At 45.9% G+C, this 72089-nt stretch overlaps 2 protein-coding genes across 2 annotated transcripts; both read left to right on the forward strand.

Annotated features, from left to right (window-relative positions):
• Positions 1-8136: 8136 nt before the first annotated feature.
• SORBS3 (sorbin and SH3 domain containing 3) lies at positions 8137-35743 on the forward strand. The gene is made up of 16 exons (XM_075276111.1): positions 8137-8239; positions 8310-8420; positions 10322-10477; positions 13376-13436; positions 14098-14182; positions 14651-15188; positions 17436-17534; positions 19662-19695; positions 22221-22282; positions 23789-23847; positions 24095-24209; positions 26204-26308; positions 33573-33740; positions 34554-34630; positions 35108-35214; positions 35305-35743. The coding sequence occupies exons 2-16, from the start codon at positions 8328-8330 to the stop codon at positions 35373-35375; spliced, it is 1830 nt and encodes a 609-aa protein (XP_075132212.1). The 5' UTR covers positions 8137-8239; positions 8310-8327; the 3' UTR covers positions 35376-35743.
• An 11767-nt stretch (positions 35744-47510) lies between these two features.
• On the forward strand, positions 47511-53165 carry PDLIM2 (PDZ and LIM domain 2). The gene is made up of 4 exons (XM_075276112.1): positions 47511-47765; positions 48056-48213; positions 51369-51489; positions 52643-53165. Exons 2-4 carry the CDS (start codon positions 48087-48089, stop codon positions 52809-52811), a joined length of 417 nt encoding a protein of 138 aa, XP_075132213.1. The 5' UTR covers positions 47511-47765; positions 48056-48086; the 3' UTR covers positions 52812-53165.
• Positions 53166-72089: the final 18924 nt, after the last annotated feature.

Genomic DNA, 72089 nt, shown 5'->3' on the forward strand with positions numbered 1-72089 from the left:
AAAATCTTATAATTCCTCTCCTGAGCACTACAAGGGAGGGCCAACTTGTGAGAGAGCAAAAAGGACCGGTCCCAATCCGCAGATGACAAACCCACAGGAAGGTCGGCGTTCCAAGCGGCGACGTAGGGAGGGAGTTCCGCAGTGACATCCGAGAGGAGAACATCATACAGAAGCGAAAGGGCACGAGAGGGGGAGGTCTGACGCCCGACATGGGATTCAAGGGCTAATGGAGGAGAAGAGAGGCGAGGAGTGAGCGAAAACTGCTTCAGAAAGGACTGGAGTTGAGCGTACTCCAACCACGAGAGGCTCAGGTCAGGGTGAGAACTACACAGCAGGGCGAACGGAAGGAGCGGAGAATCACCCGCCACCTCCTGAAGACAAGTAGAATCTGCTTGGTCCCAGCAGAGGAACCGGTCAACCGAGCAACCAGGAGGGAACATAGGGTTGTCGAAGAGGGGAGTCAAAGGGCCCGGGACACGGGCCAAGCTGCCAGAAGAACAGACCAGATCCCATACTTTCAGAAAATGCGAAGGGAGAACGTAGAGGCCAGGGGATTTAGGACGAAAGTGCGGAGGGATCCATGGCCAAGAGGAAAGCGAAGACGAAATCAGATCAAATTCGATGGAAACCCACTGCTTATCATGGCGACGGAACTGCCAATCGAACAGACGAAGCAAAACCGAGGCACGATAGTAAAGGCGCACATCCGGGAGACCAACGCCACCCCTATATTTACGCCGGACAAGAGTACTGAACCCCAGTCTGCTCCAAGAGGAACCCCACACAAACTTCCCGAACAACGACTGCACCCTGGCTAAAAAAGCGCGTGGAAGAGGGATGGGCAAGGCCTGGAATAGGTACAGGAACCGAGGGAGGACATCCATCTTAAGGGCATGAATGCGACTAAACCAAGAGGGGAGGCGAGCTCCATAAGAACGGAGATCAGAGGTAATAGTATCCAATAGTTGCCACCGAAACGGAAAAGACCGAGACAAGAACTCAGCCTCAGAAGGGGGAAGTGAGACATTAAGAGCCTCGCTCTTAGATAAATTGACCTTAAAATTGCTAAGGGCACCAAAGCGGGAGAATTCACGTAAGACAGCCGGGAACGAGACCCGTGGTTCAGAGACATACAGCAGAAGATCATCCGCATATAACGCCGCCTTGACCATACGGGAACCTAACTGTATACCGTGGACATTGGGGCAACGACGCAACGCCACCGCCAGATGCTCCATCACCAAGGCAAAGAGCAAAGGCGAGAGGGGGCAACCTTGGCGGGTACCATTGCGGACCGGAAAAAAATCCGAGATCACTCCGTTCACCCGGACTCGCGCCGACGCATTCCCATAAAGAGCTAAAATCTTGCCCAGGAAACCGGAGCCAACCCCGATCTGTGCAAGGGTCTCCCAAAGAAAACCCCAATGAATGCGATCAAACGCCTTCTCGGCATCGATTGAGAGCAAACAAAGAGGAACCTTAGAGGAGCGGGCTATAGAGATGGCCAGAACAGTTTTGCAAACGTTATCACGCGCTTCCCGACCCGGGATAAAGCCGACCTGATCACTGTGAACCAAAGCAGGCATGAAGGAAGAGAGGCGATTCGCCAACAATTTCGCATATAATTTCACATCAATATTGATTAAGGAAATAGGCCGGTAACTCCCCGGGCATACAGGGTCCTTACCAGGCTTAGGAAGCACAGTGATCAGGGCAGACAGGGATTGCGCAGAGAACGGAGACGAATCCCCCACACTATTAAACACCCGCGCCAGATCCGGGGAAAGGAGGGAACTGAAACATTTATAAAAGCGAGCAGAGAACCCATCTGGTCCCGGCGCCTTACCCGCGGGTGTAGACTGGATTACCCCAGCGACTTCTTCTAACGTAAATGGCGACTCAAGGGCTTCCGCGTCAGAGCTAGAAAGAGAGGGAAGAGCAGTGTCGGCTACATACTGTCGGATCTTGTCTTTAAGCACCGATGGGTCCAAATCCGCGTAATGACCGTGAATATCATACAAGTTTGAGTAAAACGAGCGGAACTCCGCAGCAATATCAGTGGGGTTATGAACAAGACCACCCGACCCAGTACGCAAGCGCGGAACATACGCAGGGGAATCTCGCGGATGAAGACGACGAGCCAGCGAGCGACCACATTTATCAGCAAACTCATAGTAGTGTTTCTTAACGCGGTCCCTAAAGCGCAGATATTTCCCGTCCAAGAGGGCGCGAAGTTCCTCCCTCGCATTAAGAAGCTCCGTAAAGGTTGAACGGGAGCCAGACTGTTTGTGAGACAGCTCCAGGCCATGAATACGGTCTAAAAGGGCGGTAACCCCAGCGGCTCGCTCTCTTTTAAGACGAGCGCCGTGTTCGATAAGAACCCCCCTCACCACGCACTTCATAGCCTCCCATTGCATAGGGAGAGAAGTGGGATCAAGAGCATGGTCTAGCCAAAAATTCCGAATGGTCTCCCCGACAGCCTCCTTACAGGGGATGTCTTTCAAAAGGCCCTCATTCAAGCGCCAGTTAAAGGAGCGCCGTGACAGGCCAGGAATGTCCAGGGACAAATGGACCGGAGCATGGTCCGACCAAAGAACCGAATCAATACGAACTACCGGGGACCATGAAAGGGCATGATGGCTAGTCAGGAAAAAGTCAATGCGACTATGCGAGTTATGAGCCGGGGAGAAATAAGTATAATCTCGACCCTGAGGATTTAGAATGCGCCAAACATCGACCAATTGGGAGTTATGAAGAGCCGACAATAAGCGGCGCAATTGCGAGGGAGCGTGGGAGGGGCACGGGGGGGAGGAGTCAACCTGAGGGTCCAGGACAAAATTAAAATCACCACCCAAAACCACGACCCCCTCACTAAAGTCTGCCAATCTGCGGATAAGGGACCTACAATATGCCAACTGACCCTGATTTGGAAGGTAGCAACCCGCCACGGTGAGAATCGTACCACCGGTGCGCAATTTCAGGAAGAGGAACCTACCCTCGGGGTCGATACAGGTGTCCAGAACCTCATGCTGCAGCGAACGGTGGATAGCAATCGAGACACCCTTGGACTTAGCAACTGGGTTGACACTGTGGAACCACTTAGGGAAGTGACGGCTGCGGATATCCGGGACGTGGTCCTTCTTAAAATGGGTTTCCTGCAAAACAAGGACATGTGAGCGCTGTTTATGCAACTGATACAAAATCTGATTACGCTTTTGGGGGACATTGAGACCCCTAGCATTGAGGGTACAAAAGTTAACAGAGGACATGGCCAAGGAAAAAAAAAGAAGAGGAACAAAAAGAACGAGACCACAAAGGGACAAACGAAGAACAAGCAAGGGAAACAAATGAGAAAAGAAAAAGGAAAAGGAAAAAAAAAACGAGAAATAGACAAACAAGACCAACTAAGTGGGGTGGAGGGAAGAACTCCACACAATAAAAAAGGGGTGGGGAAACGGCAAAGAAAAGAGTTGCCAAAGACCACGCAAACAGAAAGCGTGGAGACCCCGGTGGGAAACGGGCTTTTCCAAATAAAGAAGCCGGCACCCCATCCCGGGCCCCCAGGCGAAAACACCAATACCATGAACAATCTAACACGAAATAAAATGCTGACCAACAAAATAGCACATCAGGGGTCCGCACAACGCCGCCCAGGGCATCTTAGCAAAAAGGAAAGAAAAATACAGGCGGACCGAACAAAAACAACCAAACCATAGAGAGGGTAGGAACCAGAAGCGGATTAGAACCTCAAAGGTCCGCATGACGCTCCCCAAGGCGTCTCTGCAAAAACAAAAACAGAGAAGATGGAGAGAGCAGACCATACAAAAGAACTGTTCCGTGGAGAGGGAGGGAACCCTGCAAAAGAAAAATCACAAACAGGACACATCCCAGTACCCTCCCATAAATGTCCCAAAAACAGAAAGAGAGTCCACTGCAAACAAACAGGAACGGCTCCAGCAACAATAGCAATCAGGTGGGAGCACCAGAAGCAGCCAGAGACAGATCCGCCCCCTCCGGGGAGCGGGTCTTACGATGCCTCCTAGAGCGCCTCTGGGGGCGAGCAGGTGGAGCCGACAGGAGATCACCAGGGAACGGAGGCCAAGAAAGGGCAGGAACCGATGGGAGGCCCAAGGTAGAGGCAAAATTGTAAAGTTCATCCGGATGGGACATGGAGACAACACGACCACCATGACGGACCTGCAGACGGAAGGGGAAGCCCCAGGTATACGGTACTTGGTGCTGGTTGAGAACTTCCAAGAGAGGCTTCAGTGCCCTCCGCTTAGCAAGGGTAAGGCGAGACAAGTCCGGAAGTAACTGTATCTCCGTGTCCTGGAACAGAACCTTCGGGGCTTCCCGGACTTTGCGCATAATTGCCTCCTTCAGCTGGTAGCGGTGAACCCTGCAAATAACATCTCGAGGCCTATAGTCATCAGGAGGGCGTGCACCAAGAGAGCGGTGCGCGCGGTCAAGTTCAATGGGCGAATCAAGGGGGGCTCCCAGAATGGAATTGAAGATGGTGCGCAGGGTAGTATCCAGATGTTGCGACTCAACGGATTCAGGAAGGCCCCGCACTCTAATGTTATTACGCCGGTTACGATTCTCCAGGTCATCCAACGTGTCGGACAGAAACCGCAGCTGTTGAGTGTGAGAAGCAATGGTCGCTTCATGGGTGGAGAGTCGAGAATCGTGGGAAGCAGAGGCCGCCTCAAGGGAATCCACTTTGGTCTCCAGTTGTTGTACAGAAGAACGGACAGCGGAGAGTTCCGATTTGAAAGACTGCTCGAGTCGTACCACATAGTCCTCCATATCCGACTTAGTGGGGACAGCCGCCAAGTGGGCACTAAGGCGGCGTAGCTCTACAAGAGTATCAGCAATGGAGGCAGGGGAAGCACTAGCAGGCCCATTAGCAATACAAGAACGCGGCCCACAATCCACAACAACAGAAGATAATCCAGGAGGGACCGGCAAGGAAGCAGTAGAGACAAGATGACTTAGGGGAGGCCGGGAAGGAGCGACAGGAGGGGAGCCAGAACCCCTGGGATCAGCAGGCGAGGAGGATAGGCCATAGTCCTCAGGAGGGGCACAGTCCAGGGCCGAGTGACACAGGGGTACAGTCCCAGGATCCAGGGACAGACCAGTAGAGCTTGGAGGGGATGCAGGGTCCAGCTGTGAGGGGGGGGACAGAGTAGAAAGCCAGGCAGGCCTGTTCTCACCCCAAGCAGGGGCCCCAGGGGCGACCTGCATAGGCTCCAGAGTGGGGGACAGCAGTGGGGCTGCAGGAGAGGGCGGCAGAGACGGCCAGGAGCTATCCGCACCACGTGCAGGCAGGAGGGAAGACAGGGGAGAGTCGCGGCCTACCTGACCGACATCAGTCACTCCAGGGGAGAGGAGAGCAGAGCCGCAGGAGAGATGTGCCGGTGGACAGGATTCATCCGAGGGCGAGACCACCGGACCATCATGGGAGACAGGAGAACAGCAGCCAGCATCAGTGGAGGCAGCCGGATAGCGAGTCGACGATGCGGCAGGCCGGCCGCGTGGAGCAGCTGCAGTGACGGGCGCCATCTTGGATCCGGCCGGGGGAAGACCTCTTCACATCGCGGTACCCGGAGGAAGCGGGCAATAGACGACGGTCCAGAAGATCCAGGAGGTGTAGAAGAGGACCGCTGGGAAGGCCTACGGTTCTTCCCCATCTCTAGGTGAGTGAAAGTCGTGCTGGTCAGCTGCAAAACGGCTTTTCACCGAGGGCCAGAGACGGAGCAGAGGCAACACACGTCCTCACTCCTCCATGGCCAAGCCACGCCCCCTGGTGTTATTATTTAGAAACTATATGGCAGTATTATTTGGAACTAGTGCGGTATTATGTAGAAACTATATGGCAGTATTATTTGGAACTAGTGCGGTATTATGTAGAAACTATATGGCAGTATTATTTGGAACTGGTGTAGTATTATTTAGAAACTATATGGCAGTATTATTTGGAATTGGTGTGGTATTATTTAGAAACTATATGGCATTATTATTTGTAACTGGTGCGGTATTATTTAGAAACTATATGGCAGTATTATTTGTAACTGGTGCGGTATTATTTAGAAACTATATGGCAGTCTTATTTGGAACTGGTGCAGTATTATTTAGAAACTATATGGCAGTATTATTTGGAACTGGTGTGGTATTATTTAGAAACTATATGGTAGTATTATTTGGAACTGAGGTGCATTTTATTTAGAAACTATATGGCGGTATTATTTAGAGTTGATGTGCAGTATTATTTAGAAACTATATGGCGGTATTATTTAGAGTAGACGTGCAGTATTATTTAGAAACTATATGGCAGTATTATTTGGAACTGAAGTGAAGTATTATTTAGAAACTATATGGCAGTATTATTTGGATCATGACAGTAGTAGGGTTTTCATACTGCATATAATTTGCGCACTATATGGTGGTATATTGGCAGTATAAAGGTGGACTTAGCGTAGATCTTCCACCATTGTCTTCATTGATGTGGATACAGTGCAGATTTCAATCTGAACTCTGCATCATGATAAAAAAGAGTGGCAGTTTCGGTGTAGGGACCAAGGCGGGTAGGTAAATGTAAAACAGCCCCAATGGAAGGGGCAAAAGAGCACACAGACACATGGCGGTGTAGAGTGCAAACTAGCAGCAGAAATCTGAGGCTTAATTTTGTGTTAAAATTGTGAGTTTTGGTTAAAATTAGCCATTTTTTCCAACATGAATCATCAGCTATCTGAACAAGCTCTTAGACTCACACGAACATGAAACAAAATGGCCGTGAAAACTATACATATTTTACGTCTGTTTGGCACCCGAAGGGCGGGTGTTTTCATGGATTTCTCATACATTTGGGTGTATTGAGCGATCCGTGAAAACTGACTAAAATAGAACATGATACATTGTCAAAAAATCAGTCATGTGACTAGTCCTCATTTACATACAGTGAATTTAATGCAGCCGTTAATTGAGGCTTAGGGACTAGTAATTGGACACTGCATAGAATTTGGGCACTACTGTATATGGCGGTATTATGACTTTATGGTATTATTATCTTGGCACGTTAGGCTATATTATTTGGACATGGATTATACTTTAATTTGGATAATATATGGCAGTGTTGTGGGTACAATATTGGTATATGATTTGGATTCTGACAGTATAAAGGTTTTATTTAAGCATTTTATGGTAGTATTATTTTGGCACCATATGATGGTATTATGTGGGGATTATATACAGTATTATGCACTTTATGGGATTATTATGTAGATATGTTAGCTAATATTATATGGATGTGGATCTTTTTGGGGGCAATACGTGGCAGTGTTATGTGGGTACTATATTGTAGTATTATTTATATACTGAATAAAAGTTTTATTTTATCACGGTTTGGCAGTATTATTTAGTTATAAGAAAAACTATCTTACTACGATAAAGGGGGCCCCAATTACACTTTACAGATCGAAAGATTCATTAAAAGTCCCTACAGTCTCTTATATACGATCTATGATCTATACAGTGTATTGGACTAGTATATGGCGGGTTTTAATCTGCTCACAGGTCTGGCCATGGACATGACCCCTGTGGCTTATAATTGTTATTTAACCCTTACGTTCATGTGATTGCTTACTATATAAAATTGCACTCTATGCTATGTGGCGGGACGTTGCGGCCCCTATATAGTATACATTTCTTGCCTACAGTAGTAATAATAACCCGTAATAACTCTCCATTATGTATCTGGCCGGTCCTGATCTTTTCCCTCGGCTGGTGTCTGAGTCACTGTGTTCTCCTCCCTGTCACACTCTCTTCTCCCACTTTCCATCATTCCCTTCCGCCCTCTATCTCTCACATCTACCCCCCATTGCCTCCCTCTATACCGGTCCCTGTCCTCCTGCACCTCCTGTCCCCCCTGCCCTGCTGTCAGTTAGTGATCTGGGCTCTGGGGGCAGAGTTCAGGGGGTGGGTGTGTTGTGTGGCACTGGCAGGGCAGGAGGAGGGTGTGTGTACAGTGCTATGGAAAAAGCAGCGGGGTGTGCTCGAGCACTATAGTGCAGGGTGTGTGTAGGCTTCCCTTTGAAGAATAGACATCTGCTGTGTATTCAGATACAGTGTGTGGCTCAGGAGAACTTGGACGGCGGTCACTAGTCTTTCAGGACAGGCTCTGGATATGCTATGAGTCTGCTTTCAGTACAGCAACATCATACAGGGCTACGAGTGTGAACAGGTGAGACATCTACTATAGCACCAATGGTCTATGGCATGGCAAGATACTGATCTATTTATGACACCACCAGCAGGGGGCGCTGTAAAGGATGGACCCAGAGCTACCTTTATCATTGGATGACTTCATCCCCCCTCACCTACAGAAGAAACAGAGTCGGGGGGCTCCAGAGACTCACAATACGGTAAGACCGCACTGGACAATAACCACAATCCTCCTCTGCCTGGAGGCAAGTAGTTCTTATAAGATGTTGACTGTGTCATGTTGTTTGTGGAATGTCTTAAGTCAGGATTGTAATGTGTAATTGAAGCCATAGATACAAAGCCAATGGGATTAACATTCCTGTATGTGGTTATTATGGGATGTTTGACCTCAGTGTTTATAACATGTATTACTATATTACTATAATCCCGAGGACTCCAGAAGTGAGAGATCAAATTGGCACGATCACTTATCACTGATCATATCAGAAATCATGTGTCCGGATATGGAGAGTGGTATTCCTTTAAATAGGATCAGCTGTATAGGGTGCCTTACCTATTCCCAAGTAAGGGGGCGCCAATGGCCTAGCCAATTGTAACCTCACATTTGCATCCCTATTTTATAGGACATATCTGCCTTCTCTATAATAATATTAGGTGTATTGCAATGTTATGTAGTATACTATATGGTGTGTTTGTATATGTGCCCTGTTTGACAATGCTAATAGGCAACTGTCTGTACTGTCATATGGAGGGACAGTCATAGAGAGGGCACCACAGCGTCTGGCCTGGACATGCACTTTCACTTTGCTCCCATATTCATTGTTATCCATCTCACTAAGGTCTGTTGAAGGGAGTTTCCACGATCAGATTTCATGTTGTCGATGATATCACTCGCTCTTTTTTGTCGATGATATCACTTGCTCTATTTTGTCAATTATATCACTTGCTCTATTTTGTTGCTGATGTCACACAAAAACTTTTGTTGCTAATGTTACTCACTCTCATTTGTAAATATCACTCATTCTCTTTTGTTGCTGATATCACTCACACTCGCTTTGGTTGCTGATTAGAGATGAGCGAACACTGTTCGATCAAATACAGATTCGATCGAATATCAGGCTGTTCGAGCAGAGCTGAGTGTGCGTTGAACCATGCTGCACACTCCTCCGGCAGAACCAGCGTTGATTGGCCGAATGCTGTACACTGGCCAATCAACGCTGGCCAATGCATTCCTATGACGAGATGTAGCAGAGCTGGCCGCGCGCTCAGCTCGACTACTCCAAAGATGCAGACGAGCTGAGCGCACAGCCAGCACTACTACATCTCCACAGTGCTGTATGTGCGTTGAACCATGCTGCACACTCAGCTCAGCTGCATCTGATGTAGCAGTGCTACTCTGTGTGCGCTGAGCTCTGCCGCTTCTCCGTGTAGTAGTGCTGCATATCGCAAGCTAACAGGGATCCCGACATAATAAAGTGACTTGGGCTTGTTAGATGCCCCCAGACATGCTTCCCCTTCTGTCCCAGTTGTATTCCAGGGTGTTGGCATCATTTCCTGGGGTGTCATAGTGGACTTAGTGACTCTCCTGAGTTGTGTGGTGGGATCCCCTGAAACGAAGCATTTTTCCCCATAGACTATAATGGGGTTCGATATTTGTTCAAATAGTCGAATATTGAGCGGCTATTCGAAACGAATATAGAATATCGAATATTTTACTGGTCGCTCATCTCTAACGCTGATGTCACACATACACTTTTGTCGCTGATATTGTCTCTCTTGTCTCTGATATCACTCGCTCCCATTTGTCGCTGATATCACTTACTCTCTTACCACACGCTCTGTCTCGCCTCTGATAGCACTCGCTCTCTTATATCACTGAAATTCCACGCTCTCTTTTTTCGCTCATACCACTCACTCTCTCTTTTCGCTGATATCACTCGCTCTTTTGTTGCTGATATCACTTGCTCTAGTTTGTCGATATCACTCACACTCTTATATCACTGAAATTACGCGCTCTCTTTTCTCGCTGACATCATACACTCTCTTTTGTTATTTTATTTACTTAGCAGCCATTTTATTATCCTATGATATTACCCAGCAGGACGTCTCTGATGGGGCCGATCTCTTCTATAAAGCCACCTTGGTAGTGACTGATGATAGCCAGAACAGTCCAAGCCCGCATATAGAGAGGCGCTGGATTCGCTATGAGGGCATTGGACCAACAGATGACGATGGGATGCCCTTTGCCTCCAGATCTGTAAGGAAACTTTCTCTAATATATAGCATTTGTCTTTGCATTATGTAATGCATTAGTTTCCAACCTGTGACTCCCCAGCCATTACGCAACTACAACTCCCAGCATGTCCTGAAATACCCTGTAGGTGGCCGTGTGTGCAGGTACTATGTGGCCCTAGTGTTGGGTCCAGTAGGTTCTGTCGGAAACTCTGCACATTGACACAATTCAGAGGTGTCCTTGGCATCTGGGCACCCAGAAAGTCCAGTATTGTCTTGAGACTGTTTGGTTTGGTCAGTATTGGAGGTTTGGTGAGGGTTGTAAGTGTCAGACCTAAGTTTGAGGCTTACATTAAAAAATACACTGCTACATATGTTCTACTAGCTTTTACCCGTGACTTCATCCGCGGAACCCTGACCCCCTGTGGAACCCACCTGGAGCGGTGCGCAGGCTTGTTCCTTTGCCTTGTGTCCACAGCGGGCCCTTCCTACACCTGTGGGTTCATGGACCCTCGGGGCCCACCCTGCGACCTGCTGGAACTGTTTACCTCCTCTCCCTCCTGGCGCCCACCACCCCCCTTTCTTCCTACCCACTTCCCCAAGTGGTCACTCCTTCCTCCTACCCCGTGCCCCTTTGCCCCAGGAACATGCCCCTTTCCCCCCTAACCCCATGCCCCCTTCTCCCATGTTACCTACTCTGTGCCCCCTTTTCCCCCTACCCAATGCCCCCTTTCCCCGTCTTACCTAACCCCGTGCCCCCCCACCCTGCGGCCTGCTGTAACTCTTTACCTCCTCTCCCTCCTGGCGCCCGCCACCCCCCTTTGTCCCTACCTGCTTCCCCACGTGGTCACTCCTTCCTCCTACTCCATGCCCCCTTCCCCTGTCTTACCTACCCCGTGCCCCCTTTACCCCCACCAGGCCCTGCCGACTGTTTGTCCCCTAGTTTACCATGGTGGGACCCATAAAACCTGTAGTCCGTGTATATCAAATATGGGTGATCTCACTATAATGAATGCAACTTAGGAGATGAACTCTTCTTCCCCAGGTCTCCCTCACTATCGTTGCATGTAGTGTTATACTGGGTCAATTTTGAGAAGGTACTTCCCTTAGGGGCTGGTATCATTGTAAGCAGATATTCAGCCGACTCAGCCTAAATGTTACAGACGGAACATCAAGTTCCTTAGTGCCAGACTGGACAGGGTTACACAATGCACAGGCTACACAATGTCTGACAAGCAGGATATTTTATGTAGGCGTGAACATATCTTCTACTTATTTACTGACATATTTACTGAAAAATTTGAAATATTTGAAAAATTAGGCCACGGAATGAGGAATTTTATTATTATGTCATTACCATTTAAAGGGGTGTTCCAACTATTTAATGGTGCTCCGGAGGGGCCTATAAACATAACACATCATTACTCACCTCACCCTGTGCCCTGTTTTCCAGAAATGGCGAGTCCATTCCTCAGTTTACAGGTCCCATGACTGTTTGTGGTGCGATCACAAGCCACAACGCCATAGAAGTGAATGGAGTACCATGGCGCTTCATTCACAAGGAGACTTTGGGGGGGACTTTCAGGCCCTCAGTCTCCCAATTGTGAGGAGACCCAGTTTTTGGACCCTCGGAGATCAGACACTTATCACTCATCCTGTGGATAAAGTGATAAAAGTGTCCTTAAGGGCCCAATCTGATTCTTTAAGACCGATGACCTATCTTTACAATAGGCTATCAATATTAGATCTGTAGAGTCCAACTATCAGCACCCCCACAGATCAGCTTGTGCTGAACTCCCTTCATTGTCTACACTGCTCCATACAGTCCAACTCTGTACTTTTATTAGTAGCTGTATCATACCTCCCAACCGTCCCGATTTCCGCGAGACATTCACGATTTCGGTGACGTGTCCCGCGGTCCCAGTTGGAGGGAGGTATGTCCCAATTTCAACTCAGATCTGAGTCCAGAGCGGCGGGGGAGCGAGGAGAAGGTAAGTGTAATGTGTACACTGAGGTGGAAACGTGAAACTGGGGGCAGATGAAGGAGAGGACGGCATGACACTGGGGGCAGAGATGGGGGGACATGAATCTGGGTGCAGAGATGGAGAGGACATGAATCTGGGGGCAGAGATGGAAAGGACATAAATCTGGGGGAAGAGATGGAGGGGACATGAATCTGGGGGCAGAGATGGAGGGGACATGAATCTGGGGGCAGAGATGGAAAGGACATAAATCTGGGGGCAGAGATGGGGGACATGAATCTGGGGACAGAGTGGAGGGGACATGAAACTGGGGGAAGAGATGGAGGGGGACATGAAACTGGGGGCAGATGAAGGGTGTATATGAAACTGGGGGAGAGATAGAGGGGTGACATATAATTTACGGGTGACTGTAGGAGGATTATACTGTGTGGGGGCACATGAAAAATTAATGAGAATGGGCGGAGTCAACACAAAAGTGGGCTGGGCTAAATTTGCCGCGGCACGCGTAGCGCGCCGGACATTTTGTCCCTCTTTCGGTTCTTCAAAAGTTGGGAGGTATGGCTGTATCCAGAATGACTGCTCAGCCCCATTCAGTTTTAATGGGATTAAGTTGTAGTGTGCTGTAATACCAGTCACAACCACTACTAAAAGTATGGCGCTGCACCTGGTAGAGTGGAGCTGCAGGAAGTGCAGGAACGGGGAGAGTTGATATTTTCCAACTCTTCGGACCAATATACCTCCCTCTTTCCCATGAGTCTCCCAGATATTCCAGGAGAGTTGTCAAGGATGGTCACAAGTATCCTAGATAACAATGGGTCCTTATTTTACAGGTATTGTCAGAGAATAACCTATTGTCTATATCAAGTTTGTAAGTGAAATATATTTTTGTAACATTTTGTTTTATCACATTTGTTGTCTTACCTTCCTTTATATTCTTCTAGAGCGTTGACAAGCCCCGAGAATGGTACAAGAACATGTACAAGGTCCTGCACCAGATGTCAGGTCAGTGGTCTCCATCGGGCGTAGAGTATTTCCTTACGCCTCCAATGTTCTGCAAAGATGCAAAAAATGTTCCCGAACCTGAAATATTCTTAAACTATTATGATAACAATTATTCTAGAAGGAGTCTTGTCTATGGAAGGGACAACCACCATGATCTTCTGCGCTACCATCTGAAATAACATGTGAGATGACTGTCAGAGACCAAGACTTGTTTCCAAGCCTTTGCTAGTAGAGGCTCCTAATACGACATGGGTGTAACCAGTTTCGTGGTCATGAATATGTTTCAGACAATGACCTTTCAACAACATAAGGAAAACACTTTAGAGAAAAGGTCCTTCATTTTTAACTATTCTTTAAAGGGCAAGTACACTGTGTAATGTGATCCTGTAGTCGTACTCGCTCCCATATGTCTTGTATCATACATTTGGTACATCAGTAGGACATACAGGACAGATGGAGTATAACTGAGGGCCCAAACTACACAGAGGTTGTTTGTAGTCTGTTAACATGGAGACACATAGGTCTACAGAAGAGCTAAATTCACCAAACGGAATATTTTTAATAAAGTTGCTTTGGTTTTTCTTTTTATTCTAGATGTATCTACATGTCTACATTAGAACAAAAAGAATGTACAATTTTTATTTTATTTTTGTTTCTTCAGATTCTGAAGGCAGTGATGATGACAGTAAATGGTCGAAACCGAAGAATGTCCATGAAGACACTTTCACTGTATCAAATAAATCCAAGTGAGTGGCTGGGGGTATATGGAGTCTGATACTTCACTTTTACAAGTCATATAGCGTTAAGACATGGGGTCTATAAATGAGTTTGGAAAAAGTCTCAAGAGTCAAGTCTCAATAAATGATCTTAGCCATGGCTGTGTTTGTATGGTACCCAAATTTGTAGCTTGGACCTGTTGGGATATAGTGCACAATATATACCATTATAATATGGTTCCTCTTCCCAGACCTCAGGGCCCTGGTGGGTCTGTTACCTCTGCACCCCCTATAACCATGCTTTTAGCATAACCTTTTGCAGTATCCCTTACAATATGTTTATTTATATGAGGTGGTCAGGTCCTACAGGCCACCGGACACACCATGAGGGGCTCTTCCTGCACCGTGTTATGGTGGTCTCAAGCTGCATCCAAAATTATTGGCCTTTTACCATTTTATTTCAGCTGTATTGTTGATATATTTCCTTTCTGACCATAGGTTTATGATGGATCAGACCAATGGCCTGTCTGAACTAGAGGATCGTTCCAAAAGAAGAAGTCAAGAACCTTCACGTTTACATATAACAGTAACGTCCAATATTAGAGAATCACCAAGCAAGTCCAGCACCACCCTAAAAATAGGGACAGCTCCCTATTCACCTATGACACATGCCGCTACCCTGCCACGTTCTTCATCTCGACAACCATCACAGACATCTCCAAACTACTCCTCAAAAGTGTCACATTTTGTCAATAACGCCAATACCACACACTCTATACAGAACAACTACAACAACCAACAAGCGGGCCAAATGTTGTCCAAAACTAGCAACAAGCATCGAACCTCAGAACCTGCCCTACAACATTTATACCCATCCCGCAGTATACAAAATGGAAACAGCCTCAACAAGGAAACATCCACACTTCCAAGTCTCAAACAAAAGTCCAACTATTCTTCATCAGCAAGTACCACCCCGAGCAGACACTCCTTAAGTCCCACCTCCAAGGAGCCCAGGAAATCCACCTCCAAGGTCCTAGTAAGTAAAGCTTGTATTTCTGGAAACCAAAACTTGGTTTCACATATGTAAATGTATTCTGTCTAGAAGGACATGGTTAGCATTGACTTGTTTCATATTAGCACCGACATTAGAATCCCAAACTGTATCTCAGTTATACTTGTCATGAATGAGTCATATATGTGAATATAAGAAACTTTGTAATGTATCTTCTTAAAGAGATCAGTCTCCTTCACTTATTTGGCTGTCCTCAGACTGTTTCTTTATATAGAATCTGTCTCCATATTCATCTATCACATAGAAGTCTATGGAGAGGAAGCAGGAGGCTGTTAATTGATTTATTACCTCATTCTATGGCAAAGCCTTACCTTGAAGCATAAGTGTCAGAAGGGTTCTCTCACTCACTGACATAGAGTTTAGCAACTGCAGCTATCAGTGTCTTTTCCAGCAGCGTTGCCACCCATAGACTTCTATTACTGAAAAGTAACTTATTCCAATAAGGGAAAAGGAAACATTTCTTTAACCCATTACCAACATCAGCTGTAATAGTATGGCGGACACCAGGCCTTTAAACGTGACAGCCGCTCTGAAGCAGAGTGGCCGCCATAGCAGCCGGGTCTCCGCTGTATTACAAAGCAGAGTCCTGGCGCTAATGTGGACTCTGATTGCCAGCATTGCTTTATTATATGACCCTCTGAATCTCCTGGGAACCACCCCCTCCGGACCCCATACCTTAGTTGTTGCCAGACTGCTTCCGTGCAGTGAGATCGTGAGAGCCGTCATGCTCCTATGATAGCCAAAGGCCTTATGAAGGCTCCCAGGCCTGTCATTGAATTGTCACTATTGAGGCTTGTCTGTGGAAGGCTTTAATATTTGTGTAGAAAATCCTCCCATAGACTGCAGTGCATCTAAAGGTCACAGGTTCAAGCCCCATGCGGGAGGTGCTAATAAAACAGTTAAATTTTTTTTAACGTTTTTAAAGATATAAAAAAACCCCTAAAAGTTCAAATCACCCCTTTCTAAATAAAAGAAAAAAAGAAACATTAACAATTTATACATCCTATACGTCCCAAAATGCCTGAGCTACAAATGTTTGAAAATATTTTTCCCGTATGGTGAATGCCAAAGTGGGGAAAAAAAAATCAAAGGAGCCAAACCTCCATTTTTGTGCAGTTTTTCTATACATAAAAATTTTAATAAAACTATGAAAATGTCAGACATTTCCCAAACTTGTATAAATAAAAAGTACATATAACTTCATATGAGAGACGCCCTATACAGCCGTGTATATGAAAATATAAAAAAGTTACGGGTGTCAGAATATAGCGAATTCAAGAATTTTTTAAGGGGTTAAAACATAACAACAACTTTATGAATTTGGTATCGCTGCAATTGTACCGACTCGCATAATACAGATAACACATCATTCTGGCTGCACAGTGAATGGTGTAAAAACGAAGCCGTAAGAAAGTTTCTCCAATGCAGTTTTTCTCTAATTCCATACCATTCAGAATTTTTTCTAGCTTCCTAGTATATTGTATGGAATATTGAATGGTACCATTCTGAAGTACAATTTGTCCTGCAAAAACTGAGAAATACATATTGAGTATATGTAAATTTTATTTGGAAATCATCTTATGAGGTAGGGTTCACTCTAAGGTAGGTGTCCGCTCAGAAGGTGCCCATTTAAAAAATAAATAAAAAATGGACACCTATCATAACGGACACAAACGGACACTTATTGTTGGTTTTTTCAAATGGACAGAAAAGTTCTGCATGTAGGATTTTTTTGTAAACGGACACTTAGGGCTAGTTCACACGGGGGCAAGGAGGCAGATTTTGACAGCGGATTTCGCCTCAAAATCCGCCTCCATACAATGGTGGTCTATGGAGACCACTAGCGTTCTTTTTTCCGCTAGTGGCATGTTGTCACTTTTGAGCCGACTACGGAGGGAGAAACCACGATGGTCGTGGCAGGCGTCACTCTCGGTGCCAAAATCCACCCCCCATGTGAACAAGCCCTAAAAAACACAAATGAACACTAAGAGGGCGTTCACACTACCATTGGTGTTTGTTCGGCAGTGTCCATGGCTATTGTCCGTACAAGATTTTAGCAACGGACACTAGCTGGTCCGTTTGCAATTTCTATTCATTACAATGGGATTTTAGCTTGTGTCCGTTCTCCAGAATGGCATTATGCAGCTGGGGTCTAGGACCCAAAACCTGTGCAAAATGTTTCATTAACCTCTACTTCCTATGACCTCACAGGATCAGCTGGAGAATGAGTTACGTCAATTCACCGAGGAACTGGACAAAGATCTTAAGGCACGAAAACAACAACCTGAAATGTCACTAGAACAGTGTGAGGTAAGATATGACACCATAGCTGGATGTCCATACTGTCAAATGCATATGGCAGAGCCTAAGGCTATGTTCACATCTGAATCATGGTTATGTTATAAATGGAAGCCAATACACTGTGCCAGATCCTGCACATGACATTGCTTGTAGCTTGGCACGTGACTGCTGCGATCTCCGATTGCCATACTGGATGGTAAACTTTGCTGGAAGTCATTGAGGAGAACCACAGGTCAGGTGTGCCCATGTCCCCAATATATGATAACACTAGGACCAGTGTCCGGACCTGACAAACTTGGGCAAGTGCTGGGGCCCAAGCTCCTAGGCACTGAATATGTTTGAACTCAAACTGCTATTATTATACTCTGGGATCTCTTCAGACCACCATTTATAATAATTGGAGGCTATGGGGAGGTGAGAAAAATAAAAAACAATATACTCACCTCGCCTAGGCTCCAGTGTGACCCCCCTCTGTCTTTGGTTCCTCTTCAATGATATCACAGATGTCATGTGGGTCAGTGCCAACAACGCATGATGACTCCAGCGTAACTCACATCTGTGACGTCATGGAAGAGGGACGAAGACAGCAGGGAGTTGCACTGGATCCCAGGAGAGGTGAGTAACACTGTTTTTTATATTTATCACCTTCCCATTATACTGTATGGATGGGACATTAAACTGTGTGAAGTGGCCGCTATGGGACATTATACTGTGTGTAGGGACCTCCAAAAACCTGGAGCCAGGGTCACACTTTCTTTTTGTGACAGAAGCATGATAACGTGCTGGCCTTTTTGTGACCTGATGGGGACATAATATGACAACGTCACGTACAAAAATTTAGCTTTTTGGCCCAGGAGATTTGCTAGCCCTTCCAGGAATCCTGGAGCTCTATCCTCTTATTTCGGGAGCCTTGGCAAGTATGAAATATTGTCCAGGAGGACCTCCTCATCAGGGCTGTTTTTACATTTATTTATTTTTTTACATTTAGACAACCCCTTTAAGTTGTCTACAGCTCTCATCACTCATTCCTATACTGTACATTATATTCTTACTATTTACCCCTGACACTGTATCAAAGTCTCCATTACTGTAGATGCCCAGTACATCAGGTCATTTTGCGCTGGGATGGGGCTGGGCTGTTTTCATCTCATAGTCAGTGTATTTTGGCATTTGCACACATCAGAATGGATAAAATGACGGGTTTTACTGACTCATTGACTTTTTGTTGTTTTTGAGTCTGGAGCTAAATATTTGCTCAGTTGCCTTTGTGTGAAGTCTGGAGTATTTCTCATAGATATCCCTATAGCTGGTCTCATACCATGTGATGCTAATGTTACGGTATGATGGGGAGGAGGATACGACATATATGGGAACCATGTGAGTATACGGTATATATAGTTATATATATGCATAACATATAGGCATCTGGATTGCTGTGCGTGACTGTAGGCATAATACGTGGTGCCCAGTGGACTTTGAGATCATACTTGTATAGCTGCCAGTGTCTGACTGATAAGTAGCTCTCCAGGGACATTCTTGTGATATACTCTGTTACATGTCATGCTTTTCACATAGGCCTACAACTATATATAAATTCCACAAAGTAGAGGTAAAACCAGATGTGGACTGAACGTCACAGATACATCACCCATCAGTGCAATGATTGAGACAGTCGGGGCACCACCGTCATATTAAATATGACTTTTCAAAACATCCTCCAATTTTTTACATCCTTCAATCTAGACGCCGCTCCACTGATTCCAGCACAGTTGGAATTTCTTTTCTAGCCCACACCAAGCTTGAGCAATTGTTGCTGTTAGTTTCAGTATGATTTTGCTTTCTACTGTCAGGTGGGCGGTCCCTCCAGTTCAGGACCGCCCGCCTGACACTAGAGAGCCTAATTACCATATTGGGTGCTGAAGCTAATAGCACCAATTGCTCAGGAATGGTGGGGCTAGAGAAAAAAATTTCAACTGTGCAGGAATCAGTGGAGTGGTGACTATTGGAAGATGCAAGAGATGGATTGGGTGGAGGCGATGTGTCTTTTGCAGCCTGGGATCTGTAAATCTCTCCATACAGTGACTGTATTCTATAATGTGTGCTCAGATCTCACTCAGTCTTTGTGTCTCTTTGCAGGAAGTTATATTACAGAAATATTCCTCCCGAGCAGGTGAGAAGGGGATTGGTAAAGACTATGGGATTTATGGGTAAAACAATATTCATCTTTTCAGCTGTAGTGAATATGAGATTTACAGAATGAATGAGCTGCAGTGTAATAGGAATCCAACCTTTATACTGTCAGGTGGAATGGTGATATGTTACTCCTAGTAGTCTAGAATGGGCTAATATCCTTGGTAGTAATATCATAATGTAGTAATATCTATAGCCCTGGTGGTCTAGGCTGAGCTAATTTCCTTGGGTGTAGCAATATCTATTATCCAAGGTGGTCTAGGATGGGCCAACATCCCTAGGAATAGTAATATATATTGTCCCTGGTGGTCTAGGATGGGCTACTATCTAATATCCTTGGGAATAGTTATATCTATTGTCCCTGGTGGTCTAGGATGGGCCAACATCCCTAGGAATAGTAATATATATTGTCCCTGGTGGTCTAGGATGGGCTAATATCCTTGTGAATAGTGATATCTATTGTCCCTGGTGGTCTAGGATGGGCTAATATCTAATATCCTTGGGAATAGTTATATCTATTGTCCCTGGTGGTCTAGGATGGGCTAATATCTAATAACCTTGGGAATAGTTATATCTATTGTCCCTGGTGGTCTAGGATGGGCTAATATCTAATATCCTTGGGAATAGTTATATCTATTGTCCCTGGTGGTCTAGGATGGGCTAATATCTAATATCCTTGGGAATAGTTATATCTATTGTCCCTGGTGGTCTAGGATGGGCTAATATCTAATATCTTTTTGAACAACTTGGGTAACCCTGAACAAACAAGTAATAAAACATAACTTTTATTATATAAAAAATATAAAACATGGGACTTGTCCCTAAAGTGAATAAAAACTTAACATTCGGACAAAGATTCACTTGATACAGGATACCCGATCTTTCTCCTGTATTATTCTATGCAGGTATATAGTCACCCACCCCTTCTCCTTTAAAACCCTTTCTATTCCCAGTTCAGGTATTCATGGGTTTATGCATAGACAGATTACGAAGGGTTAATTAGACTTTCACTGGATTAACTCTTCCTGCTGATAGCCAAAGTTTCCTCCCTGTTAGTCTTAGAGGGCCGTGGTCCTTGACCTAATTAAATTGCACCCATTCACAGTGTATATTGAAGGGGTATAAGGGCTAGGGTAATAAATTCTGCTACACTGACTCCTCTGTGTCGTATCATAGTCAGCTCATGATTCAGTGTCTCTGGGTCAGACTGTTTGAGATCCCCAGTCCCTGGTCAGTTACCCCTCTAATATCTAATACCCTTGGGAATAGTTATATCTATTGTCCCTGGTGGTCTAGGATGGGCTAATATCTAATACCCTTGGGAATAGTTATATCTATTGTCCCTGGTGGTCTAGGATGGGCTAATATCTAATACCCTTGGGAATAGTTATATCTATTGTCCCTGGTGGTCTAGGATGGGCTAATATCTAATACCCTTGGGAATAGTTATATCTATTGTCCCTGGTGGTCTAGGATGGGCTAATTTTCCTAGGCATAGCAATATATATTGTCTCTAGTGGTCTAGGATGGGCTAATATCTAATATCCTTGGGAATAGTTATATCTACTGTCCCTGGTGGTCTAGGATGGGCTACTATCCAATATCCTTGGGTAAGGTAATGTCTATTGTCCCTTGTGGTCTAGAATAGGCTGATATCTAAGATCTTTGGTCTATAGTGACATCTGTTGGTCCTGGTGGTCTAGAATGTAGCGCTATTTTTGAATAAAGCAGGAATGTTTTATCATTCTCATTTTGGATTGGCCCATTTAAGAAAATAATTAGGATAAATGGATTGGACTGCAATGGCCCTGTCCACACTTCTCTCACCGTTTTTTGTGTTGCAGATTTTGTTGCGTTTTTGGCCAAAGCCAAGCCAAGAACGGCAACAAAAGGAATGAGACATATATATTTCTCAATCCACTCCTATCTTTTGCTCAAAAAACTGCAAAAAAATCTGCAACAAAAAAAGCTGCATTTCTGCAATGTGGAGCCTCAACCTAATCGTACATAAGGATACGCAGCTTCCAGGGATAAGTCATTCTCATATTAGGGTGAGATATCCTGTGTAATAAGACTGAGCACTGGATGTCCACGTGGATACGTTTCTTACAGATTAACTATAAGATGGGATTCATCCGGCCTGTAAAGTGCGGCTGCCAAAGACATGGCTGCTGCCAATTCACACTGTGACTATATACAAGACTGATGGAAAAATAGGCCAGGCTATGGTGGAGATCTGACCGCTGCGACCGCCACCAATGCCTTGACCAAACGGCTGCGCGACAGCTGTTATTGTAATGGCTGACTCACAGACGTTTTTAGAACACATTGGGACGATTTAATTCTAATTCGCTACCTGTGCCCTTAGCCTATTCTAGGTTTGTGCACATAAAACACTGTGAGGGAGATGTGTTAGGGTCAGTTCACACAGAATCTGCCTGAAAAATCTGCCTGCAAAAAACTGTGTGTGAACCTTGCCTTAGTGTAATCTTACACTGTGTCCAGCAGGTGGCAGCCCTGAGCCAAAAACAACCAAAACCAGGAGACGGTGTACAGAGGAGCAGCAGGTGAGTGACACTAAGGTCTATGGGTAGTATCAATGGTGAGTTACAGACTTAGGGAATCTGGAGCATTTTTGGCTGATTATTGGAAAAAAAAAACGGTGAAAAAGTAAAAAATGCTACAGAACTGGCATGTGTGAATATACCCTAAGTAGAGGTGAGGTTTTTTATCTGGCTTTGTGTGCTAAGAGTTTATTGCGATATGTATACAACTATGTATACAATATATATACAACTTCAGCTCTGCTACATCTGTACATAGGGAAATGATATACATGCAAATATCACGATCACATCCACCATATGTAAAACACCCCTAGACTTCCCTCTGACACACACCACGCGTTTCTAGCAGTCTTCATGCTTTTACTGCAAACGTTTTTGGCAGTATTTTTATATTCTTACGTTTCTAACATCGCCCACTGTGTGGTCCCGGCCTTGGGCTGAGGTGCGGCTCGAAATATTTGTTTATCTCCATGTGGTTTTTGGTAATAATGGACATTATGAAGACAAGTAGAGCATAAATAAGAGGCAATAAGAATATACATGATCAGACTACGCAGCTTGCTTGTTGTTTGTTACCATTGAAACCCACAGTGGAGCTATAGAAACTAAAAGGTAGACAAATTCGACGCCTATTAGAAAGTTGCTTTATTTTTCATTTTAGACGCATTGAAGCAGGGACATAAAATTGGTTATGACATGACTATTGAAAGCAGATTTATTAGGGGGAATTCATACGCAGCAGTTTTGTTGCAGAAATTTTGCAAATGTCGCATTGAACTGATGTGGGCTTTCAGAAATCCATGCTCTTGCTGCAGAAACAACCCCATTTGGATCTTATTTTCAATTGCATAAATTTCTGCAACAAATTTGCCACGTGAAAGTACCTTTTGGCCGGGGGCCCCATGGGACGTAAACACTGCGGGAAAAATCGCGGAATTTTACTGTAACTGCAAAGTGTATGGGATTTTTGTGAATCTCATGCCCACTTTGCGTTAAAAACCACAGCACGTACACGCTGCTATTTCCAAATTCGGTGAGGCTTTGGAATTTGCAGCATGTCAACTATATCTACGGAAACGCCAGCGGCTTTCCTGTAGATATAATTGTATCAGAATACAAACTTTCTGTTTAAAGCAATGCAGGAAGAACCGCTATGCGTTTGTGCCGTGGTTTTTCCAGCAGTGCTTTATAGCTGCGGGTCGTCTCGTGGGACCTTAGCTTAATCTGAGGTCCCACGTCGCGGAAACCCAGCTTTTTTTTTGTTGCAGATTTTGCGGTTTTTCGAACCCAAGCCAAGAATGGCCACAAAAGGAATGAGAAAAATATAGGAAGCGCTTATACTTCTCCCTTCTGCTTAATCCAATCCTGACTTGGGCTCAAGAAATCGCAGCAAAATCTGCAACAAAAAAAAGCTGCGCTTCCGCAACGTGGGCCCTCTGGTAGTTACTATATATGAGTTCTATTTTCTTGTAATCTTTGTAAATTTTATTTGTCTACAATTTTCAGGATCTTTCACCAATTTCAAAAGCCGTGGTAAAGTTTGACTTTGTGGCAGAGTCAGAAAAGTGAGTGAGTACGACTTCATTCATTTTCTCAAAAATATTCTCCTGTCAACTATATATGGTAAATTGATGTGTAAGTTTTTTGTTAGGTTTTCTTCTGGAAGGCTCTATATCTTTAGAATAGAATAGAATATTTCTGGAATTCCTAATCTAGTCTAGCACCAGACTATGAGAACATCTCACAAAATGGGAACCAAAAAACCCCCCACAAGAACACAAAAATTATTATGTTTTTTTTTTTATTTTGCAGAGAAATTTCCTTGCGGCGTGGGACGACGGTCAATATCCTGAAGAAGGTAGATGAACACTGGCTGCTAGGAGAACAAGATGGAAGGAGAGGTGTCTTCCCAAAGAGCTATGTCCAGGTCAGTATTTACAGATGTGTGTGTGTGTGTGGGAAGGGGGGGTAGCGTTCATCTGAAAATCATGTTGATTTTTGGTAGAAAGGTAGAATTTGCTTAGGTATGGATGGAAAACGCAGGCCACTCTGATGATGAATGAACATCATATAATAAGCAATATTTGTGATCAGCCGATAATGTGATCTCTTATTATCTGTGATCAGCTGATAATGTCCGATCCACTCATAATAATCAATACTTGTGATCAGCTGATATTGACTGATCCTCTCATAATCATCAATACCCATGATCTGCTGATAGTGACTGATCCAGGCATAATAATCAATACCTGTGATCAGCTGATAATGTCTGAGCTAGGCATAATAATCAATACCCGTGATCAGCTGATAGTGGCTGATCCAGGCATAATATTCAATACCTGTGATCAGCTGATAGTGACTGATCCAGGCATAATAATCAATCCCCGTGATTAGCTGATAGTGACTGATCCAGGCATAATAATCAATCCCCGTGATTAGCTAATAGTGACTGATCCAGGCATAATAATCAATCCCCGTGACCAGCTGATAGTGACTGATCCAGGCATAATATTTAATCCCTGTGATCAGCTGATAGTGACTGATCCAGGCATAATAATCAATCCCCGCGATCATCTGATAGTGACTGATCCAGGCATAATAATCAATCCCCATGATTAGCTGATAGTGACTGATCCAGGCATAATAATCAATTCCCGTGATCAGCTGATAGTGACTGATCCAGTCATAATAATCAATCCCCGCGATCATCTGATAGTGACTGATCCAGGCATAATAATCAATCCCCATGATTAGCTGATAGTGACTGATCCAGGCATAATAATCAATCCTCGTGATCAGCTGATAGTAACCGATCCAAGCATAATAATCAATCCTCGTGATCAGCTGATAGTAACCGATCCAAGCATAATAATCAATCCTCGTGATCAGCTGATAATGGACATTCAATATGTACTTCAAAAATAGCTTGTAAGAATACACAGGATCAGGTTACAAAGTTTGCTTGTTGACTGTTGACATGGAAACACATAAAAGTACAGTGTTTCCCCAAAAATAAGACTTATCCTGAGACTACACAAGGCTTTCTTTTTCCTTTTTCTAAAATACTCATTGAAACATTTGGGATATTCTATATGATATTATTCTACTACCTGCGAGATTTACTACTATTCTGATATTTCAATCATAACAGTTTGAGTGCTATTGATACGTTCAATACTACCCCGAAAATAAGCCCTACCATGATTTAGGATTTTTAGAGTATGCTTGAAATGACTCCAAAAATAAGTCAGAGCATTGTAGCTGCTTCCGGTCACCAGGGGGAGCCAAATCCTGCACTTGACTGCAGCTGCATCGGCAAAGGACCTGACAGTGACACGCCTTTGTACTCGCCAACTCGAATTGTTTTGGGTGTAGGGGGCCTGGTGAGTGGATTGTTGTTCATGGGAAAATAAAATCCATAACCCATCTTTCAGAGGGAAAAATGATATCGACCCTGTGTTATCATCACACCAGATCAATTGATCATGATTAATCGGCTCCATATGAGTCCTTAACCAACTGAAAATAACTCAATCAATTCTCAATATAGTCAATTAATGACAACCAGGTCTCATTATCAACTCATGATGCCTGATCAACTCATCCGTCCAGTGATCTACTTGTCATGACTGATCAGCTCATAGTGATCATCTCCCACTATCAACTTCCAAGAACTAGTTACAGCTTATAATGATCATGTAACATTATCAACTTGTCACGTCTGATCATGATCATCTTGTAATGCCTCTTCTTCCATTAACCAGGATTAACTAATTAATTAATTAATTAATTAATTAAGCCATTCATTTATAATGAGTTTAGGTTAATACATGAAATCCTGTCTTGTCTGAAGAGCGTTTTATCGTGGCCCTGTTAGCATAGTGTTCTTCACTCTCAGCTCTTTACTGCCCCCTACAGGTGCTATCTCCTGGTCAGCAGGAACCATCAGACACTCCCCAACTCTCAGGAATTGCCCTGTACGACTTCAAGGTGGATTCAGATGCAGAGCTCCCGTTACGTAAGGTAAAGGCAGGTCCCGTGTGACTGCGACTTCTCCGCCTGTCAGTCCTACGTGTACAAACAAACAAAAGTATCCATAGAAACCAGGAATTAATCATAAGTCACGTCTATCGCTGCGATGGTGCGAGCCTTATGTGGTGACAACTTCTGCTATTGCATGTAGAATATTCCAGTGATGTTAATTGTTATATTAGCAGAACCCTGAAATGCTGCATAAATTACCGCGAAGAATTACAGAGGATCATTGTATAGAAAATTCCCAAAATTTTCTCCATTTCTCAGACTATACGTATACATAAGGCAGGCCCGGTAGCCACTACTTCTGCATATTTTGGCATCTCCTAGGCCTTAGTTATGATAATTTTTGTTTAAATTGATGTTTTTCAGAGATGTGAAAAATAGCTCAACCGTGGACAACACCAAATAAGTAGGGGGAGTGATGTCCACGATTATATCACAGACATCACACACCTGCGAAATGTGTGAATAAGGCCTTAGGCTATGTTCACATCTGTGTCTGAGAATCTTTCGCAGTGTCCGTCTGAAATTGACAGATGAAAAATCTTGCAGAACTTTTTAATCTGTCAATTTCAGTTTAAAAACTATGGCTACCCTATGTGCCCCATTATAGTCAATGGAGTTCATTGAGTTCCATATGTAACCTCTATTGTCTCTGCAATCTTCTATTACTACCCTCCAACGGACCAGAACAACGGACAGCCTGGTGCAGATGTGAACTTAGCCTTACATTGGCCTTACAGCGGGAAGAAGAAAGGAATAAGTATCTCCTGTGTTGTGTGGCAGTATACCTGGGACTGTTTTGGGAGTGCTGCGGTGGTCACTTTGGTTGTCACCATTATGGGACGGTATTACCTGTCAAAGATGGCAACAGATCTGTCACCTCTCTTGACATATCTGCTGTTTATAAAAGACCATAGTTTCTTAGAGCTATACATTTTGCCATTCTTCAGTCATTCCTCCTGGAAATGTGAGAATAAATTGAAAATATCCCTATATAGCATGTCCCTACCCTATATGATCATGTCTGATCAGTGCCGACAGTGCCAGGCTATGTACATCCTATTGACAATGGTAGTGACGTAACTAGGATTGGCTGGGCCTCAAGGTGCAACTGAACTATGCCCCCCACCCCATAGTGGCCTTTGCACACATTATCCCCCATAGTAGCCCCTTCACACAGTATTATGCCCCACAGTGGCCCCTGAACCAAGTATTATGCCCCATAGTGGCCTCTTCACACAGTATTATGCCCCACAGTGGCCCCTGAACCAAGTATTATGCCCCACAGTGGCCCCCGAACCAAGTATTATGCCCCATAGTGGCCCCTTCACACAGTATTATGCCCCATAGTGGCCTCTTCACAAAGTATTATGCCCCATAGTAGCCCCTTCACACAGTATTATGCCCCATAGTAGCCCCTTCACACAGTATTATGCCCCACAGTGGCCCCTGAACCAAGTATTATGCCCCATAGTGACCCCTTCACACAGTATTATGCCCCACAGTGGCCCCTGAACCAAGTATTATGCCCCATAGTGACCCCTTCACACAGTATTATTCCCCATTGTGGACCAGCCATGAACAATTATTATACCCCGGGGTCTTTTCAGACCCAAGAGAATAATGATCGGAGACCCGGGGGAGGATACAAACCTAAAAAACACTATTACTTACCTCTCTCTGCTCTGGCGCACTCCCCACTGATTTCAGCCATCTTCATAGTTGGTACAGACGTCACGTGAGCCAGGCCTGCGTTGCAATGCATACAAATACCGGCCTGGCCTGCGTGACGTCACCAAACAGGGCCGCAGACTGTGGAGCGCAGGAGAGGTAAGTAGTAGTGCTTTTTACGTTCCCTAACCTGCCTTAGGCCTCCAATCATTATACTCCGGGATCTGAAAAGACCCCCAAGTATAATGATAGCGGTATTTGTGGGGTTCACGGGCCCGCGGCCTCACTTACCGATCCCTGCTCCTGATCACAACTGCCTCCGCAGAAAGGGAATCACAGGAGACCATGAGCAGGAGTGAGGATTGGTAAGTAAATAGGGCCCTTTAGATACTGGGGTTACTCCAGCAGGTAATGGCCTATTTAAAAAAAATCAAAAAAACTCATCAGTGACCCGCCGGGCCCCCGGCAGTCACTACCGCAGCTACCCTGGTAGTTACGCCACTGGACAACGGGATTGATAACGCTCGATTGCCAATTTATTCATACATTTCCAGGAGGAATAACAGAGGAATAGCACAATGCAATTCAATGGGTGAAATCTAGGGCAAACCCACATGATTATTATTGTGCAGTCACAACAAGTGCCATGCATATAGCAGAATTCACATTGATCTGATGAAGCCGGCGTGATACTGACAGAAGTGCTGTTGCCATCGGCGTGTAAACATGAATAATCCTGCAGCTCCATCACTAGGAGGATGACAGGCAAAACACGACACGTCAGCTCACCCCTGACGGAACATTCCTCAGCCTGAGGCGGGACACAGGACAATGAGGGTGAGAGGTGGCGGTGATATATACAAGAGTTATTGTGCTAGGCAGGTACATTGAGAATTTATTGCATCACCAGTATTGACAGCCATTACTGCTTCTACCCAGCTTCGCTAGTCTCCTGAATGGTAAACCTACCCTTAAATTCAGAAGTGTAGGATTAGGGGATGGCAGGATTATTCATTATGCAGATTTCCTATGTTAGAGACTGGGAAAGCTGGGTAACAACCCTTGTGTGAACTATAACGGCGACCATATTAGTTGTCACTCCGCTTTCCCATTCCCCAGCGTAGCAAATCCATACTGTATATCCATCCATATTGAAGTTGGAGAGGTAATAATTCAGAATTGTCCAGGTTCACTATGCTAGATACTGAGACAACTCAGTATTAACCCTTGTGGGAACTATAATGGTGGCCATATTGGTTGTTTCCCATCTTTCCCAGTCTCTGGGTAAACCTGCCTAGATATCCAGCAATCTAGAAGTATGAGATGTAACCAAGTCATAATAAAGCACATCGGCTATGCTAGAGACTGGGAACTCTTGGTCACAATCATTTTGTAAACTATAATGGTGGCCTATGGATTGCCTCCCAACTTTCTAAGACTCCTGAATGGCAAATGTAGGTTAGCAGTGAGAGGTCCATTGTTCCCATACTACAGCTTTAAAAACAATCTGTTCAGGGTACTGGAAAAGCTGGGTGATGGTAATTAGGAAAATGGGAGGTCACCATATGGATAGACACCCAGCTTTCCCAGATACGGATATAATTAAAGACGTCTGTGTAGTCTGAACACACTGACAGCAGAGATGAGTACGCTGCTCTCTATGTACTTGCATCACTACCTAAGGGATATAAGTATTGGCAACCCATCCCTACCATGTAATATGAGGAAGTCCTTGAGGATCTCCACTGGATAGCGAGAGCGATGGAGATCAGGATGACGTCTGCTACCTGTATACTGTAAGACAGCGGCTTCATTCCTTGTACATGAGTCACTGTGACCAACACGTCAGCGCTTATTGTATTTACCATGATATTCTGGATATTTACTTTATAGCATGAGCAGGATAGTCACTTTGGGATGGCCAGACATTGGAACCTCTTGTGTACCTCCTGGCAGATCATGGAACTGACATCATAGGGCCCTTGGGTCCTACTACCCCATCACCTGCCATTGGAGCAGGTCTGCACTATGCTCTGCAATTCAAGACACAAAGATATAGCAGTGCTAAGATTGTAGTGTATACTCATGTATAACACTGCAGCACCCTGTGTTGGATTTCGGCCGTGAATATTGGCTTGGTCGGCATCCAACCTCCAGGCCCTGCCATAGAGTATGGTGAAGGGGTGCACAGTATTACTATTAGCTCTTCATCATTACACGGAAGAGGGGTCCCCAAAGTGAGACCCCAATAGATCCAAATCAGTGCTGTACCCCCCCCCCCCCCCCAGAACCCCTTCAAAGGGAACGCGTGCTCAGACGCAGACACCTAACAGATTGCAGGGACGGGTGGTTGTTATTTAGGCAGCTGGGTAATGGTGGCTTAGTAGCCCTAAACCTCCTGACAGGTTGCCTTTGTCTCTGTGAGTTATTGCCCTGCACAATGCTGCTGCAGATTATCACATGATATATTTAGCTCTGCTACATTGGCATATGTCCGGCTCTGTACACTTCATCCAAATTTTTACTATGTATACCTCTGACTGAAGGCTTTTCTGTATGCCACTATCACGTACGCCATGTGGGGTGTCCCTCTGTATAAAAAAGCAGCAACTACAGTAATGAGTTATATAGTGGTGGAGTAGTCCTATCTCATATAGTATTGCTATGATGGGCTGTCACTTTATGATCATGGGGAGCCGACCTCTGACACCCCTCCTATTCTGAGCACTATAGACCGTTCACAACCTTGTGGCTGTGCTAGGTACTGCAGCATAGCGCTATTCGAGTCATTGGGCCACTGGACAGTAAAGGGTTAGTGAACGCAGCCCCTTAATTCTCAGATCAATGGTGCTCCCAGTGATGTGCCATATCTTTACAAGATGAAAATACCGCTATAAGGTATACCACCAAGAAGAAACCCAAAAGGACACTTCCAAGTCAGCATATACGACAAACACCGGGATCAACGGTTGTATGAACGGTGCCATACAAGTCTGTCATTCCCAATGCTGAGTCTTCAGGGCATGGATTATTCTAGAATAATTAATATGAGCTCTATGGAGACCTTTCATTCTGGAGATCAGTCATGGTCCAAGAACATACACTTCAAGGGGTTAAGCCATGAAAATGATTTATTCTCTATCCCTAAATTTCTGATCGGTGGGGGTCTGACTGCTTAGACCAGGGATGTTTTACCCCCACCATAGACTATCTCGCACGCTCCCACTGGAAGTAAAGCACCCCAATTCTCATGATCATTGAGGGTCCCAGTGGACAGATCCCCACCGATCAGTAATTGGACCGCAGATTCCGTAAATAATTTTCCTGGGAAACTAATGTGAATACTTTGGTCACTAAGTGGTTAAGTACAAATGTCTTGCGGTTACACTAATGTTGGTTTACCCCCTTCCCGCATGCTACAGAGCTACATGACCTGCAGGCTCATAGCATGTGGAACGCAGATGTTCATGGATTTTCCATACAGGAGGGCTCATTACCATATGAATGTGGCGGCGTCATCACCTTCACTTATGGCCCAGAGCCTATTTATGGGTTAATACCGCAATGGTTGCTCCTGGACAGATGAGCCTTAAATCAGATGTATTTACCCAAGTCACGTGTATGATGGGGTTTTCTAGGCCTAATAATTGAGGATCGGCAGGATACGGGACCACCACCCATAAGCTGTGTGAAGCGGGTGCAGTGTTCAGGTGAGTGCTATGGTCTCTTCACTACGTACTGAGCACAGCGCCACACATTTCTACAGTGGCTGTGCTTGGTATTGAACCTCGGCCAATTCAATTGAATGGGACTGAGCAGCGAACAGACCATGCGACCGATGAACCTCATTTCACAGCTAATCTGGGGAGTCCCAAGTATTGCATCTCCGTTGATCTTTAATTGATAACCTATAAGGATAGATATTTAATTAATAAGTTCTTGAAATCCCTGTAAAGTAATGAGTAAGGGGCTCAGGTCAATTTCCCTCTAACCCTCACAGCGCTTTATAGACAGAAGGACAGCCTAAAGGATATAAAGATTTACAAAGGACCCCTCAGTATACATTACAATGTGAAAACTGCTCTTTAATATATTGCTTCTATATTAAGTTATAATCCTTTGAATTTACAGGCCCAAAGCCTGAGGCTGCACTACTGAGAGTTTGTGAAACAATAGACACATCCCTCCTCACAAGGCACACCTTCCATCGGGCATGGGGTATAATGTACATCACCTCTTAGGTGGTGCCCATTTCCTCATCATCTGGTGTAAATTACGATATTACAAGTCGCAGGGTGACCTGGTCATCTTTGGTCATGGCCTAGCCACCCTGTATCATCTACACCATGGCTTATACAAGCAGCAGTAGTGTAAATGCACTTTGTATGGTAGTTTTTATTAACTCTCTATGAACTAGGTTCGCCATATTATACAGGATCTGCATTTTTGTCAGTTTCGCTCCTAGTTTCTGTCATGGGTGGGGAGTGTCTCAGCTGTAGGTGACGGCGGTGATGTATATAGATGAGAGATAGGAGCGAGATATCTCTTATCTCACGTGACACTCCTGAGTTTATAGGTCTCGCCACGGCCTGAACATTGCCCTCATAATACCATCCTATCTACCAGGCCGTGCCATCTATACGATAATCCTCATATATCATTATGGCTGAATTTTTCACTTTTTAATCCCAGTTTAGTAATATAGTAGGATTAACCTTAACCCTCCACGCCCCTGCAAAGCCTGCGAAACCTCTTGTGCATGCTGCGACTATGCCAGAGAATTAGGATACTTCAGAGTAACGGGTCACGACTTGCAGCAGCCGGTCCAACCTGTCAGGCCCAAAATTGGCCTATTTCTTAGAGGACATCGGCATATTCCTGAGCAGCCGGTCCCCCCATCTACCAGCACTGACTGTCAGGACACTGTCCCTCCAGCAGATCCAATACCTGTCACCCAACTTTCCAAGGAACAGTTCTAAATAAAACATGGCTGACAAGTCTTTGTATAGAGCTCCCATGGAGTTCTGTGTTCCTTGTCTTGGAACCGTCAAATACAAAGGTGGACGTTGCGTCAAATGACTGACAACTATCCATATCCAAACTCTGCACCTGAGCCCTATACACAGTCATACGGTGCTATAATTATCACGTACTGCTATGCAATTTGGATTATACTCCAGAGCTGAACTCCTAATTCTGCTGGTTTCAGAGCTGAATCTCTCTACAGCTGTCTGACTAAATGTCTGCACACTGTCCGCTATAGTGATCTACATTCTGTGGATAGAACCCCTTTAAGGATATGATTGACTTGTTGATACTTTCCAACCTGCAGAATTACGAGTGCAGCTCTGAAGTTTAATACAGGACATTTGTATAAATGATTCAGCTTTTGACATGTATGTTTATGATGGTGTTTAGACCCTTTAAAGTGAAACTAACATTGGCTTTACAGCGTCATTGCTATTTAAGTTATGTGTGAAGATATTAGGTGTGTATTGTCAGTTTTACCATGACTTTATGTGGACATATTACTTATATGTGTGAGCCGGTGGCATTGTTACTGTCTCTGCCTCAGGGCCAGCGTGTTCTTATTAATCGGAGGGTTGGTGGCGATTGGTTTGAAGGGCGAGTTGAAGGCTCCAGCCGACTTGGCCTGTTTCCTGCAACTTATGTGCAGGTCAAAGGTGGTCTAGGACAGGCCACCACCATAAAGCGGGCACCACATACTAACTCTGTAGAGCAGGTCAGTACTAACAATGTGTAATATGACTGTTGCTATATCTATGTATATCTATAGCGCCTGTCACTGATGATTTCTATCCTACATCATAGTTCATGCACAACAACATGGACTCTGCTCTACACTATCTGTCCTCTGTCTCTTTTGTTAGGCCTGCGTTCGGGATTACATTCAGGGAGTCCATTTGGGGATCCCCCAAGCGGAATACAGAACATATTAAAAAGTGGTGAGCAATGACAGCACACGGACCCCATAGACTATAATGGGGTCTGTGTGTTTTCCGCACGAATCCTGCGGAGAGGAAAGTAGTTCTTGAAGTCCTTTTCTCTCCGCATGACTTGTGGGCATCGCACGGAAAACACACAGACCCCATTATAGTCTATGGGGTCTGTGTGCTTTCATTGATCACCACTTTTTAATGCATTCGGTATTCCATTTGGGGGGTCCCAAGCGGCTTCCCAAACGGAATACCGAGCGCAGGCCTTACTCTGGTCTGTATGCTGTGTCCTCTGCTCTCGGTGTTGCGTCCTCTGACTCTCCACATTCAGGGTTATGACTTCGCTATCATTCACACTGAGTTGTCTCTTCTTCACGTTGACTCCTATTTTTAGTATTTTTAAAAACCTTGTTCTTTGACCCTTCTGATGCTCCATGGTAACTCCTGCCCTGTTATCAGCTGTGTTCCAGACCTTGGTCTTCTCCATACATTACTCATTCACACTGTTTGTGATCTGCTATGTGATATTTTCCAGGGTTTTATGGACTCTATGCCTTCTCTTATCATTGATCATGTCTTTATATTCACTATATTTACAGGCCCTAACACTTAAAGAAACACCATGTACTGTGAAGGCTCCCGCATCCAGCCGGCTCCAGGATCTGCAAGGGACCTTGTAAGTTCTGTAGGAAACTGGGGATATAAAGCATGAATGTATTAGTCACCTTATAACCTAAAGCAGGGCTAGAGAACCTCGGCTGTCCGGATGTTGCAAAACTACAACTCCCAGCATGCATACTTGCTCTGCTGTTCTTGGAACTTCCATGGAAGTGAATGGAGCATGCTGGGAGTTGTAGTTTCACAGAAGCTGGAATGCTGAAGGTTGCTGACCCCTGCCCTAAAGTATAGTTATATTCAGATCCGGGACATGACTTTGGTTTATAGTCAACCATACTAACCATGAATAATCATGGTAGGTATTTCTCCAAAGTCATGGCCAAGGGACTAAATAGTGACAACCACCCAGAACTCCCATAATTGCTGTGATTTCCATTTCCGCACCATAAAATAGACGACAATATGTCAAACTACATAAAGCAGCAATGACAGAGAATGAGGTCTGGTTTCTCCATTAGCTTCTTTGTACTTCCAGGTACCGAGTATTATTTAACTACTCCCCGAAAGACGCAGATGAACTGCAGCTGAGCACGGGGGACATAGTGACCGTGACCCAGCAATGTGATGACGGCTGGTATGTAGGTAAGTCACCCTGTGCTGTAGGTTATGCCATGTGGTATTGGTGGACATCCCTGCTGTATGATCCATGTCATCCCTTTCTGTGTCCCACAGGTGTCTGCTGGAGGACACAAAAGTTTGGAACCTTCCCTGGAAACTTTGTTGCTCCATATGAAACCTCGTAGACTTTACCCATGACTTGTCGGAGGATGGTGATGCTAACCACTCCTAATGATGTTTGTAGAGGATTAATGGACATCGCACATGATAATCTGCAGATACACAGAAACCAACGTGACCTGTCCATATGCCAGTAGTGTCATCAATGTCAACACTTATCTATCAACATTCCTGATTCACGTCCTATGCTTCCTGACCTACAGGTTTCTACAGTCACGTCTTACGTCTTATATGTAAATAGTAGTATGACATCTCCAACCAGTCTTCATTCCATCTCGGGACAAGGCTCTGCCAAGGCTGGCATTCACGTTCTCCATCTACAAACTGGCAAATTTCTCAACCAAAATAATATTGTTTCTCACCTGTACTAACTCCTCCAAATAGTAGATGTCATTCTATACACACAGCGGGACCCCCGTGATCTATTACCACTGTATGCTTTGTATATGTCTGTATTATTTACAGTGTGGATGACAATATATATGTGTATTTTTGTGCTGGAGTGATGTATTTCGCTATTCGTGAGTCACAAATACCTTCTCAATTGTGGGTTCAATGACCCAAACTTACACACAAACACAATAGGAATCTGATACTGGAACTTCGGGTCATTAAACCAGGATTTGCGGCCATATAACAATCTGCAAAATCCAATCACATTACAACGTTATAAGGAGGTCCAAAGAAAAACATGGCTGCCTTCCTTCAAAAACAGCACCCCACCTGTCTACTAGTTGTTAACCGTATTTGCTTTAAAGGGTTTGTCCTTAATATAGGCCATATATATGTGATCGATGGCGGGCCGACAACCTCTGCAAGAATGAGACGTATAGGGACGTTTCTGACATCTGTACTATTTACAATACAGGGAACGGCGGGTTCACACCAGTGTTCGGTCTCTGTCCTCAGGTTTCCGTCTTCTGCCGACAGAAGATGGAAACATGGCAGACCGTGTCCGGTCATGAGTGCCTGTGAGCGTTTTGAGCTCTCCGTGGCAAAACCGTTTTTTTTTAACCGGACACAAAGTCCTGCATGTCCGACTTTGTGTCCGGTTTCGCCATGGAGAGCACAAAACGCTCACAGGCGCTCACGGCCGGACACTTTCCAAACCAAACCATTCAAATGAGTGGGTTTGAAAAATGACTGCAGGTTTCCGTCTCCTGTCCAGTTTCAGGCAGGAAACGGAAACCTGCAAAACGGATACCCGGGCGCAGATGTGAACCCGCCCTTACTACAGCTCAGTTCCCATTGACTTAAGTGGAAGCTGAGCTGCAGTGCGGGTGCCCGACTACAAGCTATCTGCTTCCGGGCCCTGAAGCATCAGAAGTGGCCCCCTATACATCTGATTCATAACAGGGCTGGCTGTTGGGCCCCACACCCACCAGATATTTATGGCCTGTACTAAGGATAGGCCATAAAACTTAAATCCTGGACAACCCCTTTAATGGAGCTGAGTTGCAATACCAGACACAACCAGTAGACAAGCGGTTTTTATGGAAGAAAGCAGCCATGTTTTTCTACTCCTGGATGACTTCTTTAAAGTTGTATCAGGTTATAATATTGTGATTTTCCTGCGTCTCTTGGGTGACCAAAAGCTAACAAGTAGTCTTAATTAGAGATGAGCGAACACTGTTCGGATCAGCCGTTCCGAACAGCACGCTCCCATAGAAATGAATGGAAGCACCTGGCACGTACACTTTGCCAGCGGCCGGTCGCCGTGCCAGGTGCTTCCATTCATTTCTATGGGAGCGTGCTGTTCGGAACGGCTGATCCGAACAGTGTTTGCTCATCTCTAGTTATAATCTTTTGTGGTGTTTGACAGGTCTAAAACAATACTTACATAATGCAATATATACCTATTGCACATACCGACACTACATGTATATATGTCTTATAGTTATAGACGGAGGCTCAGCTGAATGTATAATCCATTCTACAGCGTATGACTCCTATTCTGTACAATATCCGAACCCCCACTGCTGCTTTTTAGAAGAGTAATGGGACTTCGGTGGGGTGTGCAGCATAAATATAGACATCTGACATGAGAAGGAAGTGAAGGGCTCAGGAGGTTAGGAGAAAAATTCTGTAGCAGATGAGGAATTTGCACCAGACATCAGGAGTCGCAGCTCTGCGTCCTCTCAAACTTCTGGCCAAGTAATAGGAATTGACTGACCGGCACAGCGGAAAAAAGCAGGTTTAATAGCATGGATGTATGTGAGCCACAGAGCACACGGGGTGCATGGATAATATGGCCATGAAAGGGTTAAATGATGCGGAGGAATAAGGAGGAAGGCGGGTGTATAATTTACTTTATGTGACCTGTAGATGATACGGCACACCTAGGTAGAAGCCATTATTAGGAATCTGTATACTATAGGACCCCCCCCAACAGGGTCGGACTGGGGTGTCTAGGGGCTCACCAGTAGAATTGTTTCTAGGAGCCCAGGACCCTGCAGATCAGCGGTACAGAGACACGATAGCTAAATGTAGTAACATGTCCGGAGCCATGCTGCTCACGCACTATACCATGGGCACCACTGCACTACCTAAACCTACTGCTACACCTTGTATGGCAAGTGAACAGCGTGGCTCCTAGAAATCTTACCATTACCTGTAGCTGCTCTGTCCTGGAACAACTGATCTGCAGAGGTCCTGGCTGTTGTATCATCACAGATGTAATATTGATGGTCTATCCTAAGGACAGGCCATCAATATTAGAAATATAGATAAATCCTTTAAAATAGTTGTCCAGGAATTGGAGCAACTCATGTGCCAGGCGGGAAGTGTAAAATAAAAAATAAATAAAAAAGCATACTCACCTGTCTCCGTTGTCCGCCGCCAGTGTCCGTTCTGTCTAGTGCTGGCGCCTCCTTGCTGGGAGTCCTGCATGTCATGTGATCGCTGAGATCAATTAGGTACAGGATTTCCAGAAATGAGTTGCCGCCATGAGACTGAACAGACACAAGCAGGGGACAACGGGGTGCTGGGGACTGGTCAGTATACTTTTTACTTTTTAAACCTCTCTGGTGGCTGCTACAGTGATAACTCCTGTTTATAGACAACCTATTTTAAATCTTGTATGGCCAAATCTTGTATGGCCTCTTCACTGCTCCCCATCATACAGTGGCCTCTTCACTGCCCCCCATCATACAGTGGCCTCTTCACTGCTCCCCATCATACAGTGGCCTGTTCACTGCCCCCCATCATACAGTGGCCTCTTCACTGCTCCCCATCATACAGTGGCCTCTTCACTGCTCCCCATCATACAGTGGGCTCTTCACTGCTCCCCATCATACAGTGGCCTGCTAACAGAAAAAGGCATTGAAGTTAATGGAAGGCTTTTTTCAGCGCTGAAATTCAGCACCAAATTCAGCGCCATTTTCCTCTGTGTGAATGGACCCTAAGGCTAAGGCCCCATGTAGCATCCCACAGTAAAAAAAAACGCTGCAGGAAAAACCCCAGCAGCAACACATGATTTTTTCCCACACAGTTTATTGCAGAAACTCCACAGAGGTTTCCTCTGAGGACTTTCTGCTTCCTTTATATCTATAGGGACACTGCCGGTGTGTTTGTAGGTATAAGTGACATGCTGCGATTAACAAAACCACAACAGTTTTAGAAATTGCAATGTGTCCACTGTGTGTATTTTACTGCATTGTGTGGATGGGACTGCACACACTTCATACCTACACGCCCCGGCCTGGTTCACATCTTCATTCGGTAATCCATTCGGGGAGTCCATATGGGCCCCCCCCCATACAGACTACCGAACGCATTAGCAAGCGTTGTGCAGTGAAAGCACATGGACCCCATAGACTATAATGGGATCCGTGTGCTTTCTGTGCAGTGTCTGCAGAGAACATGCGGACAGAAAAGTACTTCACGATCTACTTTCCTCTACGCATGATTAGTGCAGACACCACACGGACCCCATTATAGTCTATGGGGTTGGTGTGCTATCACTGCACGCCGCTTGCTAATGCTTTTGGTAATCCATTTGGGGGGGGGGGGTCCCCATGCGGACTCCCCGAACGAATTACCAAACGCAGATGTGAACCAGGCCTTATACATATACTATATATACTTTCGCATATACATTATTATAGCATATATACTCACACATAGGCTAGTTTCACTATGAGTAAGGGACGCCTCAATAGTCCCGAAACGCGTCAGTTTTCTAGCGGTTTTTAACTCACCATGTCCAGTGTCTACCTTGTCTACACTATGTTTTTTTGTGTTTAAATGTATACTCCAGCCTATGGTGGCAAACAGAAATTTTAAAAGGATGAAATAAAAAGAAAAGTTTTTACAAGCTGTGAGTCGCGGACCCTTATATCGAACCTTCGGTTTGACAAGATTATACTTCCATTTATTTACTCCAATGAGTCAAGGAGAATAGGGTCGTGCACCAACAATCATCATTTGAACGACTACAAGGGTGAGCTACTTTATATCTTTTTCTATTTTTGTATTATTATAGCATATATACTCACACATATACATTTATATACATTCATATACCATATATATCATATATATACTTCTATGAATGTATGAATACTATATATACTCACATATATACACCCATACACACTATTATAGCATACTGTATATACTCACACATACCTGTATACAAGCACACAATACTCACACAGTATACAAGACACATACTTTAAACAAATGTACACACATATATACATGTTAAACATACATATTTTGCGACAAGAATATACTCACCTTTGTCAGAAGCGAAGCATCGGAGCAGACTGTCCCTGTCTTCCCCACACGCTCCGATGTGAGAGATGAGACAATAGTTTATGAGGGGGAGGAGAGAAGTTCAAGCAGCACGGACAGGGAAGAAAGCAGCGATCGCTACAGCAGATATGTGAGGGATTACAAGTGGCCATTAGCTAATGCTGAAGCTTTACCTGGTGTCCTCCTATATATATACTCTCCCTATATATCGGGAGGGCACCATGTACACCTTACTTTACCTGGTGTCCTCCTATATATATACTTTCCCTATATATCGGGAGGGCACCATGTACACCTTCTGCATCAGCTAATGGGGGCCCCTGTGTGTTGAGATAAATACATTGCTTAGGATCCCGTTCGAGCCCCTGAGCAGTGCATCTGCAGTGGCTAAATGAGGAATTAACAGTCGGGGGTCGGGGCCCACCGGGGGATTCACCGGTTCCCCGGTGGGCCAGTCCGACCCTGCCCGCCAATCACGAGAGCAGGGTCCTTATCTGCTTTTTTTGGGTTGACCCTGACCCGATGCTGATCACAGATGAGTAGGATACAGTAATTGTCACTTTGTCTGACGTGTATATGTGAACATGTCCTTATTCATATACTCCAAGGTGCTACTAGGCTGCCATAAAAGGCTTTAAGGCTATAATCCGGCCTTGTCTATGATGGGCTCAGACCAATGGAAAGCTGTCAAAAAAAATTATCAGTTCAAGAAGTTGCAATACTGGCCACAGCCTATGAACAAGAGTGGCGCTGTTTCTGGAAGAAAGCAGCCATATTATTTTGCTTACTTCTACAGCGCCATCATATTCCGCAGCGCTTTACAGACATATAGCGCTCACAGTCTATATTCCCTATCAGTATGTCATTGTAGTGTGGGAGGAAACCCTCACAAACATGGGAAGAACATACAAACTCCTTGCAGCTGTTGTCTCTGGATTTGAACCCAGGACTCCAGCACTATGATTCCTTAATCCTTCACTTATACCAATGGTCAGTTGAACCCTATTAAACTGTAACATTCCATTTCGTGTTCCCCGCTCATGACATACACTTTGCTCCTTCTTCGTCTTTCTGTCTCTGTCATACTCCTCACGGTTTACATTGCACTTTCCTTAGCATAGTCTTCCCACGTCCCTGCCTGTGGCTCGTCTGCTGAGATCTGCCCACCCCGGGTGTGGCTCCCTGCACATCCCTTACGTAAGTGCCCTACCTCCATCTGTCACTGTGCCCACTGCCTTAGGCAGAGTTGCGGGGCGAGGTGGCAGTGATGGATGCCGGCTTACATTCCACATCCGTACAACATGAATCAGATCCTCTAAGGTTCCTGGACAAGGCACTGACCGATCATCCGGACAGACTTACGTTACTGAAAAATATTATATAAGAGTGAAAGTATGCAAATAAACCCGGTGATCCTGGCCATTTAACCCCTTAGGGAGCAACGTCAATGGCGACTGCCACACCTAGACATCTTGATCGAGGGCGGGGGCTCCTTCCATCAGCCCATCACTACCCAGATAGACTGGACATGCCATAGACATAGATTACTTTGTAACTTTCAAGCCAAATAATTTGGACCCCAAAATGGGACCAATAAAAACTACAACACTGATGAAAAAAATTAAAACCTTTATGGTGCAAAAATAGTAAATATGTTGTTTTTGTCCTTTCCCTCTCAAAAAAAAAATTCAATGAAAGTGAAATAATAAATGATCTGTACCCCAACACGATGCCAATAGCAACTACTGCCCAGCCCACAAAATATAAGCTCTCATACAATTAAGCTGATGGAAATAAAAAAATGTGATGAAAAAAACCCTGGGCCCTGATTGGCTGCAGCAGTCACATGGTGTAGACTTAATGCCCATCAGCTCCCTGCTCTACCATTTACATTATGACCCAGTTGCCGGCGGTTTGGCGCAGGCAGGGACATTGCGGTGACGTCATTACACCTGCTGACCGCACAGACCACAGGAGACCTGTTCCATGGGTACACAAAAAAGGGTACCATTACCGTGTGGGCGCACGAAGGGACTGGGCAGGATTGGGTGCAGTCTAAGGAAACATGAGCAGGGGCTTAGAGACGTGGAGAAATTGTTGTAGTGTATGCAGAGCATCGCAAGAATTGTCCCGCTGTCAGGTATGCAGCCTGGCCACAGACTGAGCGAGCGCACCAAGGGGGGGACCGATTTTATAGAGGAAAGCATTCGGGTAACATCCAAATGTCATTGTCCCCCATTGACTTAAAAGGGGTTTCAATCTGATGCCATGGAGCAGAATAAGACCAGAATGCAGCACAAGCTTGCACACTTGGTCAAGTGCATGTATGGGTCCATGAAAAACGGCACCAATGGCACATGGAAGATAGCCATGTGCCATCTGTACCCCCCAGAGCAGGGGTGAACCATGGCTTTCTGCCGCCTGAGAGGGTGGGGCTGAGCGGAGGGGCGTCTTTAGCAGACAGAGAGCAGGCAGGGAGAGGACCTGCTCTCTGCCTGAGCGTGAGGGGCTCCAGCGGCCTCCCCAATCCACCGCTCGGTGACGGTGACCCTAAGCCAGTCCAGGACAGCTTGTCCTGGACTGGCTTAGGTCAGCAAAAATGCCGCCCTCCCCGTGGCCCTGGCATAGTGCCGCCTGAAGCGGTCGCTTCAGGTCGCCTCATGGGAGGTGTGGCGCTGCGGGCCCAGAGACCCATTCAGTACGTCCCAAAGTGAGCAGGAATCGGACCTGTCCTGATCTTTCCCCCAGGCTCACGGCCCACTATACAGACCCATGATAATACACAGCTGTGTATGGAGCCATAGAAGATAATGGGTCAGTGTGCTAGCTGTGACAAACATGGCTAACACACTGACCAAGTATATGTTTGTGTGCATGGAGGCTAACAGAAGCTGAGCTTTATAATCCGGGGAAAAACAGGTGCAGGCCATCAATAGGAACCTATAGGCATGGCGACCTCTAAATACAGGATGCGGCTTATCTGAGGCAAATCACGTGCATATAAAATATATGTCCTCGGGAATGTCTCTGCTCTATGACAAGTCATGGGCTTATGATGTGTTTGTTTGATCAGTAGTAACATTAGTGGACTCTGCACAGCAACAATGTCAACAAAGAGGCGGCAGCGACCGCTCACACACATACCGAGAGAAACCGGGGCAAAGAATGGAGATCACCAACAAAAAATCAATGGCTACATTTTACAATTCTGGATAATTCCTTTAAAGAGGTTTGAAAAGCCCAACGATATCCATCATCTGATCGGCGCTGTCAAGCAATTTGATGTTTTCTTTATCTAAATCTGTTCAGCCATTCCACAGATATAAGCCCTGTTATGAAAATTAGGATATACTAATCAAGTGTTTGTGTATGTGGGGTGTGTAACACTGTGGTTCCTCTGTGGCGGAGTCTCTGTGTGCATAGTAGACCCTAATTTACATCAACATTAAAAAGGCTTATATCTTTGGAATGGCTGAACAGATTTGGAGAAACAAAGCACCAAAGTGCTCAGGGTGACAGCGCCGATCAGATGATGCATGTCATTGGGCTTTTCAGACCTTAGGACCTGTCATTTTTAGGGACTGTTTAAAAATCTTTATAATGTTACTCATATAGGAATACTGAATTTGCAGTAGAGTTTTTGGACTATGGATCCAAATCCTGTACCAGAACCGAAGAGACGCCTATAAAGTGAAGACGTGAAGAACACGATTTGTGAGTTTATTCGGGAGGCGGCGAGGACATACTTTCTATACTTTCTTCACATATTTCTCACATAATGTAAGGAATAGTTAATGGAGAAGTCAGATAGTCAGACAGTGACAGCCATTACATTGTGCAGCCGCAGCGGGAAGGATCCGGGGTCACATATAGAGCCCCTCACACTGTACACACTGGAATATACACCCATAACATTAAAGCCATTAATACTTACGTCCGGGACGCTGTATAAGCGGCCCGGAGTTTGACTGAGCGCGGTTCGCGCATGCGCCCCTCTCCCCCTGCCTCCCGCTGCCCCTCCCGGCGTTCTGACGCTCGCCGTGATGACGCGGCGGGCGGGGGGGCGGGGCCACGCTCCGTCCCCTTTATATTCTTCGGCGCTGGGCGGGGACTTCCTTTCGGATCCCCGCCAGCGTCGAAGAAAGAAGAGTTGCCCTCCCACCCTCCCCTTTTGTTTTTGCACTTTCTTGGGTTTTGTTTGTGTTTTTTCTTTTCGGGTTTTTTGAGTTTGTTTTCCATTTGTTGATTTTCTCGCTTTGTAAGCTGTTTGGTTTTGTTTGTAATTTGTTTGTTTTTGGTTATTTATTTATTTATTTCTTCCCGTAGGTGTCACAGCTGGCATGTTCGGCAGGACCTGGTCCCCCCTTACGTCATCTGCATATGGCGCGCCACCGCTGGATATAACAGACATGCACACCGCTATGCGGTGCCTGGGCATTCCTTGTGGCGCGCTTCCCCCTGTTACTTGGGGCAACAGGTTTCTGCTGTCATGCCTATTTTCAATAATAAAGCTGTGGCCGACCCCCACTTAACCCAAATGTTTGTCTCTGTGTTTTATTTCTAAGGGAGTAGGTTTTTGGGTTGTTAGTATGTGGGAGGGGCTTACCCCCCCCCTTTCCCTTTCAGGGGGTTTTACTGTGAGCGTATGCGCTCAGTCTTTGTAGGGACCCTTTGTGTCACCTAAATAGCTCTGACCCTTCAAGACATGGACTCCACATGACCTCTGAAGGTGTCTTGTACTATCTGGCACCAAGATGTCGGCTCAGATCCTGTAAGTTATGAGGAGCGACCTCCATGGATTGGACTTGTTTTTCCAGCACATCCCACAGATGACTGATTGAGATCTGAAGAATTTGGAGGTCACGTCAACATCTTGACCTCTTTGTCATGTTCCTCAATACTGAACCATTTTTGTAGTACGGCAGAGACATTATCCTGATGAAAGAGGCCACTGCCATAAGGGGGCACCACTGTACTTGGCCTGTACAATGGTGGTATGTAGGTGGCACTTGTCACAGTAACATCAACACAATGCCATAATCTCCCTACATATATAAGTCTGTGACCAGTGTATTTATGACCCTCCCCTTCTATAGTATATGTATATACCCGACATCTCTACATTTTATGTATATACCTTACATAGCTACGTTCTATATCATATACATATATAAGTCTGTGACCAGTGTATTTATGACCCTCCCCCTCTATATTATATGTATATACCCGACATCTCTATATTTTATGTATATACCTTACATAGCTACGTTCTATATCATATACATATATATATATATATATATATATATATATATATATATATATATATACCTTACATAGCTACATTAATACCCATACCTGACAATAGCAAGAAGTATTTGAAGTAATGTCACAAGGAACATTCTGACACTAAGTAAATTCAAACATGCTTGAGGCTTTTCTTCCCTTCCCTTGTGTAAACGTCACCATTTTTTTTAGCACTGTTTACATGTACTAGTAGGCTCATGATAATCGGGGGGTATAGATCCAGACTAGAGAGGGGGCGCTGCACCAGGACCTCATGATGATCAGGGGTATAGATCCAGACTAGAGAGGGGGCGCTGCACCAGGACCTCATGATGATCAAGGGTATAGATCCAGACTAGAAAGGATGTACTGTATGAGGAATCTTGGGATGGGTTAGATCCAGAATATAGAAATGGGGCGCTGCACCAGGAACCTCATGATGATTATGGTATAGATTCAGAATATTGAGGGAGCAGCACTAGGATCAGTGGTATAGATCCAGACTAGAGAGGGGGTGCTACACCAGGACCTTAAGATGATCAGGGGTATAAATCCAAACTAGAGAGGAGGCACTACACCAGGACCTTATGGTGGTCAGGGGTATAGATCCAGACTAGAGAGGGGGTGCTGCACCAGGACCTCATGATGATCGAGGGTATAGATCCAGACTAGAGAGGGGTGCTGCACCAGGAACCTCATGATGATCAAGAATATAGCTCCAGACTATAGAGATGGCGCTGCACCAAGACCTCATGATGATCAGGGGTATAGATCCAGACTAGCACTACACCAGGACCTTATGGTGATCAGGGATATAGATCCAGACTAGAGAGGGGACGCTGCACCAGGAACCTCATGATGATTAGGGTATAGATCCAGAATATTGAGGGAGCAGCACTAGGATCAGTGGTATAGATCCGGACTAGAGAGGGGACGCTGCACCAGGAACCTCATGATGATCGGGGAAACAGATCCAGACTAGAGAGGGGGCGCTGCACCAGGACCTCATGATGATTAGGGTATAGATCCAGAATATTGAGGGAGCAGCACTAGGATCAGTGGTATAGATCCAGACTAGAGAGGGGACGCTGCACCAGGAACCTCATGATGATCGGGGAAACAGATCCAGACTAGAGAGGGGGCGCTGCACCAGGACCTCATGATGATCAGGGATATAGATCCAGACTAGAGAGGGGGCGCTGCACCAGGACCTCATGATGATCAGGGATATAGATCCAGACTAGAGAGGGGGCGCTGCACCAGGACCTCATGATGATCAGGGATATAGATCCAGACTAGAGAGGGGGAGCTGCACCAGGACGTCATGATGATCGGGGATATAGATCCTGACTAGAGAGGGGGTGCTGCACCAGGAACCTCATGATGATCAGGGGTATAGATCCGGACTAGAGAGGGGACGCTGCACCAGGAACCTCATGATGATCGGGCATATAGATCTAGACTATAGAGGGGGCGCCATAACTCTATTGCGCACATTTTTATTTACACGTCCATGTTCACACAGTCTACACTACATCAACCGTAACAGAGCAAGGAATGTGCCGGAGCTTTTATGAAAATTAAAGTGCCCACAACCAAATTCTTGTGCTTGGCTGAACGCCTGGCCGCTCCATGTATCTAAAAATGTGCAAGGTCCTGAACATTTACATATAAAGGCTAAGTCTTGGATATTGGTAGCATAATTCCCAACCCCTCCCCCGCCCCCTCTTTTTAGCTTTCACAGTCCAGGTCCACCCCAAAATTTCTCAATTCCCATGTACAACGCAGATCCATCACCACAGAGAGAAGACGTGGACATATGTGGACCTCCTGCCCTGTCCTCATAGATCATACGTGACCCCCAGGGTCTTTCTTTTTGGGTGCATTCTCCTAGCAGCGCTCTTTCTCCCTCCTGGCAGTCTCGGCCCCTCATCCTGGCTGTCTCTCAGACTCCTGTAATTTAACTAAAAGCAGATGTGAGAGGCTCCTATATGGGGGACCAAGAAACTAAGATGTGGGTGTTTGGGCTGTGACCCGTCTCTAGAGTGCCTCATTGCCTGGAAGAAGACAGAGACCAAGTGCGAGAAAAGAGAAGACGAGAGGGTGGAGAAGAGAGTGTCAAGAGACAGAGGTGTGTCTGTGATAAGAGGAGGAGAGAGACAGGCGGAGACAGAGGGACAGGTGTGTCCAAAAGTCAGGAAGAAGAGACAGCGGTGACAGAAAAGCAACGAAACCACAACTGTGAGGCGCAGACACGTTTTGGTGACTTCAGGGCAAAGAGCCAAGAGAGAGAGGAAGGACTGCCAGGGACGGAAGGGGCATCGCTGGCAGAAGAGACGTCTGGGTGACACGTGAGTCTGTCTTTGATATAGACAGCCTAAGGGCAGGGAGGGGGACATACAGCAAAGAGGAGGGAGAGGATCAGAGAAGACCGAAATATAGTGCAGAGGGTGGAGAGACGGGCGAGGATATTTAGGGGTGGCTGCTGAGATAAAGTCAAGATCAAGAGCCAGACACCGGGCGGAAACATCTACACAGGGCTCATAGACTAAGAGGAAGCACATGCTGAAGCTGGCGGCATAGACAGGGGGGAAGAATTGTCCCTTGTGTCTCCCAATTGTAAATGGTCCCCTTGTTCTAGTGCAAGAAGTGGAAGAGACAAGTTGGACAAGATGAGCTGGCTACAGGAGGACTCCGAGGTCTACAAGATGCTGCATGGCAATCAGGAGGCCAAGACATCTCCGAGACAATCCAACAGCTTCAAGCTGCTGCAGGAGGCCCTGGAGAACAACCCAGACGGTACCTCTAGGACTATGACATAATCTACAGATCTATATATGGGACCAGATATTGACTACTTGGACTATTTGTGAGACTGATTCCAGCCACACAACCAGTACAGCCATGTTACTGGGACTGACAGACAGACGGCTATGACTACTAGGACTGTCACTAGTGACACCGGCAGAGAATCCCACCACGACTACCACATATCCACTAATGACAGACCCGCTGATCATAAAACTTGACATTGTAGTTCGACTTCTAAGCATTACCACAATCTGTCCTAGACTGCCCCCCACCAGGCCAGACATGTAACTGCTACTGGTAGACATTGCCACTGCTACAGAATTATGACTAAGGCTGCGTTCACACACGTCCAGCTTTCTAGAATAATTTCCCTCTGGTGTGGTTGTGCTGGATCAAAAAATGGTGACTGCAATGTTTTTGGATTCGGCTTGTAGACAGGTCCGGTGGTCCCATGTCAGACCATGGAGCCCACAGAGCCGTCAGTTGTGTCTGAAGCCTAAGAGAACTGACCGGACACAACTGATATCGGTGAGAACGCAACCAACTGGCCCAGATATCACTAAACATAGCTCGATAGCGCCCCCATGTAACTGGTATCAACAATAGTAGGCTAAGAGTGATAGTAATGGTAGGCTAAGAGTAGGCTGTAGTAAGCTACACACATCCACCTAACACCGCCACAGTCACAAGTAGGCACTTCTCCCTACATGACTGCACTTCTCCCTACATGGCTGCACTTCTCCCTACATGACTGCACTTCTCCCTACATGGCTGCACTTCTCCCTACATGACTGCACTTATCCCTACATGACATGGCTGCACTTCTCCCTACATGACTGCACTTCTCCCTACATGACATGGCTGCACTTCTCCCTACATGACTGCACTTCTCCCTACATGACATGGCTGCACTTCTCCCTACATGACTGCACTTCTCCCTACATGACATGGCTGCACTTCTCCCTACATGACTGCACTTCTCCCTACATGACATGGTTGCACTTCTCCCTACATGACTGCACTTCTCCCTACATGACATGGTTGCACTTCTCCCCCATGGCTGCACTTCTCCCTACATGACATGGCTGCACTTCTCCCTACATGGCTGCACTTCTCCCCCATGCACTTCTCCCTACATGACCTGGTTGCACTTTTCCCTACATGACTGCACTTCTCCCTACATGACATAGCTGCATTTCTCCCTACACGTCTGCTGTTGCCGTGATCATTGACTTGGATTCTGACAGACACTACATTATTGTGGTATTTGATGACGCCGTTACTGGATGACTTTGGGGCATCTCATTCCAAACTCTGTGACAGTTAAAAGAGACGCCTGTACACAGGGCTGCTTGTACGTACAGAGCGCCTCCTCTGTCACTAGTGAACGGGATATATCTGCCCCATATGTACAACTGGCTGTAATGGCTGCATATGTTTTAGCTACATTCCCTAATTTAGTGTATCATGGGCACTGTATGACGGTATTATTTGGGCACTGTGTGGTTGAATTAGTTGAGCACTGTATGGCTTTGCTATTTAGGCACTCTGTGATGTATTATTTGGACACTGCATGATTGTATTATTGGAAGGCTGTATGATTCTTCAATAACAATACAGTATGACTATCATTTGGGCAGTGTATGACTGTATTATTTGTGTACTGTATGGTTGTATTAGGTGAGCACTGTATGACTTTGCTATTTGAGCTCCGTGTAACTGAATTATTTGGACACTGTATGGTTGTATTATTTGAAGATTGTATGATTCTACAATAAGAACATTGTATAACTGGATTATATGAGCACTGTATGATTGTAATATTTAGGCATTGTATTACTGTACTATTTGGGCATTGTATGATTGTACTATTTGAGCAAAGTATAACTGTATTATTTAGGCACTGTATGAATGCATTATTTAGACACAGTATGACTATTATATAGGCAAGGAGTGACTGTATTATTTAGGCAAGATATGACTGTATTATTTGGGCATTGTATAACTGTATTATTTGGGCATTGTATGATTGTACTATTTGAGCACAGTATGACAGTATTATTTAGGCACTATATGATTGTATTATATAGGCGCAGTATGACTATTATATAGGCAAGGTATGACTGTATTACTTGGGCACTGTATGACTGTATTATTTGGATACTCTATGGCTAATATTTAAGCACTGTATGACTGTACTATTTTGGCACTCTCTGACTTTATTTGGGAACTGCACGTTGTAATACAAGTTACTACATAGTGCACCAACCTGAATAGACAGCCCCAGGCATAGACCCAGTTACAACATCAATGACGACATTCCTTGTAGACACATAATCGGTCACACAACATACTAGATGGCGGTGGAGGATAGACTGTGGATGACACTGACATGCTGGCATTAGTATAATGGCCACACGTCCTCTCCTAGTACTAGGAATGCTGCATATTTGTAGACAGCTGGGGGTCACACAGGAGACATAGCTTGGCATTGGCAATGTTAATGTTGGGGATGGAACAATTGCTAGAAATGAAATAGACATACAAGGCAGTGACTCCACAATCGCACTGCGGGGATTTCTTTATTAATCCAGTTCCTATTTGTGGGGTGATGTCACGCTGCAATTAAGTACCATTAGCACATAAGTCATAGGCATGTGGTGCGGACACGTGCTAGAAGAGGACGACCAACCTGAATATAACAGAGACCCTACCTCCAAACCAGGGACATGTAGACAAACGACTTCTGTATGATTAGCAATGAGCAAACTGATCTCAAAGGGGTTGTACGAGATTACAAGAAGGGTATAGTGCCACCCTTGTCCTAAGGCTGTGTCTGGTATTGCAGCTGAGACTCATTTTAGTCTGAGTGTGAGTGAATGAGTCTGACCTGCAGTACTAGGCACAGTCCATAGACCAAACTGATCTCAAAGGGGTTGTACATGATTACAAGAAGGGTACAGTGCCACCCTTGTCCTAAGGCTGTGTCTGGTATTGCACCAGTCTGAGTGAATGAGTCTGGGCAGCAATACCAGGCACAGACCACAGACTGAAGTGTTGCCGTTTCTGGGGGAACAAAACTAAATTATTTCTCTAATACAGCTCTATAGATGATCTATAAAATGTATGTTCTGCCGTTACAGGTATTACCACAACTATGCCCAGCAGATTGTCACCCAACGTTCAGAAACCCGTCAGCAGCATCCAGAAACCTGTTGTGACTTCACCGCTGCGGGTGTGCGAAAAGTGCAACACAAGCATCCAGTGAGTGCACCGGTGCTTACTACGTATGTCAGCTATCAGATGAATGTGTCAGGTAGCTGCAGTGAAAGCCTTAATACATAGGTATTGCTTTGACCCTTGTTAGGTACAAAAGGCCAATGCATACTGTTTATGAATGTCATTAGACTGTCACTTGTACCCGCCACTCCCATGTTTAATACCGCACTATATGTCATAGTGACAGCCCGCTGTGTACTTGTATTGTGTGTCAGGGTTAATGGCATTCCACAAGCCGAACCTATGTCATATATGTAATATATGATGATATGATATGAACAGCTCTTATGCGGTACTAGGGGCCGGAGATAACTTGTATTATTGAATACTTCTGCCCCGATCCTTAGCATTAGTGTAAGATGTCTGTACATGGCGCCTACTGCCATCTTCTTACCACTGGGATAGCAGGAGGTGACTATATATATATATATATATGACTCAAAGGCCTTGAAGGATCTGACACCTCTTCTGACATGTCTGTTTTAGGAAATAGTTGTATTCCCTATGACATAGAGCATTGGATAATATATTCTTACAACTTTGTATTGTGCAATTCCTCTGATATTCCTCTTGGAAATCGCATTGTGTGTGTCCATAGAGTGTTGGATTGTGTCCCCCTACGTGTTATGACACTATCTAATCTAGTGACAGATGGTTTAGGGACAAACCCCTTTGATACAGGAATTGGTAACACCCAGTTGTTCATTTATATCTACATTTCCAGGAGGAATAACAGAGGAAATTGGGGGGTGAGTTAAGAAGACCAGTATATTCAATAAATATATACATTTGATGGGGTCCTGCCCACGTTACACTCGTACCCATTCAGGAAAGTGGCGAGGGTGACATAAATGAGAAAAAGTTGCAATTATATCATTCTTTTGAGAAAAAAGTTGCAATTTTTTTCATACCTTGCATTCCAGAAAACAGCTTTACAATGCTCCTGAAAGGTAAAACATCCTAATATGGGAGTGGGCATGAATTGCTAGATAACTAAGCAAGGTCAGGGTTCTGAGAAAGCTGGGTGGCTGGCCATACAAGGTGTGCATAGATTTTTATACTTTTGTGTCCTATGATGTGACGTGTAACAGAATCCTGGTCCTTTTATTAACCGTGGTTCTGTCCTTCCTCCTGGCAGTGATGTAGCAGTGAGGATCACAGATGGTCGCCACCGCCATCCAGCGTGCTACGTGTGTGCAGACTGCGGCCTCAACCTACGCATGAGAGGACACTTTTGGGCAGGCGATGAGCTGGTGTGTGAGAAACATGCCCGCGCCAGGCATCACACAGGATCTCCACGCTCATGAACAGACCCTTGTATCTTAAGGAGTGTACCCCTCTACCCCCATTACCGACCCTCATTCTGACCTCGCTATAATATGCACCTTAACCCTTTTCCTGCCAATGCCCCCAGTTACAAGCATGGTGTGGTCCCAATACTATGCCCATATTACTAATAAGTTGTACTTTTATCCTCCAGGATTACAGACTGTATTGTGGAAACTGGCAATGTAGCCAAATATTGCACCAGGATCATAGCCATGTCCTTCCAATAACGTGCCCTCTAATACGGCCCGCACATGTCCACCATTACAGGTCAACTCCACATAATGCAGGGCGTGGGACGTGACCTAGACGGTGTTTTTTGTCCATGGTGTGTTTTGTGAGAATTGACGTTTGTGATCACAGAATCCATTTTGTGTCCACAAAAATATGTTTTGTATCCACAGAATTTATTTTGTGATCACAAAAATATCATCTTTAATCTGCACACAAAATGCGTGGGTTTTTGTGTTTCTATTTATTTTGTGTGTACACAATTCATTTGGTGTCATGAAACCTATTTTTGATTACAAAAAGTCTCACGTGATACAATTTTTATGAAAAAAAATTGATTTTGAATTCATTTTGTCACACAAGTAATTTTTTGTCCTCAAATAAATCTTGTGCACATAAAATTACATCGTATAAGAAATGGCGGCAGCTCGGGCGCAGGAATCAAACAGTAATTTGGAGCACAGAATGATATTTGTGACAAAATTCTTTATTTTGTGACACAACATCATTTTTGTCACACAGAATGTTATTTTGTGACACGGACTAGTTTTTTGTGATACAATAGTTTCTTTTGTCACACTGAATTTTATTATGTAAGACATAATGCATTATATAAAGGCAGTAATACAAAACACACTGACACAAAATAAAATTCTGTGCGACAAAGTGCGACATACATTCTGTATAACAAGATAACATTCTCTCCTACAAAGTAACATTCTGTATGACAAAGTAACATTATGTGTGACAAAGTGACATTCTGTCCTATAAAGTAACATTCTGTCCTATAAAGTGACATTCTGTACGACAAAGTAACATTCTGTGCCCGAAAGGAACATTCTGTCCTATAAAGTGACATTCTGTGTGACAAAGTAACATTCTGTCCTATAAAGTAACATGCTGTCCTACAAAGTAACATTCTGTGCCCGAAAGGAACATTCTGTCCTATAAAGTGACATTCTGTGTGACAAAGTAACATTCTGTGTGACAAAGTAACATTTTGTCCTATAAAGTAACATTCTGTACGACAAAGTAACATTCTATACAACAAAGTAACATTCTGTGCGACAAAATAAACAGATAATATTCTTTTTTTCTTCACAGTTGAATGTGTAAGCACAAAATAAACAATGTGAGCACAGACATTGCTCTTGGTTGCAACAGCAACCTTAGTGCCCCCTATAGCTAAGTGCCTGCTTCTTACCTCAGGTCTCTTCTACTCCCCAACCGGTCCTTGTAAATTATAAGACAGCCATATATTCCTTATAAAGGAAACTCAATCAAGTCTTCCATCAAATGGGACTTAGCCATTATCTGTACAGTATATATCCCCAGATGTGATGCCTTATGGAGCAGGTGTGAACCCCATTACTGTTCCCATATGTCATCACATAACTGGTGCTATCTGTGTAGGCGCCGCACATTATCTTGTCCGGTTCCCATAGCAATTTCCTTCTCGTCATATCCCATAGACACTTTTGTTGTATTACAACCTCACGCCGTATCTTTTGTGGCATGACATTGTAAGCCTTATTGTTGGCGTCCATCTTTTTTTCATTCATTGTGGCTTCTTGTGTTTGTATTTGATATTCTATTAAAGTGTTAATGTATTACAGAAGATCTATACTGTGTATGTTCACTTATTGAATGTATAGCATTAAAGGGATGGCCAAAGTAAGTGCTAGCATATCCGAAATGGCAGGGAAAAGATATGGAGCACAAGTAATATGCAGAGTATTAGGACAAACTGTATAGGACTACTTGTCACTTCAAGCTGAAGGTTATTGACAGGCAGAGTATGTCCTTATTCTGCTGGGGTTCTGAGTCTCAATCCTCCGTTTACTTGAGTTCAGGGTCTCAAACCTGGTCCCATCCCGTCGCTTGGTTCACCCATTTTCAGAAGTTTTATTTTGCGGTTAAAGCTGGGCACCTCTGGGCAATGCAGTGAGCTATATTCTACTTGATGTCAACTGCGCATGGCGCATGCGCAGGTTTCTGGAAAGATAAAACTTCTGAAAATAGGCAAAATGAGCAGTAGATAGGACAGGGGTACAGGTTACACTTAAATGGGTCCATACTCCATTGGGTGCATCGGCAGCCGAACAGAACACCTGGTGCCAGACTAAGTCTCCTTGGCATAGACAAGAGCACCAAAGCCAAAGAGGCCACACACCGCGCCACCAAAAATTTAACACATCTAAAATCTTACTTTTCCATGTGATCAAATTGGTAGGTAGACTGCTATACGGTCTAAACACCAGGGCCAAATGGATGAAGTGAAAAAAAATTAAGGGACCTAAGAGTTCCATGTTGTACTTGTAGGGGACGTGGCTCAGAGTCTAGGGCTTACTAGCTAGGATGCCCACCAATTCCAAGAAAACTGTGGTCGCAGCCTTAGTTTAGTGTTAAAGGGGTACTCCCACGTCGCATACTTACCCGTCTTCGTTCCTCTAAAATCTTCTGTCTTCCGGCTTTGTCTCGTCATTGGTGGGCGGGGTCACATATGCAAAGCCAAGCGGCGAGATGCCGCCGGACCTGCGTGCGCGCTCATACACCAGTCTACCCTTCACAATGCGAATACAGACCCGACACCCTGCGGGTCTGTATTAGCATTGTGAAGGCTAGACTGGTGTATGAGCTTGCACGCAGGGCCGGCGGCATCTCGCCGCTTGGCTTTGCATATGTGACCCCGGAGCGGAACAGCATCGCTTCTACCGCTGCTTGCTTCATGCAGGGCAGAAGCATAGCGATGTGCCTGTGCTGGCGTCTAACAGTCCCCAGCATCCGCCTATTACAGCGGATGCCGGGGAGTTAGACGCTGGCACAGGTGAAGCCAGCAACATCGCTATGCTTCTGCCCTGCATGAAGACAGCAGCGGCAGAAGCGATGCTGTTATTCCGCTCCTCCGCCCCAGAATAGCAGCATCGCTTCTGCCGCTGCTGTCTTCATGCAGGGCAGAAGCATAGCGATGTTGCTGGCTTCACCTGTCCCCCAAAGGGTAAACTACCCCCCCTCCCCCCTCCAGGCTCGCTCCCGTGCACTTATCCCCTCCTCCCTCCCCCTGAGAGCAGCAGACACATCACTTGACTCAGGAGCAGCTAGGTCAGGGCTGTGGCCACGAAAAAATGAATAAAGTGAGATAGTGGCCAAACAAAGCAGTTTTGCTGAAGCATTGTATTTAGGAAAAGTCTTACATTCACATTTACAAGCATTATAGATAGGATCCTTGTGACGGGACAACCCCTTTAAGGCTCTTTCACTCATTTTCTTCCCATGTTCCTTTGTAGTGGAGCGCTCATGGCTTAATAAGACTCCACACACCAATATGGTGGTCTCTCCCTATGGAGTGACGATATCCCCTCAATCATTTCTCCTGAGAAATGTTGAAGGACTTGTCCTTTTGTTCCCAAAGGCCAGAATTCTGCATGTTCTAAGGATATACCATAACCTTTCAAGATGATAATGCCATTTTAATAAGGATTACAATGAACAAGATGCTAATACTTGCCCAACCAATGAAAGTCTAGTGTTAGCTACGACTGTGGGAACAAGGCTGCAACACTATTCGTGGTGTCTTCATCCAGACACAGTAATAGTGATACAATAAGACTATTGGATTATGGATTACCTGCTGGAAGCCAAGATCTTTCCGTTTCGACAAGCCCTGAGCCGTAATATTATGTAATTGACGCGCAAGGATTAAGGACCGGTCCCTACATTGTTCAATAAAATAATTTTTTTACTTTAGAAAATGATTATAAGTACTGTATGTCCTAAGGGACCTGTCTGTGTCACATCACAGATTAACTTTCCCATAGACAATTATTGTAGGTGGAAATCAGGGAACAGTAATGGGGTCCACACCTACTCCATAAGGCATACTTATCGCATTGACTAGATATAATAGTAGCTTATAGAGATTTTCTATATTATCTGTATATTTTACAGACATATACAGACAAGGCACAGTGTCGGGGAATCAGACGCCCAGTAATAAAACACCGATGGCCAATGCTTTAGGACCCCCAAGAATCTTTACAATATTAGAGATGACTACAATGGAAACTGAGTATGAGTGTGCCACCATTGTAAAGAAAAAGAGCAGTGTCCATCTTAGCCAAAATATATAATCCATATCAAATAATGAAGTGTCTTCGTGGACTAAGATTGGCTATTAATTTAGGAATATGTATATGGAATAGAAACCTGCCCCACTATGGTTCAGCTGAAGAACAAGACGGCTATATATTCTGATAAGCAAATGATGCTCCTCCTTGAATCCAACATCTGAGTGGTTCTAATTAGGTTTTGTCTGGTCAATAGCACCTTCCTCCATACATAGGCATGCTCGGTCTAGCCAAGTGTGCATATGTTTTCAATGGTAATGGAGAATTAACCCCTTGCAGACACCTCTGGCTCTGACATATCTCTCTGAAGAACATAGGACAGGGCATATTGAAATAAAACATCCCCTATCCTTCTTTCCTCCAACATCAACCATGAGTAAAGTGTTGGGAGTTGTGTCCCCTCATATACAGTGAAACATTTTTTTGTCATGGATTTTCAGTTTTCCATGCTCTCTAGAAGACCACTTCTCCATGCAATTTTGGGTGGTTGTCTCAAAGAGGTTTCACTGTACATTAGTACTCCGATGACTCTGCTATAGTCGGCCTTATCACTGATGGTGACGATAGGGAATACAGAGACAAACCGGGATTTTGTAGAATGGTGTCAGTAGAACCAGCTCAGGATTAATGCTGGGAAGACCAAGGAGATGGTGGTGGGCTTCAGTAAACGAAGAAGTGCTCTGATCCCGGTGGAGATCCAAGGAACATGTATTGAGATAGTCAGGACCTGTAAGTATCTGGGTGTGCTCCTCAATAATAAACTAGACTGGGCCGATCACCTGGAGGCGCTGCACAGAAAGGGTCACAGCAGACTCTACCTGCTCAGGAGGCTGAGGGCCTTCGGAGTCCAGGGGACACTTCTTAGGGCCTTCTTCAACTCTGTGGTTGCTTCAGCCATCTTTTTCGGTGTGGCCTGCTGGGGGAGCAGTATATCAACCAAGGACAGAAATATACTTGACAGGCTGATCAGAAGGGCCAGCTCTGTCCTGGGGAGCCCCTTGGACCCAGTACAGGTGGTGGGTGAGAAAAGGATACTGTCCGTGGTGACCTCCATGCGGGAGAACAAATCCCACCCCATGTATGGGACCTTGATGGGACTTGGCAGCACTGTAAGTGACCATCTGCTTCACCCCAAGTGTGAGAAGGAGCTATCGCAGATCCTTCCTTCCAAACTCGACCAGTCTGTATAATCTACATCAGACCAAGCAAAGATCACTCCGCACAGAGAACTAATGATTATGACTATGAAGTCTTCCTTCTTTCTTCTTCTGTTCCTTAGCTGCTATGGACTCCTAGTATATCTTCTCTTCTCAGCATATGTGTGTCTACGTCTGTAATCAGTGGCGTAACTACCGTGGTAGCAGCAGTAGCAGCTGCCACAGGGCCCGGGACATTAGGGGCCCGGTGGCAGCCGCTACCGCTGCGTTTTTTTTTGTTTTTTTTTAATAGGCCGTTACCGGCTGGAGTTACTCCAGCCGCTAACGGGCCCTATATACTTACCGATCCTGGCAGGGGCCGGGATCGGTAAGTGACACTGCGGGCCCCACAAGCACTATTATACTCGGGGGTCTTTTCGGACCCCCGAGTATAATGATCGGAAGTGCAGGAGAGGTAACTGAACATAAAAAACTGTGTTACTTACCTCTCCAGGCTTCGCGCAGGCTTCGGCCTACTTGTGTGACGTCTCAGACGTCACATGATCGGGGCCTGCGTCCTTATAGGTCGCGACGCAGGCTACCGGTCACATGACGTCCCTGACATCATTGAAGATGGCCGCCAGCGGGGAGTCGGGAGACAGGTAAGTTACAGTGTTTTTTTTGTTTTTTTTTTAATGTTGTTCTTCCCCTGGGTCTCTGATTATTATACTCTGGGGTCTGAAAAGACCCCAGAGTATAATAATTGTTAATGGGTGTCCACAACAGGGCATAATAGTGGGTGAAGGGGCCACAATGGGGTATAATACTGTGTGCAGGGTCCACTATGGGATATAATAATGTATGCAGGGGCCACTACGGGGTATAATAATGTGTGCAGGGGCCACTATGGGGCATAATAGTGTGTGCAGGGGCCACTATGGGGTATAATACTGTGTGCAGGGGCCACTATGGGGTATAATACTGTGTGCAGGGGCCACTATGGGGCTTAATACTGTGTGCAGGGGCAACTATTGGGCATAATACTGTGTGCAGGGGCCACTATGGGGCATAATACTGAGTGCAGGGGCCACTCTGGGACATAATACTGTGTGCAGGGGCCACTATGGGGTATAATAATGTGTGCAGGGGCCACTATGGGGTATAATAATGTGTGCAGGGGCCACTATGGGGTATAATAATGTGTGCAGGGGCCACTATGGGGTATAATAATGTGTGCAGGGGCCACTATGGAGCGTAATAGTGTGCGTAGGAATGCGGGGGGTGGGGTCGTGCGGGGTTTTCGGCGTTGGTTGGGGTTTTCGATGTCAGCCGGGGGGGGTGTTCCCATGTCAAAGGTTCGCCACGGGGCCGCCATTCCTAGTTACGCCACTGTCTGTAATATATTACTGTGTATTATCCTGTATCTGTATTACTATGCTGCTGTAACATGCTGAAATTTCCCCACTGTGGGACTATTAAAGGATTATTTTATTCTTATTCTTATTAGATGGTGAGTATATCAGCTGAAGTTGGTTTGTGGTCACCTTCTTGGGGGTTGCATCCAGTTGTATTGTTAGGATCGACCATCAATATCAGATCGGTGGGGGATCGACCTTGGCACACTCACCATTTATGAGCTGCTGAAATGCTTTGACCTCCAAGGTTTACATCAGTTCATGGACCTGCATGAAGGACGAGGGACTGATGCAAAGTTTGCAGAGTCCGCATTCCCTTCCAATAGTCGATCGGCTGGGGTTCAGACAGTACAACGCCTTTGGGTCATTGGGGCATGTGGACATTGGCCATATAGTAAACAGGACATTTGAAGGGATATCAGGGCAATCGGCAGCTCTGTTACTCAGCAGGGGGTGCACTGTTCAGACCTGCCTGCTGGGAGTTGTAGTTGAATACGCTGTTTGTATAGGAGATTATTGATGCTGCGTCTGATAAGCGCCGACTCACATCTGTATTTAGTTTCATGAACGCCTGGAATGCTGCGGCAGGAATGTTTTGTATGGAGAGAATCGGAGTGTAATAATAGCTGAGCAGTAAATGGTTTCCTGTGCAATGTTTTGCATGACCTTACCTCCTACTTCTTATGTGTCTGCAGAGAAAATGGATATGTCTCGTATTTACACAGTTCATTTTACATTTCAATGACTGGGATTTCACAAGATATGTCCTTTATATGTTTGCACAATGTACATGTCTGCGGAGCTGCATTATTGACGCCTAGTGTCAGGCAGGGGACAACAAGCCGACGGTGATGCAACATAAGCAGAAATGCTTTCTCCACCCAAAACTGAAAAATATGATGAAACAATCCAAGATTACTCATGATGTGAATCTTAGTAAACAGGGGAGTAGTTATGGGGGGTGCAGAGGTAGCAGTCGCCACCGCGCCCTGGAGCATAAGAAGACGACAGTATTGTAGACAGCATATGGAGATTGGGGCCCTGGTACAGATTTTGTACTGGGACCCAATTGCTTCAAGGTACGCCTATGAAATATACAATGTAATATTAGAGAAAATGCCTCTTTCTCCACTTATCATGTTTCTTTCCTTATTCTCTTCCTACTCTCTTCAATCTCGCTGAATTCCCTCTTGAGAAGCGAGATGGATTATTAGCTCATTGAAGGATTAGTTTACATAGAAGTCTATTGAGTGCGGGAGGGGAGGAGGAAGCACCTACACAGTGAGAAAGAGGTAGAAACACAAACTGTGATGCTGCTGAAGACTCTAGTAAGTGCTTTATCTCACCCAGTACTGGATTCACAGCTTTATTGCTCAGCACTGCTGTATAATGTCCTCCACACTGCTGTTGCTGACTTGAAGGAGCAGAATCTCCTCCTCTCTATGTGTGCAGTGTATGGGAGACATTGTAACAGCTAGTCGACCATGCACTAAGGGTATACTGAGAATTGGTGATAGGGTCTGCAGAGAGGACCACAGCTCTAAATGCAGAATACACATCTTATTCAGAAATGCCACCAGGCACCCTTCAAGACCAAAGCAATAATTAGAACTAGGGATTTGCGAACCAGTTCCTAGCAATCCAGTTTCACAAGAATTTTCCAAAATTTCCAAAATTGTTGGGGTTTGCCACCCACATATCATTATTATACCCTGGGGTCTCTCCAGAAAGGATATAAAAATTGGAGGCCCATGGGAGGTGCATAAAAATAAAAAAAACTCTCATATTCGTTATGCTTACCCCTCCAGTACCCAAAATTGTCTGGAACAGGTTATGCTCCTCCGGGCGCCCCATTGACATTCCATAAGTTCCTCGTGCACTTGAGTCATCTTTGGATTACTTGGTTTACTGGACAACACAGCAGGCTTCATGGACAGACATTTATATAAGAAGGTGCTAATTCGAGGCAGAACATTGATAGTCGGGGGGCTTATTCCTGCTGAGCAGTGCACTTGGAGACAACTCAGTCTCACATACGCCTCTAACAACTTGCAGGTGATGAAGATTTATGGATAATATTTGATGTGAAGACACCGAGGTAGAGAGCAGCATCTGCTGACCAGTCCTCTGTCTAAAGTTCTTTAGAACATGGGATAGTGATGGTCTCCACGTGCATACTGTATGGCCATATATGAACAGTGTGACTTTGCAGAGATGGTTTGGAAGCTGCATCCCCTTGGCGTTCCTGGCTCTCAGAGTGTTGCTCTTCTCTGGGATCTGCTCCCAGTTTGGAAATCCCTCTTCTTTTGATCCTGTGTCCACAGGTTGTGGTGAAGAAGGAAGCAATAATCTCTTATCAGTAGGGAGATCAGGAGCTCAATGTGCAACACTGGACGGCAGAGGCGTCAGCTGAAGGTCCTGGACCCCAAAGCCCAATTTGTAATAGGGCCCGTACTTACCCTGTACCATTTAGGCATTCCTATAGCCCTATAGCTACTGTTATGCTGAAGGGTAAAACATTATACTGGAGAACTACGGCCACTACACCAGAGGGACTGCTATGGGTAGTGCACTGGCAGCGCTCGCACTGGGGTCCTGGAGCCAAAGGTTCTTCAGACATATAAGAAGTCACCTCATAGTGGAGGGCCCTGCTACAGATTTTGCAATAGGACCCAGAAATTTAAAGTTAGGCTACTTTCACATTACATCCCACCTGACTATACATTTTTGAGAAACTTTGTAAATTATTCTTATTAAAATGAATGTTTCCCACATAAATATCACAGGTATCTGCTAGTAAAAGTGTCCCCTGTTATTCACCATGTACAAGCTTATGCATGCGATTCTAGTGCGGCTCTGCTAGTTATACATGACCATTAGAGTACAGTACAGCTTCTGCTGTATCCTCACCCAAATAGCTGGGATATCATTTAAGCTAAACATCGGCTTTACTTTTACTTCTCATAGAGAAATCCCAATACGGACAGCAGCATTTTTAACAATAAAAGATAACACCCTGATACACACAGATGGGAATGAGCCATTAGACAAGCCCCTCACCACTCTATCATTCTTATCTGTTGAGCAGCATAGAGTGGTGAGGGTCTTGTCTAATGGCTTTCACATCACTGCTTGGAGTCCATAGCTGGACGTCTACCTTTTACTATTATAAATGCTGCTGCCCATGCGGGGCTTCCTCTCTAAAAATGATAAGGAAAGCCTAAATGATATCCTTACTTCTTTCACTACGGATACAGCAGAAGCTGTACTGTATTCTACTGCCCATGTATGATTAAGGCTGGTCTTACACGACCGTAGTTTTGCACCGCAAATGATCCGCAATTGTGGGTTCAAAATTGTGGACCATTTACGGTCCCATAGTTTTCTATGAGGCCTCTTACACCACCGTCGATGTTGTCAGTGGTGTGGCGTGCTGCAACCGTGGTCCGGACAGTATACCGCATGTCCGTAATGGCCGTGCTTTTACGGCACGGCACGTCCAATAGAAGTCTATGGGCGCGTGCATTTTTGCGGATATACACTGAACATACATCACATGTCAACATGTGTGTTTTGTGGTGTGTTATTTTTTTGCGGATCCGCATATTACTGGTACACACGAACGTTGCGGATGCACTTTGCGGATGTCTGCGGAACTAATTTTTAAAGTGAAATTTGTGTTGCGGATCCGCAAATTGCAGACCTCAAAAACCACTGCGGTAGTGTAAGACCAGCCTAAGGGTGTGTTCACACATAAGTATGCCATCCGTTTGAATTCAGTTTCACACATTAAAACGGCCTGATGCACATACTGATTGTATACTGACATCTTTTGATGCTAATAGCAAATGCTATCCGTTTTAAAGTGTGAAACTGAATTCAAACGGATAGATGGCATACTGATGTGTGAACACACCTGACACAGCCTTACTAGAAAGACTTATATATTTTGACCACCGGGGGGCACTCTTACTTTAAAAAGTTACTCTAAACTACATATTCTGTTTACTAATTGCCATCGTATTGATGTTACAACTCCTTTAGACTGAGCTATAGCCCCCTATTCACCCTACAGAGGCGAAAAGAGACTCTATTTGGGTTTCCACTATTTTACTGTACTGAATAGACTTTGCTGTTCCGTGCAGTGGCGCATCATAAAAAGAAACGTATGGGGTTGGGTACGGGCGTCTCTCTGACATGCGTAATCCCAGATTCTTGAATGGGGGGTCTTGAAATGTTGGCTAGCATGTACAGAGCAGATAAGGACCTCCTAGTCCTGACACCATCTGAGGACAGGGGTTGAGCATGTCTACATGATGGGGGAATGTAGAAGGATTGGAATATTTGAGGCCCATCCGTATAGGCCAGTCCTGATCTTCTTCCTCGGCCTTCCCTTTGCAATGGACTATTTTTACATATTATGTGATGATTTTCTTTATCTCGTATTCTTTGGAGACGATGTGAAGTCTTGAGGCGAGTGATGAAGTGTCAGCTCCTCTGCGACATCCGCCATTGTGCAATGATTATGTAACATGATCGCTCGGTAGGGACAGCGCTCTATTTCCAGCCGGTAGACAGCTGCCGAAAATCCAGGTTAATCTGTAATGAGGCAACTGTGACAAACAAGTAAGTAAAGGTTCACATAACGCCGGCATTATATGGAACGTCGCCATGTCAGCATGAAACACAACAGGATAAAACATGACCTCCGGCCTTGTGATGTCATCATTGAGATAGGGAACAAGTATCTAAGGGTTAATTCACTGTCATGTAGGTCACTGTCATGGCTATGGGGAGCGCGAGGGTCAGAGCCCATCTGTGCAGACTATGGGACTAAATCTGGACATGAATGAAAGATGGAAGGAAAAATTACTTGCGAAAAAGGACAGCTGGCGAATCGGTGGATATCAGCGGGACGGGACGCTATCTAATGTGTATGGCGGTGTACAAGATAGATAAAGGTCACATGACCATACGCGTTCTGGTCTTATAGGGGAACCTGCATTAAGTCACATGATCACAGTAGATGGACCTGCACAGATGAGGTCACATGGTCTTGTGCAGGTCCTGAAGTCGGAAGGAAAAACTCGAAGGCGTGCTGACAGCTCGGGAAAGTCAGCGATGGCGACAGACAGTAGGGATAGCACCGCCATAGAGATATCGGGGTGTGTTTATACAAATACACACAAGTTATAGTGGCCAGGAATAATAGCATAACCTGGCGTGAGGCCTGGAATACACGATTGTCGTACGACTCATTGGACCCATCTATGTGTATAAAAACCCCTTTTTGGTGACTATTCACTAACAATAAAGACCATCAGAAACTTAAGTGTGGTATAAGTGGGGTAGGCCACAGCTTTATTTATACCTGATAACAGAAGGTAAATAAAAACCTCATAACGGGAACCAAAAGATAGACCGTCCATGCCCGCCTCCAGCTCTTCTTCTTCCTGTCTTCTTAATTCGCCCTGAATGCTCCGCTGCGATCCAGCGAGCATGTAGGTTACCATACTTCAAATTGGGCATGGACACCCCGCCACACAACAGGCAGTGTACCGCTCCCTCCCTACACCTGCCTGTTGGCCCCCCCACCCAAAAGAACCAGGGCCCTCTCAAGCCCATCCTGCAGCCCAGAAAGAAAAATATCAGACCCTATGGGGTTGAGATGCACCCCGTCCCTCATTAACAACTTCTCGTTATCACCCTCCAAATCCAAGTGTCGTATGGTTACCCCACCCAAAGACCTAACAAATTTGGAGACCCGGATGTTCAGCACCCGCCGAGCCCTATCGATCGCGGCGACATCTCGCGCGCCTCTCCAACAAAGGCGAGGCACAACCTCCGACCACACCAGGACCACCTTACCGAAAAAGTCATATACTCGGCGGAGATCCTGCTTTACCATGGTAATGAGTTCGGCTAACTTCACATGACCCAGATCATTACCTCCGGCATGGACTAAAATAATTGCAGGACCTGCCGTCAAACGGCTTGCGGCCACAATTTCGGGCAGAACCTGCCTCCACTGCAGACCTCGACAACCTCTCCAACGAACGTCCACTCCGTCCAGGCCGAAATGTAGACCCCCAGGCCGAACCGCCGCTCTCCTCTCCGCCCAATACAGGAAAGAGTGGCCTATGAGCCACACCACCACCGGAACAGCCTCTACAGAGAAAACAGAGAACAACGGCACAAGACATAGAAGAAAAATGCAAGAAAAAGACATAAAGGCCCAGATCAGCACCCCATCGCACTCAGCGGACGCCGAGGCTTAGGGAGTCATCAGGTCGGGCCGAATGTAAGACCGGAAGCAGTCGGATCTCCAGCGCCCCAATCGTTTTACCGCCTCATCGCCCAAACCACAAGCATCGGCCGTCGTGGCGGCTCCGATGCGGAAGGAATGGGTGCCGAAGTCCCGAGGCTCCAGCCCCACAGCAACTAAACATGCACGAAAAACAGACAGGAATTGGAAACGAGTGAGAGGTGAACCAGATTCATGCAATAAGAGGACGTCCCCTGCGGGACGCCTAGCACAATAATCCCGAATCAAAACCACGGGGCAAAACTCAGACCCCGTGCGACCAATGGTAATCCACGTACCCCGCCCGAAAACATCCGTTTTCGAGCGGCGAAGACAAATTTTAACCTCTGCATCGGAAACAACCACATCACCCGCGCCCAAACCCCCGGGCCTAGTTTTACTGGGACTGACTAACTCCCCAATACGGAGGGCCGCGAAAAAGGCTAAAGCGAAAGCGGCCCTCAGCAAAACCAACTCAAAACCATCCGGACACACGACCTCCAGAACCCCAAACAAGCGAGTTAACAAACCAAAAGAGACCGGCCGCCGCCGATCCCCCCCACACTTCTCCTTCCTCCATCCCTTCAGAACCTGTCGGATAGCAAAGTGCTTTGTAACATCCAAACGACCAAATAACTTGAGCATAAATGCAACCCCAGCTAACCTTTTAACAACCGCGCAATAGGACAGCCCCTGGCTCCTCAGTTTGACTAAAAATTCCAAAGAAACATCTAACAACATCTGAGCGTCCGCGGGTACTGAACCGCCAGACACGGACAACCAAAGGACCCAGGCACTGTGGTGGCTCTTCCACGTAGACGCAGATACCGACCCCCGAATGAGCTCTAGCAGCTGTTCCCTACCAGGCTCCACAAGGAATCGGGGCAACTCCAACCCTCTGTCTTCGCCGACGGATGCAGGGCACGGAAGACCTGAAAACGTGAGCGAGACAAAGCATCAGCAATCCTATTCCGCACCCCAGGCACATGGCGCGCTTTAAACCAAATGTTACGCTGCAAACAAACCAGAACTAAATGCCGAAGCAGCGCCAGCACCGGGGGTGAGGAGGAAGACTGACTATTTATAACCTGCACTACCGAAAGGTTATCACACCAAAAAACTATCCTACGGTTGGACATCCCATCACCCCAAAGCTCTATCGCGGCCACAATCGGGAAAAATTCCAACAGGGCCATGTTCTTAACCAAGCCCAATTCAACCCACTGCGGAGGCCAAGACCCCCTGCACCACTCATCCCCGAAGACAGCCGCGAAACCGTCGCCCCCAGCCGCGTCCGTAAACAAAGATAGCTCTGCATTAGTAACCTCCTCCTGCTGACAAACCGCCCGACCGTTAAACTGAGAAAGAAAAACGCTCCAAACACGCAAATCCTCCTTCAGTGTACACGTAATGCGAATAAAATGGTCGGGGTGGAGCACGCCCTTCGTAGCCAGCGACAGCCGGCGACAAAAGGCGCGCCCCATGGGCAGAACCTGGCATGCGAATGTCAGCAGGCCGAGGAGACACTGCATCTGGTGCAACGTAACTTTTTTGGCGAGAAGGAAATCCCCAATCATACCCATCAAACGGTCGAGCTTGTCAGGCGGGAGCCTGAACACCATGTCGACCGAGTCTATCTCGATGCCGAGAAAGGACAGCCGCGTACACGGGCCCTCCGTCTTCTCGGCAGAAAGGGGAACACCCAGCCGGGACATCAAGGACCTAAAGGTAGCTAACAAATATGCGCAAACAGGCGAACCGCCCGGACCAACAAACAAGAAATCGTCGAGATAGTGCAAAACTGATGGGATGCCCGATTCATAACGCAAAGACCACTCCAAAAAGGAGCTAAAAAGCTCGAAATAATAGCATGAAATAGAGCACCCCATAGGCAAGCACATGTCGACGAAAAAACTGTCCTTAACCCTACAACCTAACAAGTGGAAACAGTCGGGGTGCACCGGAAGCAGCCGGAAAGCCGACTCAATGTCGGACTTAGCCAACAGAGCCCCCGGCCCAGCCCTACCAACCAGAAAAACAGCCTTGTCGAAAGAGGTGTACGACACTGCCGCATCCTCTTTCGAAATGCCGTCGTTAACCGACGACCCAGGAGGGTAAGAGAGATGATGAATGAGCCGGAATTTGCCCGTCTCCTTCTTGGGCACCAGGCCCAAAGGGGAGACCCGTAAATTCAACAGCGGGGGATCCGAAAAGGGGCCGGCCATCCGGCCCAACATCACCTCCTTCATGACCTTCTCCCACGCCATCTCCTCATTATCCCTGACAGACTTCAAATTAGAGGAAAGAAACATAACCGAAGAAGGGGCGTGGGGAATATAAAAACCGTTGTAGAAACCCTCAAGAAGCAGGCTTGCCTCCCGCCTCCTGGGGTAGAGGGCGAGCCACCGTTCCAGCAGCCGCACGTTCACCGGCGTTCTCTGTGGTGCTGGCAGCACCCAGCTTGCCGCCTTGCCGATTACGGCGGAAGCAGCGCAAGGCAGAGTGCGACCCGCCACAGATCGAACACTCGTGCTTGAAGCGGCAGGAAGAGTGAAATCTGCAGTGGCCCTCATTGTAAAGCCAGCAGGTTCCACTCTGACGCTGTGCCGTCGCTGCGGGCTGCTGCCCCGCACCGGCGGCACCTGGCTGAAAAGGCCGCTGGGGGCGTTGGGAAAGGATCAACTGGATCCAAACGTCGGTAGCCTTAGAGGCCCAACCGACGGAGGGGATCAGAGCCAGACGGCGACGGTACTCCTCATCGTACCGCCACCAGGCCGAACCCCCATGCAATTTATACGCGCTGTAAACTGTATCCATATAAATGAAGAGCTCAGGGCCCTTCATCGGAGAAGCCTGACACGTAATATAAGCAAGAGTGGCGAAGGCCTGTAACCAGTTGCCAAAAGTTTTCGCCACTCTCTGCTTACGTTCCGAACCTTTTTCAAAAGTCCGCTCCTTATCGACGGCAATATGGTCTGCCGACAACAAGGACCAGATGTCTATGAACTCTCCCTTGACAATCTTCTCCCTAAGCTCCGCTGGGACGTGTGTCCCCAATGGAGCGACTCCGCAGAACATAGTGTCCCGGAGCATGCAACTTGATGCCAAATCCGCGACCGGGGCAGGAGCAGCCCCCCCGGGTGCAGCGGCGGACACCGGGTCCGCCCTAACCTGAGAACTACCTGAAACTTCTAACAAATGCTTAATGAAGGAGGAAAGATCCTGGCCAGGTGCAAGTGTCGGTGTGGGTGTCGTGGTGTGAGGTGCCCAAGCCGTGCGGCAGGCGTACTCACCGGGTTGCGGCCCCGAATGGACCGGAAGAGGAGCCTGGACAGGAGCGGTCGGTAGAGGCTGTGCGTCTTGAAGTCGTAGTCCAGCCGCAGAAGATGTAGCCCTCTCCGGACGGCCGTCCACTGCAGAACCCCGACGACTCTCCCGATGCGAAGAGGCACGATGCGACCCGTCCCGCAGCCTTCGGTCTGAACGACTGTAGCTCCGCCTTGACCTGGAGGACGAACGACTGCGCGGGGTGCGATGTCTTGTACGGCTCCTGCGACTACGAGAACTCCTCCGGCTGCTGTGTCTTCGCGATGCATCCAAGTGACGCCCACTTCCGCGGCGGTACCTGTCGTCTTCTGATGAAGACTCAGAGAAAGACGAAATGTTAGAGCGATGACGCGAGCCCCTGCCCTCCCGCACCCAGTCCCCTACACCCGCAGAAGCCCCGCTGCGAAGGAGGGCCGACCGAACCCCTCGGGTGACCACTTGACCCCTGTGACCTGCGGGACCCTCCCCCACCGCCGCAGAACGCGCCACCCCCACCGCACCGTCGGCCGCAACATCATGTAGGCCCGCCCCCCCGCCGACCCCGGAAGCCCCGCCCCCATGGCCCGCGCCATCCACACCCACCTGAACAATAGGAGCAGAGCCCGCAGGACGAGGAGGATCCATGCCGCCGCCCGAGGGGCCTGCGGCAGCAGCTGTGGCAGAAAAAACAGCCGGAGCTGCGTCTCCAGCAGCTCCGGCGAGGGAAACGCTAAGCCCCGCCCCTTCCGCCCCGTCATTTCCGGCCGCTTCGGCGACGCGCGCCAGGGGCACGCCCCCCGGCGGCGCGTCATCAAAGAGCAGGGGGGAAGCACCACCCACAGCAGCCGCGGCAGCGACCGTTGCTTCAGGCCGCGTGGCAGCGGCCATATTGGCATCAGAGGAGGCGCGCAGAGGCAACGCTGGGGACCCTCCCCCACCCCCCACCCGGGCACGCATAGAAGGTCTCCCGGAACGCTCACCTGTGCTGCCGCTGCCAGAGGCTGACTGCCGACCACGAACCCCGGCCTCCCTTCTCTGCCTCACAGCGCCGACACCCCCGCGCGCCGGCGGGCTGGGACTCAGCCGAGATGGAGGGCGAGACACCCTCAGCGGCCGCCCGTCCGCCCTGAAAGCCGATCCGCTGGCCCCCGACTCGCATGACCGCTGAAGGAGGCTAAGCAACCAGCCAGGGCCCTGGCTGGCCACCCTCTCCTGGATCAGTTGCTCCAAAGAGTCCGCCATCTGCAGGTCCTGTTCCTCTCACCACGCGTCCTGGTAGAAGGTGAGTGACCCGCCTACGTGCCCCCTTTTTATGGACTAATACTAAAAACGTCACCAATATTTTGTAAATAGAATAAGAAAACCAGCCAATGAGTCCAAAGCCCTTTCCTTAAACAGTCTAGGGCTATCTATGACAGCTAAACACGAGACGTATTCTGTTCCCGCAACCCCTCCCCCACTTCACTACCTTCCACCAGTAATACTATACAGTATATTTATACATGGCCGGCTCAGTAACAGATTATCTAATAATTCCCTGCATGTTTTATTGCTGATCTTGTTTGTCTACGGTCTGGAATTGACGTAAAATTCAGGCAGGCGTTGAAATGAAGCAGAAGCCATGGCAGGACAGGCCTTAGAGCGCTGCGGAATATGATGGCGCTATATAAATACGCAAAATAAATGCATAAATAAATAATAAATTCCTAATAAATTCTGCACCTTAAGGAGAAACATGAAGCGTGTGGGTACCAGGGAATGGCCGCCATGTCACTATACAAAGAGGTGCTGGATAATCTACTGGTAATCTACTGCCACCTAGTGCCTGATATACAGTACTGCACCAATACATCATGATTGCGATCCCTCTTCGCGTCGGTGCAATTGACACAGTTCCTGTGGGTCCATGCGCAGGTGATTGGGGACAATTCCTCGCCCCAAAAAGAGAATAAGTGGATTTTCTTACTAGACACTGTCCATCGTAAAGGCTTGAATGAATGCCTCAGTGTTGCCTCCTTTCTTTAATTTTTTTTCTTTTTTTTTTTGTCTCCCCCCCCCCATTCTTCTCTTTTTCTTAAGTTGGTTCCTTATATGATCCTTGTTCCTATCCTTGGTTTTTCCAGTTTGCAATAGCGGTCATGATCATTATTTGACTCGTTTTAACAAATAATTTTTTTTTATCTTTCATGTTTTTTGTTTTTTCTTCTAGTCATTATTTGGGCTTCATCATCCTGCTGTGGGTGAACATATATAATAATGTCTTTATATGGATCTTTTAGGCTATTGACATCAAACGTTGTGAATATATCAATTGTTATTCCACCGCTTGCATTATTATTTTCACATTATTTCATGAACCTACAAGTTTTCATATCTCATTTTATTTTTTATTCTAATCATGCGGGGGGTTTTTAGGGTTTTTTTTTTGCACTTTAACATCATTCCTTGAACCATGTCATCCACTATCATTCACATCACGTGTTAGTCGGATTATTTCATTGTAAGTATTTTTTCATTGTATGGTTTTTAGATGTTTTTTTTTACTTACACTAATGTATTGTGAATACATCAATTGTCATGTTATGAACTATTGAACAATATACGGTACTTACCTTTGTATTAATATATTCACATTTTTTATTGTTTTGACATAATCCACTTTGTCTTCATTCACATTAAGTGGGTTTTTTTTTCTCATTAATATCACCCCTTTTGTCCATATCATCTATAACTATTCACA

This window comes from Leptodactylus fuscus, chromosome 5, assembly GCF_031893055.1.
Source record: "Leptodactylus fuscus isolate aLepFus1 chromosome 5, aLepFus1.hap2, whole genome shotgun sequence".
Classification (NCBI taxonomy): domain Eukaryota; kingdom Metazoa; phylum Chordata; class Amphibia; order Anura; family Leptodactylidae; genus Leptodactylus; species Leptodactylus fuscus.

Bases quoted from the DNA above. Each gene is read 5' to 3' on its own strand.
- SORBS3 (XM_075276111.1), top strand. From the start codon at position 8,328: ATGGACCCAGAGCTACCTTTATCATTGGATGACTTCATCCCCCCTCAC. The intron at 8,421-10,321 runs GTAAGACCGCAC...ATTACCCAGCAG, and splicing joins CTCCAGAGACTCACAATACG to GACGTCTCTGATGGGGCCGA. The intron at 33,741-34,553 runs GTCAGTACTAAC...CTATATTTACAG, and splicing joins ATACTAACTCTGTAGAGCAG to GCCCTAACACTTAAAGAAAC.
- PDLIM2 (XM_075276112.1), top strand. From the start codon at position 48,087: ATGAGCTGGCTACAGGAGGACTCCGAGGTCTACAAGATGCTGCATGGC. The intron at 48,214-51,368 runs GTACCTCTAGGA...CTGCCGTTACAG, and splicing joins CCTGGAGAACAACCCAGACG to GTATTACCACAACTATGCCC. The intron at 51,490-52,642 runs GTGAGTGCACCG...TCCTCCTGGCAG, and splicing joins AAGTGCAACACAAGCATCCA to TGATGTAGCAGTGAGGATCA.